At 43.1% G+C, this 52,847-nt stretch overlaps 1 protein-coding gene across 1 annotated transcript; it reads right to left on the reverse strand.

Annotated features, from left to right (window-relative positions):
• Window positions 1-8,284: 8,284 nt before the first annotated feature.
• Window positions 8,285-48,416, reverse strand: rtn4r (reticulon 4 receptor). Its single transcript, XM_008285393.1, has 2 exons — window positions 47,769-48,416; window positions 8,285-10,386 (listed from the first exon to the last, which is right to left on the reverse strand). Exons 1-2 carry the CDS (start codon window positions 47,788-47,790, stop codon window positions 9,005-9,007), a joined length of 1,404 nt encoding a protein of 467 aa, XP_008283615.1. The 5' UTR covers window positions 47,791-48,416; the 3' UTR covers window positions 8,285-9,004.
• Window positions 48,417-52,847: the final 4,431 nt, after the last annotated feature.

Consider the following 52,847-nt stretch of genomic DNA (forward strand, 5'->3'; position numbering starts at 1 on the left):
AATAATGTGCTATGGAGCAAGAATGAAAGAAATAATTACAACCAGAGCAACAATGATGAAATAATTTAAAATTAGGGAGCAAAGGGAGCATTTTATTGTGAATCTTCATTACCATCAAGGCCTCACCGCACCAGATTTTACACAACATAACTCATTTTGTGTCTCTTAACGAAATATTTTAGAAAATGAATATTCACAGTTGTTCCATTTGACCGCTGTCCCATAACTGTGGTTAAATTCCATACTGTTTTACATGCCGGTGTGACCACATCTTTACTGACTCCTATCCAACAACCAGTACTTCTTCTTTTATAATGCGTTTTTGTATTGTGTCTGACATCGGTCCAGCTTTGGGACGGACAAACTGTCCTCCCAAGAAAACTGATGAATTTTTGGCACCAAAGGAGGAAGTTGTGTGATGAAGAGCTGAAAAGTCCACACAGGGATGGAGAGGTAACAAAACATGGGCCATTTCACAATACTACGCTTTAGGTTGTTATTTATTTGTCCGACTGTGACAATAATTGGTCCCCAACTGTAGCCAAATGGTTTTTATTATTGAACGTGACATTAATATGAAGGTCCCCTCACCTTGGGCACTGACAAAGGATGCTTTCCTAATAACAGGAGCGTCAGATCAGGAAATGTGTTTTTCTGGAGGGCAGTCACATGGAATAATTCCATATATTGTGGCTTCTTTTGGAGTTCTAGTTGCAGGAAGGAGCAGATCCACAAGTAAAGGTCTGAATCCTGTCATTTCAGCTGCCAGGTGTAGGGCAGAAGCACCACAGATCCAGATGGTATACGATGGTTATTTTTTACAGTCATTTTGGCAGTTACGCTTTTATTTCATGTCACTTTTTACTAGTTTGTTCTCGATCTACACCCCCCATCCTTCAGCCTTGTCACATCCTTCAGCCGGTCTGCAGCCATCAGTGAGCTTAACCAGAGCAGCTACAGAAGGTTTCACACCATCCTCTCTCTGCCCTTCTTATTACAATGAAGATAATGAAGAACAAAACATTTCAGCCCACTGTTAATAATTTATCGAATTATTTCATAATTTATCGGTTAATTTTTACTTCTGCGTTCGTCTGATTTTTTTTCCCCCAGTGTTTTATTTATGTATTTAATTATCTGTTGTTTTGGAGATTTAGCAGCCGAGCTGTGCACACTGGAAATATCATAGTTTCTGAGCAAATTACAGCAGTAAGCACAGAGCTTTATCTCACTGGTTCACGAATCCTTGACTTTTCCTTTTTAAAGTCTAACATCTGCCTCACCTTGGCTAAAAAAAAGTTGAGGATCTTTAACGCTTTTCTAAAGCTGTTCTGAAGCTTTCAAAACACAAAAGAGGCAAACTCTTGTGGAGTTTGATGGAGTGCCTGAGTGTGTCATGAAGCGCATGATTTCGAAACAGAAACCAATTTCTAAAGATGTTCCTTCATTTTTGGCATTAGATCGTGAGTGAACAGTGGTTTTTCCCATCCAGAATTATTCAAAGGGAAACCCAAAACTGTAACTGTAGATTTGCCTACAGTTTTTTAAACGAGATCTCAGTAGGATATATGATATTAATGTCCATCCATCATCTATACACCGCTTAATCCTCACTAGGGTCATGGGGGGCTGGAGTCTATCCCAGCTGACTCAGGGTGAAGGCAGGTTCACCTGGACAGGTAACCAGTCTATCACAGGGCCACACTTAGAGACAGACAACCAAGCACACTCACATTCACACCTACGGACAATTTAGAATCACCAGTTAACCTCAACATGTTTTTGGACTGTGTGGGAGGAAGCCGGAGAACCCAGAGAGAACCCACGCTGCACGGGGAGAACATGTAAACTTCACGCAGAAAGATTCCGGTGCCCCCACCGGGACACGAACCGGCAACCTTCTTGCTGCGAGGCAACAGTGCTACCAACTGCACCACCCTGCAGCCCGATATTAATGTTGTATATAAATATATTATATCATGTGTGAAGTATAGTCCTTAAGGTTTACAATATAAAAGAAGTTACATATATGCACATAATCATGAAATGTCTCCTTTTGGGTCTTTTCCTTATATGGTTTCACAGGACAAGCAACAGACGGAGAAAAAGATGAAGGAAAAGAATCCAAACAAGGATGCAACTACTCAGTGTGATGAAGATGGGCCCTAATCAATTGTTTTGCGAAATGACCATGCATCATGTGACTTAGCAGTATAAAGAGGGGTCAGAGGGAAAGGGAAGTGGTCTGTCTGATGCTAGGGAGAGTCTGACCCAGAGCTCTGTAATGCAACATTCAATGTGTGATTAAATCGATTGATTGACTGAATCTTATCTCATATTTAGAAACAAACACGAGGAGAAAGACAGTTTCTCCAACATTAACTATAAAAAAAAAATGACTGCTTGTATACAATAAAAGCAAGATTCATATAGATGTCAGCTGCAGAATGCAGAATACCAACTAAATGCAACACTTTCTGCTTTGCTGATTACTTTCCTTTACCAGAGTTTCTTCCATTGCCCTAAGTTATTTTGATTCTCTGCCAAGATGCTAAACCATGTTGCATCCGGACCCTCGCTGCAGATGGAGAGCCCGTAATTAGCTTCATTTCCCTTCATCAGTGCAAAAGGAGGGTAAAAACTGTTACGGAGACCTAGAAATACACTCCAACTGAGGGCTTTTTCGCAGTTGTTGCACCGTCTGATGAGAAAGTTCTTGACGTCCTGCAGGAGCTCGCAGGCTGGAGTCATCATGTTTCCAGGCGCTGTTAAATGGAGTTGTGGCCCCAGCATGGCACAGTTGTCAGACCTCACAGCCTCTGCCGGGAACTTTAGGGGCTTGTAAAGAGGCCAAGGCTGATGGGTTTTTAGTCCCTTTGGTGGGCAGCTGGAAGAAAATTGGAGTGATGACAGTGTGTGCGGTGGTGTGTGTGTACAGTGTGTGTGGTGTGACAGGAAGACACAGTTACCGACTTTGAGAAGCCTGGTGATAGGGACGCACGTTACATGTGTGTGTGTACAGGGTGCTGTGGGAAAGTAAATCTGTAAAAAAAAGATAAACAAAAAAAACAATCCGTTGGCAAAAGTGCCAAAAAAAAAAAAAAATCAGCTATAAACTGGTGGAATGCTGGATTGTTAAAAAGTGCAAAAACAACAAAAAATAGTGGCAAATCTGTAAAATAGTGATTTTTTTCCAAGCTGATATAAATAAAGAAAAACTGTCTAATTTTATTTTTTATATATGTATATAAGAATACAGATTTTTGGTGTGGACATTATGGACAGTTTTGTTTTTCCAGTCAACATATAAAATGATCTTCAATTTAACAAAACAGGGATAATCTGTAAAATAAGAAGAAAAAAAAACAATTTGCCATTATTCAATTCTTAATTTACAAAAAAAAAGAGGCAAATATCTGTAAACTCACAATATGTATGATCATTTAAATACAGAAAACACGTGTAATGTTATAGTCAGATGTTTAAGAAATTTCAAAAAATACACATTTCTGATGTGGCTGTTTTGTACAGTTTTGGCCTTTGAGCTGCTGGACCACCACTTTCCACCAAAACAGCTTCAGTGTCTTTTGACACTAATTCTTCAAGTCTCTGGAGCTCTGCTGAGGGGATGAACGCCATTCCTCCAGAAAGTGTTGCCTCATTTGGTACTCTGATGCCACCCTGTCTCCACAACACAAAGCATAAGTGCATGTGCAATTATGGTTTGAAGGAAACGAGTTTTGTGAAAAATACTTTCAGTTTGAAAGAATCACAAAATCTGCATGAAGAGGCAGCAGGGAAGATGGAAGTATAATTAAGGACCACAAGTTTTTTTTCTTTACTTTCAGTTTTCACTCACTTCCTGTTTAGCTTTTGCAAAAGTCAAACTTTGGTTGACACTTTCACAATCATACATGTCAGAAGCCTGGTTAAGTTTAGGCACCAAATTTACTCTTAGTAAGCTTAGAAAGATTGTTTAGGATGCATCGTTTGACTGCATGTTTAAGGCGTCTGATCCATTTTCTGGCTTACCAAGTGTTGCCCCATCTAATGTGTGATCAATTGGCCAAAAAGGAGCAACATTAAGACAATAAAGACATGTTGACTGATGTGTGATTCATGAAAAACAAATGTAATTTGGCAGAAAATATTTCCCTCATTGAGAATCCAGTGTTGTCATATAGGATAGGGTTTTTTGATGACGGTTATGAAGAACGCGTTTTGACAAGTCAGTCTCGTGTGTGGAGGTCTGGCGACCGCAAAGGCCACAGATAATCTTCATACTCCTGAAATTATTCAGTGACCTCTTGTGTCATCCTGGAAGGGATCAAAATGTTTCACCACAGGATAAAGGTGTCCCCTCTGATCAACTTTGTATTGATTTGCAGTGACCTTTGCCTGTAAATGCACAACTGGAACCAAACCAAGCCTCCTGCAGCATAACAGAACCACTGAATCTCTTCTTCGTAGGGGTCAGAGGTCCGGCTTTTCCTTTAAGTCGCCACCAGTCTGTTAGTGTGAGTTACTACGGTTCTACAATTTAGTCTAATTAGTTTATGTTAAGTCCTTTAGTTTAACAGTTTTGCACAATTATTCAAACACAATGCTTTGAAGTAATTACAGCAGCAATCAGTGTGCAGTAAACTTCAACATAACACCACAAAACATGGTTAATCTCTGCATTACCAGGTGAATACAAATGCCCTGGGGGGGGGGCATCCTTATTGCATTGCAAATACTTGGAAACATACACAGAAAGCAGATATGCCTGTTCTTCTGCCTTTGCTCAATGGACCTGTATGCAATTCTGCATGGGTGGATGGGTTCATACATATTTCTCAAACTATGCAGCCTCGACACTTATGTAACGTGCACCTTTTGTGGCTACGCTGAAGGTCCTCTGATGTGCTCAGTTTTACCCCCCTAAAAAAGATTTTTCTCTAAAACCGAGCCATCCATCCATTATCTATACACCGCTTAATCCTCACGAGGGTCATGGGGGGCTGGAGTCTATCCCAGCTGACTCAGGGTGAAGGCAGGTTCACCTGGACAGGTAACCAGTCTATCACAGGGCTATACTTAGAGACAGACAACCAAGCACACTCACATTCACACCTACGGACAATTTAGAATCACCAATTAACCTCAACATGTTTTTGGACTGTGTGGGAGGAAGCCGGAGAACCCGGAGAGAACCCACGCTGCACGAGGAGAACATGCAAACTCCACGCAAAAAGATTCTGGTGCCCCCACCGGGACACGAACCGGCAACCTTCTTGCTGCGAGGCAACAGTGCTTAAAACCGAGCCATTTAAAGCTAATACTCTGCATTTGCATGTTTGATTTTAGTCTTCCGCTAAACATAAAGCTGCTTTTTTGCCTTTAGAAGACTGCTAAAACATAAAAGACAATAAAAAAACACAGGAAAGTCCAGAGAGAGCAGAATGAACAAGCAGGAATCTGAAATCAAAGCTTGAGAGGGAACCATGAAATGCATCTATTATGTATGTGTGAATGTAGAGGGATATGAGAATGTGAATGGTATGTACTTGTTAAGGGTGGAGTCGTGCATCTTTGCCAAATGTTCCAATTTCTCATGCCAGGAGGAACATTAGCTTCCTCTCAGCACGAGTCCCTTTTGCAGAGTCTCAAATCCACAGGCCTTGTGTTTGCCAGAATGGAAATGCTGCTGATGATCAGGCTAATTTTGAAAGTGCGCTCTTGAAGTCAAGTCACTTCATAATATTTTTATCGGAGAAGTGCCTTTTAAGCAGTAATCCAGGACAAGGACTTCTGTCACAGAACACAGTGACGCCTCCTGCCACTGCACTCGATAGGTCGTGCGTTTGCAGCGGAATAAATTCTGATTCCTCTGAGCACAAGTGATTTGTTTTAAAATAAACTGAGGAATATAAATGGTGGCGCGAGCGGTGACACGCCACCGGGAGCTGAATCACAACTGAATCACTGACAGAAGACAAACATGGCATTCGTGATTCAGCGCTTCAGGAGTTTCAAAGTAGAATCTGGTTTAGTTTTCAGACAGGATTTCAGAAAACAAGAGGATGCTGAGATGGGAAAAGCAGGTAAAAAAAAATAAAAATGTCCCAAATATATTTCAACCAGGCATGCGTGTCTAAAAGCATTCTTTTTTTAGGACTTATTAAATTTTCATTTAGGTCCTAAATGCTTGAATGAGGCAGCACAAAAACTGCTTTTGGAGGAAAAGGAAATGTTTAGAAATATGTTGTCAGAATTCAGACCTGTGTTAAAATGTGCGAGGCAGAGTGACGGACAAATACTGTATATGTATGCGTAGACATCTTTTTGTTTTAAAGAAACAAACTCTAAAGCAAAGTGCATAAAAACAGAAGAATTGATTCAGGAATATTCAAATCTGACCCAAAGATCTTTACAACTAATTCACAGTAAAAATATATATATATATATTTTACATTTTTGCTTCCATCACAACTATTTTAAACCTTACATTTCAAGTGTTTATACCCCATATATCGGTATATATGGAGGAGTAGCAGGCCCTCATGTACAAGCAAATCCTTTTACTGTTGTTTACCGTTATTTTTTTATGTGTATCTCTGCAGATACACAGGAGACTGCATCATATACAATTGCTGGCATCCTTTCAGCCTGCCACAGCTTGTCTATCAGCAGAGGGTGGCGACACTGTGTTGGAAGGGCCTTGTTGATTTTTTTTCCCTGTTGAGTCCTACTCAAGATCAATATCCTCTCAGGTCCCCTTCAGTCCTCTTACTTTCCAGGGTTAATCGACGACAATGGAAAGCTCCAGGGATTTGTAGAGACCTTGCCTTCTAATGCTTTCACTTTGTGCAAGATAAATTGAGGGCTGTTGACAAGATCTTGGCTTAATTCGACGGAGAATATAACTCTGCGTTATCCTCGCTCGTGGACATTCCATCCGACCACGGGCGGCTTCGAGAGCAGCCCTTTCAAAACTTAAACAATTTTTAATATTCAAACGCTTCATACTGTAGTTTGGACGTCAAGAAAAAGCAAAGCAGTTTTTTAATATGACGCCTTGAGGGTCTCGTTCAAAGTCAAGGTTGTGATGTGAGGAGTCACTTTTTGAATATTCCGACATAATTTTCATGAGTCTGTTTAATAATTCACTCAAAATTATGAAAGACGCGGCGATGTTTGGAATATACAAAACTTGGTCTAATCTGAATTTTATTACGCTGCCTCGGGGCGTTTCATTCAACGCCGTCCCACTGCATGTGCGGCGATCGCTTAAGATTTGTAAATATACTGCTTGGATGGATGTCGGATGTTGACCTAGCTTTAAATTGCAAATTATAGCATAATCATTGATTTGTTTGATCTCTCAGAAAGCCTTAAGGAGACTGTACCGAGAACAGAAGTCGTAACTCGTGAAGATCAAACAGAGGAGCGATAATGTAATTCCAATCTTATTCATAGACTAATGATTCCTTGACCGATGCAAGATCAAAGTCAACGTAAGCGGTCACATCATCTGAAATTGGGGGTGATGAAAAGTTCACAATACATATCAATCAAAGGTTAATTTATTATTATGTCCATTCATTATTTCACTACTTGTCCCGGTGCCAACATCCTGAAGAGGCTGCGGAGAAAACAACCAAAATCTGGACGCCTGAGGTTTGGGATTCGGCCAGATTTGACAAAAGCAAGCAGTCATCAGTCTCCCAACAATCCTGAAAACAATGACCACGCCACAGTGGGCCCACCATCTGTTTTTGGAGAAGGAGTGTTGTTTGGCTTCCAATATGCTTAGTGAGACATAATGTGAGCTGCTGTTATTTGCTAAATCCGTATGCATGTTGTAAATTCAAATGCGTTTGGTTCTCATTTAGAACAGTTTTGCTGACACAATCTTAGAATAAAGTCCCCTCTAATGTAGCTTCCCTGCACCTCATTAAAACAGCACACCAGAAATGGAGCAGAATGGATCTTCATGAGCTGAAAAAATTAGGGTTTTCTTTTTTTCTTTTTCTTTTTTTGTTTTGCTGAGAAAACAGCAGCAACGAATGGTCATTTTCATTAATTGGTGGTTTTTAGGAAAATCTAGCCAATAACATGGCTAACATTGGTGAAAAATGCCCATTACAAACAAAAGGATGCTCCTTCAAGTTTCCAAACAATTCTTTGAAACCTAAAATATGAATTTTCCAATCTAGAGGCAGCACATCCCCATATTTGCAAAACTGGAGTCCATGTATTTTGCCATTTTCTGAAAACATCACGCAATCGCAACAAGATCTACGAAATAAGAACTTTTATTCATAATATATTCATACTTGTACACAAGTAAAATAAAATGCATATCTATGGTTCCATTGCAATCTCCATGAACAAACTGAAAGCATTCTTTTGGTAAATGCTACCCATATATCCCTTCGGTCATGAAAATAGAACTAAAATCAGGGGGAGGTAAAACATTTGTTTTTAGAAACATAAAAAAACGAAACATTACCCAACAAATGCATGACTTTGAATAAATAATGGGGGGGAGGGGGGGAGATCGTTTATCTTCGTTAAACAGACCCAACATTCTTTGTGCGCGTTCTGTGTCCAATTTCCTGTTTTTCTTGTTTTTGTCTTTTTTCTTCTTCTTTTTTGTTTGTTGTTTTTTTTTTAAGTCTTCCAGTGGTCTGTCTAAGCAGTAAAAGCTTTTTCAGAGGGGAAAAGGGAGGAGTCTCCAAAGTGTAGCTTAGACATAGTACAGTTGAGTACATAGAGAACAAACAATTTTGGGCACCAATTCATTATTTACATTAGATCTGTAGTGTTCTGTAAAGGCATCCATTTTGTTTAATGTACTCTAACATCTTCGTTTATTGTTTGTCCTCAGCAACGTCGGGTCAAAGTGACTCCTCGCTTTTTCAGTCACTGCCTGTTGTAGATGTCACTGCATCTTTTTGTATCATTGTCATGAGCATCAACATTCTTGAGTCCTGTGTTCAGGGTGAGATCAGGAGTCCTAAGACATGGCTAGAGATATCCAGGTCATGGGAATGAAGAGAAAGCGCAGCACTTGCAAAGTAGAACCCCGGCCTTTGATGCAGTGGGCGTCTGATTTGGGCTTTTTGGAACACTTCTTTTTCTTTTTGTTTGATGCTGTAGATGATTCCAGATTGTCTATAAGCTCGGGGTTTAAGTTTTCCAAAGACTTGTCCAGGGTGTTGGACAAGGTTCCCAGTGGTCCATCGTTCTGCTTGTTTTGGGTCTCATTTTTTGTTCGCTCTGGCTCTTTATATTTAGTCTTGGACATGTTCTCCTTTTCCTTAAGGGGGTTGTTAGTGATTTGGCGGCTCTTTCCAGACAGGATAGAAGACTTGTCATTATCTCCGAGGCAACACCTGGGAATGGTGTCCCCCAGAGGGCTTTCGGTGGAAGCAAATTTCCCCGAATGTGCCTTGGAGTTGAAGAGATTGGTCTGGATTTGGGGTGTTTCCACACATCCCTCCAAGTCTTCGCTTTTCAGCCGTTTCAGGTCCTTTCCTGCCAGAAACTCGGGAACGTTGCACTCCAACTCCGAGCTGGAACCTTTAAAACGTTTGAACCAGTCCCATAAGGTCCTCGCCCGGCAGTCACAGATCCACTGGTTCCCATTTAAACGCAAATACTGGAGGGTAACCAACGGGTCCATGGTCTCCCCTGTCAACACCGTGAGATTGTTGAAGAACAAGAACAAGGACTTCAGCTTACCGAGGTCGCTAAACGCCCTGGGCTGGACGTAGATAACTCGGTTCTGGTGCAGCAGCAGCCGGTCCAGATTGATTAAGCCTCGAAACATGTTGTCCGTTACTATCTTGATCTTGTTATTGTGCAGGTAGAGATAGGTGAGGTTGGCAAGGTCCAGAAAAGTGTCATCATGCAGGGTGAGAATGTTATTGTCCTGCAGGTAAAGGTACTGTAAAGAGAACATTCCTCGGAAAACCCCAACAGGGAGCTCTGACAGGCCACACCTGTGCAGGTGGAGGGTGTGCAGCTTAGTTAGGCCTCGGAAGGCCGTTGGGCTAATGGTACGGAGGTTGCTGTTGTCCCCAATGTCCAGTTCCTCCAGTTTTTCCAACCCATAGAAAGCTCCAGCTTCGATGTAGCTGATGTTGTTGGAGTAGAGCCAGAGAACAGTGAGATTGTGGCAAGAGCTGAAGCTCGTGGACCTCACCACTGTCAGCTTGTTGCTCTGGAGGAATATCCGTTGGCTCCGCACTGGGATCTCAGTAGGGATGGAAAACAGTCCTTGTTGTTGGCAGGCCACCGTGGGCCTGGGCTCACTGTAGCACACACACTTGGCAGGGCAGCTGTAAGTTTGAGGCACAAGGTTCAGCCACATCACCAGAAAAAGGAGACGCCCCCCTATGGAGACACAAAAAAAGACATCAGTGGATTAGTAAATAATGTATGTAAATATCGAAAGTCACAGTCACAGAAATCTGCAGGAATAGACGAATCCGGGTCAGGATGTAATATGCATAAACCCTTGAAATAACAGTCAGACGGCAGATTTGAGAATTAGTCTGCTATGAAGCATGTTGATATCAAAAACTGTGCATAAAACACACATATAGTTTCTGCTTATATCATAAACAAATTGGACAATTTAAGCTAGTGACAGTGCACGGCATTAAAATACAAAAATCCCAAACATTCAGTTGCATGAAGTGCAATGTTCAGCACATTACTACAGAATAGTTAATCCCCCTCATAATGGTGATTCAGCATGCATTTTAGCAGTGATGTTAGGTGGATCTGGGGACACATCTCCTCCCCGCTGCCTCTGATGACGCAAAGACCTGAGCAGCCGGAGAGAGAGAGAGAGTCCCGTGAAGGCAGACTTATTAAAAATCGGGTGGGTTGGCTTTAATATGGAATTAGCCTGCTCTAATAGGACATACATAACTAATGGTGTTTCAGCATTCCTGAGGTTGACTTTTAGCCTGACGGTGGGAGATAAGCTTTCATGCCAAGCTAGGAGATTGATACCTGGGGCCAAGGTAAGGAAAGAGAGGGCTACTGAGGCCTTGCTACAGTTTTCACTGCACCGCTATGACTGGAGCTTTTTTTTTCTTCTTGTAAGTGCAGCATGAAGTGGAGGTGTGGTAGCACTCAGAGCAAGGTTTGTAAAGATTATAGTATGTGTTTGCCCTGCAGGCATCCATGTTTAAAATAAGCCGCATTCCGCATTTGCTCCCATAAATTATTTCTGATTGTCCTCTTGCCGTAGTTCACATGAGCCGGCTGCACACTGGCATATAATTGAAATGGGCGGGATTACAACGTGTACACGATCACTGCTGACATTACACTGCTGTAGGTACAGCTGAGCTTAGAAAAAAAAAAAAAAAAAAGGAGTTTATCCACCAGTGCTCATACATCCTTCATGCAGAGATGAAGGTGTCAAAGTGTCACAAGCATGTCTGGGATCATCATATAATGACAGGTACTCCGCATCTGAGTCCTCCTCAGCTCCTGTCCTTACAGAGGATTTCCAATCTCTGCTCCTATGCACATGTGAGGACTCCCAGACTTGCGGGCATGACAGGTAGTGAGACTCTGGTTTAAAAAAAAAAAAAAAGCATGAGCCTTACTCAGCCCTCCCTCCTCTCATTCCCCTGTAATGTGTTGTGGTGCAGCTCATCTATGGACCTTGTTAAACGGAGCTCTGGTGTGGCCTGACAGCAGCCCTCTGCTGCACTTTCCTTCCAATCTCCCTGCTCAGCCGTCAGACTGCCACTGGAAAGCTGTCAAGACTTTCCACTCTTTCTGCATCGCAGCACTTTTCCCTCAGCACTGCCTAACAATAGCAATATTTTATCGCACAGCACGCTTCGTGTATCTCCTCTGCCGTCTTCATTTTTTCCCCTCTCTGCTGTCTATTCATTAACAGGCTATTTCCACCCACGCGTTACGTGTCAAAGCCTGGTTTCCTCGGCTCGCGGCATAATACGTCTTGTCTTTGTTAGCATCTGCTGAATGACAGCATAAGCCCCACAATGTCATCAACTACATGCCAATAGTTTTTTTTTTTTTCCTCACTAACAGCATCTTCACATCTGCATGGCGCTGACTGCATTACCATATGCTACAAACACAAATCTGGCGCTCTGATACTTTTGTGTGATTTCACTCTTTCATAATCATATTTCTGAGTAATCTCTACGTTGCGTCACAGTCGGGCCTCTCACCTCTCCCTGAGAGTCTGGCTTTGCGCTATTGATTGGTCAACAGTGCTGGTCTTTCCTCTTTTATTTTCATCCCTACTCTGTTGTCTCTGCTTCAGATCTAAATCGCGGAAAAGATTACAGAAAACGGAAATGATGCTCAGCAGTTTGTTCTGATAGTTAAGTTGACACAAACAAAACACAACAAGGTTATGGAAAAAAAAAAAATCCATTCCTTATCATCTTCTGCCAGCTTTGGTTTCAACGCTTAATCTTCCCCTATCTCCTGTGTCAAACCATGGCTCAGAGCACTGCCTTCCCTCTCTCAGACCCTGCCAGTGGCCTCTTTTCTGAGAGCTATATTATTGTACAATAGCAATCTTCACTCTGTTTAAGAGCAGACAAGCTTATTTGTTTTCTCTTGAGTGACACGGCTAGTCCCTTTAGCTTTGAGTAAAGTACATGATTTCTCCTCCTCCAAGACAAGCACTTGTACTTAGAACAAGAGCCTGACAATATGTGGCACGCGTACGACCAGCATTCATCGGTGATACATGCTCTTTGCTTGGCGAAATTGAATTATCTGTCAGAACAAATTTGCCAGAATCATGTGAAATGTGACAGACACTCGAGTTAGACATTATTGAGCTGATATAGATCTATGGAAGAAAAAAAAAAATAGGTGCAAATATCTCAGGTCTGACTCTGTTGAATCATTTTCAGGCGTGGCAGGCTAATGCGTCGCCTTTCCTTAATAAATAAACTAGACTCTTAGTAGTAGTCTGGGGGGAAAAAAATAATAATTTCACTAGAATGGATTATAGGAGATCTGTCAGAAAGGAAAATTTAATACTCAGAGGTAAAAAAAAAAAAGGAAATTGGCATGAAAGCAGTCAGTGTTGTGGATAAATAATATCTGCAAACAGCTACTCAAGTCCAAAAATACTGGCATCGGTGCCCTCATAGTAGCTAGAGGACACAACATCCAATTGCAGAAACAGAGAGATGTCCACAGGAGCGCCATGAGTGGGCGCAGACAGCTTTGTTTGCTTATTGTATGACTGCATCACTTAGCCAGACTCCTTGCTCATTTGCATTTGTCGCTGGCATGTTTCGGAGCTCCAAACAAACTCTCCGCGCTCCTTTTTGTCTTGTTGTGCAAATACGACACGCGGCTAAACGCCTTCTCGTGCTCCGGAACCTGCGACGAGCGCAGAGGGCACGCCGGGACAGCGGCACATTGGAGAGGGGGGCTCCGATTCATCACGGTGGCTTTACTTTGAAGGGCTGGGGATCGGGCAGGGACAGCTAACATGACAGTCTTATCCCCTCGGCCCAGAGTGGAAGTGATGTCTCTGTCAGAGATGAATCACGGTGGTTCTCCAGAGGGACCTCCTGCCCTCCTTCTGAAATTATACATTATTGTGTTGCTCGGAGGCAGACCTGCATTTAATATAGTCACGATGCCTCCCCGTAAGGTCATGTATCTTGTGTGAACCCATCCGCGCATACATAAATTGTTTTCTGTTTCATGTTTAAATGAAGAACACAACGGAACCGGATGAGATATGACAGTCGTATGGAGCCTTTTTTTTTTTTTAATGTACCACCGTCAGTGTGGCTGTAAATGACTTTTTGAGCTGCGAGTAATAAAGGGCAATAACTCGATGCATCACAAAGTCACAAAGCTGTTATGAGAAGAGAACACAAAATATAAAGACCGTGCTTTTTACTACTAAGGAAAGAAAAGACTTTTTTTTTTTGAGAAGGAGCAACTTTTTTATTTTTTATTGTAAGCTTTAAAGTTAAACTGCAGCTTGACTTCACTTACTTGCTATTCTCTACAGCAACCGCTTTGTTATATAAAAAATGAGTTTCTTTTTGTGTTGGATTCATTATCAGCGACTGACTGTTGTTTCCTGTTTGCTCTACCTTCTCTGACTTACTGCCATTTTCCCGTATATGACATAAGAGTGGGATCCTTTCTAATTGTGCATAAAGCGTCTAATTATGTAAAAATGAACCTTAATACCGGTGATTTCATCAAAGCTCTTGCCCACAAAAATTCACTCGGACTGGTTAATTATGCGTAACCCTAATATTTCTACACTAATGCTGTTCTCAGATAAGTACAATCATCCAGACGCTTCACCTGAGACATTCAGCACTCTTATGAGCATGAATAAACCGGACATGTGCTCATGCAAAGCAGCTAATAGCGTGTATTCCTGCCACTGTCTACTTAAACTTTTTTTTTTTTTACAGTGCACTCTAAATGTAGTACTTCTACTTCCAGTCGTGTAGAGTTTCTTGATAAAGTGCTACTTTTGGAAAAAGTGAGAATTACAGAGTCGCCTACAGTCACACTGTCATGGCAGACCAGGAGAATATTCCATTTAAGTTTGCTTTGAAGCTCTTTTCCTTTATAAGCCTGTGAAAAGTTTTATTACAGAGAAGAAATGGTCTTCACTTTCAAGAGTGCCGCTGAATTGCACAGGGATTGGTTGGTGGGGCATATTCATATGGAAAAGGCTTGTGATCAGAAGGACACATTGACCTTTTTATTGCTACTGTATTTACCCTGTCACTGAGGGGAGAGTTTTCCAAAGAGCTACTTTTCTTCTTTTACTCAGCCTTCAATGCAATTAACCCTCCGAACCCCTAAAACCGGCCAGCGGGTTTGAAAGGCGGCTTATCTTTTGAAGAAATCACCAAAATGACACCATTTATCGTCTATGACATGCGGTTCGTGCTGAAATCTAAGCTTTAAATTGTGTGATTTGATCAAACTCCCTTGATTCTATGTGTTTTATTTAAAAGCGCTGTTTGTACTAAACTGATACTGTGAAAAAAATAAAATAAAATCTGCAATCTTCAGCTAAACCGCCATCAGTGACTCAACTGTGACCGACAATCACGTCACAAAAATTCGTTGTGTTTTCGACTGAAGTGCAGTTTGTTTTTACACAGAGCAGATTGAAGGCAAACACATCAAATATATAAAATATCTGTAACACGGGGAGGCACCTTTGTTTTTTCATTACTGGTAACACCTGTTGTACATTGTAGTTGTATTTTTTTTTGGAAATTTTGTACAATAATTGAAGTAATTTAACATTTGTTTTATTATTTTTTTTAATGATTTGTAGCATCATAACCGTATCAGACATTTCTGAGTTCTCTTCACTTCTTGCCATAGTTGTGCTGTTTCCATAGAGATACAGGACTTTATACTGCAGTGAAAAAAACGAGCCCATATCGAGTTAAAAAAAAAAAAGTGACAGGAGCAAAGAAACCACCCAGAAACTGCTGGGGGATCAGAGGGGTTATTCTTACTTCTAAGGCGAGAAATATTTCTTCGCTAACACATTTCACAACCTAATGCCGTCTAATTTTACTTCACGTCCTGCAGGAGCTACAACATCGTACCTTCTGGGTGTCGGCTGCAACGTTTACCTTTTGCTTAAAAACACTAAATCGACGTGTTATTGAACGGAAAACGCTGCCTACATTTCTGTATTTTTAGTGCGTTTCACTTCCGACTCACTTCCCAGAGGAAAGCTCCCACACATGCACAACAAACACAAAGACAGATTTGCGCTTGTCCCTACAACATTGATGAACCAGATGCTATGATCTTAAATAAAGATGCACACATCAGATCAAACAGGTTATTTGGGGCATAATGGACCAGAGAGTTGAGCTGGAGTCCCTCAGCTAAGTGTGTTGCAGGGGGCGTCAGAGGCGGCTTCAGCATGCAGACGAGGACACAATTAGAAGACGAGCTGGGTGGAGGGGTGGTGTGATGGGGTGGTGGTGGTGGTGGGGGGGACAGATGAGGTCCTGTTTGACACACATCTGACACAGCACTTGCCCAAGCAGATGGCTCATGAATAACTGAGGGAACCGGAGGTCGGCATGCAGAGGGGGAAAAAACTGAGCCAGGCAACAGCGTGGATGTAAAAACTGGGGGTCCGCCGCATATATTTACATGCATGTGGGCACGTGGAAGCCTTTTCTTGTCTGTCGAGGAGGAATGAAAGCAACGAAATGCTTCGGGCTCAGCGTAACTGCGGCGGGCAGATAGGTGGTCGTGTCAAGCTACTGAGAAGTGACAGCAGTAACAATAGGCAGTGGGCTGGCAATGGCCGTGTCAGCGAGAGAATGAGCTTGCAATCAGAGGCTGTCGGATCGAATCCCGGCTCCGGTGGCAGGCAATTGGAAAGGAAAGTAGGAGTGCAGAGTTATCCCTTTCAACAACTGCCATCACTTCGCATCAACCCCTCAATGATGCGCTGACCCCCCCCTCTGCTGCTGTCAATGCCATAGAAGTGTGATAAATAAATGTATTGAAGCGCAACAATGGCTCAAACTTCCAGCATTTACTTGTACTTTCATTTCATGCTGTAGTGTTCTTTCTAGTTGCCATCACTTTATAGAATATGGCGCACTTTCCCATTAAACCGCCTGATAATGTAGGTTAACGTGCGGCTAACAGTTCAAATTCAACTCCGACTTGACAAAGCTCCTCCAGAGCCATAAAAAAACATGATTCATTTTTTATTTTTCCCAGCCTGTGTTGTGCTCTTCATGACTATTGAATAGTCTGCAACATGTACCGTACGTGTCCCTGGTGCCCTTAACTAAATGATGTATACTTCTTGCACAACCGGGCAGCACTTCTAGAACCATCAATGGATTTATCTACTAAAATGCCGGTGCTTCTTCTTCCAAGTTGCATTGACGATAGCTGAAATAGAGTTAGGTATGCCTAAATGCCACTAAAACGGATTAATTGCAGCGCGTTGGCATGCCGCCACTAGATAAGGGGGGCAAAAAAAAAATGCCATATTCCTCACAACACTATTGTATAGTTGGCAGCCGACCAAGTGGCCTCTCAGTGCTGCTGCTGCTGCTGCTGCTGCTGCTGCGGCTCGCTGCGAAATAATCCACGGGAAGGCGTTGGGAGTCAAGTCTACCCGTGAGGTTTTTCGCAGGATGGCTCGACTCCAGCTTCCCGCCCGCCTCCTCGTGTCACAGACATGGGCAATTCCCGCATGTGAAACCATGTAAAATGCATAATTCAAATAATGTAAGCTGAAAATAATGCCGACATCTCCCGAGCATGAGCGCGTGGGGGTGTCCAGATGCACTTCCTCGAGCCACGGAAGACCAAAAAAAATTCGGGATGCCCTACTTTGGGTTGCCACCGGATGCAGCCGAGCGTTTTTGCTTAACAGAGTGTATAAGGCTTTATCTTATCTACACATGGCTGCAAAGAAAATAAATGAGGGTAGCTGCTTCGGTGCACGCCCCATGTGTCTGGATGTTGCCTCGCTCTCAGGCAGACTTTAGCGCAGGTGTTAACAACATTTTCGGAGAGGCATCCTTTTATTTATTTCTTTTTCGGTTAAAGTAGAGCGTGTCGTAAAGTACTTGAGGGAATCTATTTGGGGGGGAAAAAAAAGGGAATTCTGCACCACAATGAGAATTATATCAGATTAGTACGGCGCTATAGCCGAGCCGTGTTTACTCGGTTGCGTCTGTCAGTGTATGTTTTCTTTTGTTGTGCCATTTGTAGGTATTTTGAAGACAGGTTAGGCTACTTTGAAATGTCATTGCTATCTGAGAGGTGCTATTATTGTTAAAGAAAATGTTTTTCTGCAATTTGGGGTTTTATCTCTGTATGTCCAAAAAGCTTTCAACACACCACCGCTAACTGCATATGAATGGATAAAGAAAAACATCACAGTGATATGAGAGACATTTTATTCCTATTGATACTGACAGAATCTTTTTTTTTATCCCCCCCTTTTTTTTTTTTGATGGATGCTTTCCACTTTATTTTCTTCTTATTTCCATTTGAATGTTACCTCAGTTTTTTTCTTCTTCTTTTACTTGCAATTTACACAATGCTTTGTGTGATGCAAATAGGAAGTATTACATTACCTTGGACTACGCCTGAAGCCTGGTTTTTTTTCCCACTCCAATATTTGTTTACATGCCTTTGCACTGAAATCCATGCTGCACAATGACTTATAAATTGGTTTATTGTCAACAGGCGTTTGTATCACTGGAATAAATAAGCGGTGTCGATTCCAGCAGGATGTGTATCATGTGTTTGCATATTTGGCAGAAGGTCCCTTCATTTTTATTTTAGGTGTAAAAAAAAAAAAACATGATTCACCGCTTCTAAAAAATTGAGTCATGTTCTTTCATGGGGGTCTTGTGTCAACAATTTGAAACCAGTGAGAACTGCAGGCCCTCGCAGTTAGCAGCATTGTGCCGGCATGAAAGCAAAATGAGGCCTAATGAATCACCGCTGCATTATTGGAGGAGGATAACGGCCCCGGTAAATATTGGATGAAAGCTTCAGATAACGTTAAAACCCCCCTCGTGTTAAGTGTCAGCCGGAGAGCGAGGGAGCGGCGACGGTACCCACGGGCAAACACTTTGAGTCTGAGCGAGGGGGGAACATCGAGAACAGAGAACCGGTTGAGCTCTCAAAGAAAAGTATATTCTGTTTTCCAGGCCTGGAAGCGAAGTGGGTGCAAACATTATCCACTCCACTCCTTTCTGACAGCTTCATTACTACAAAATTCCCGTGTTTGGCAGCAGCCCCTCTCAGACTGGCACTTGTTGTGCTTGTCGAAGAGAAACTAGCTCCGGATGAAGTGTTGTGTTTGTGTGAGTTACAATTGGGGGAAAAAATACATCAAACAAGCACTTAATCTTTGACCAGTCTAGACTAAACCAAAGTCATTCTGTGAGTAACCCATTTAGTTGTTCTGGAGAATTACTGTGCGGGAAAGAGGTAGCTGTAGGGGGAAAACCAAAAAAAGGATTTCTAAATTGCCAGCACCCTGTCTGCTTTGTTCTTGACACGGACGCTCGACTTAACCTTGCAAAGCACCTTCCAGCCAGGATAGAAACAATCGCATGCATTCGTCTCTCCAAGGTTATGCATAGGTGGATACAGTACGATTTTGAGTAGGCAGATTACTCATTCATGTGAAATTGCAGTGAATGACACAGGTATTTCCACCGCCTCGGGGTGAAGAATGGCGAAAATGAGCCTGAGAATACTCCACAAGACAAATCATTATTGACAGCCTCTTTACCTCCATAATGTGTCATCTAACCTTCCTCAGTCTTCTCCGGTTTTTGCAATATTGCACTCTGCTAGATTGGCCGGCTGACTGTGCAGACCGGCTGCAAATGTGTCATCTGCAATCACCTCAGACTGGACAAGCCAAGAAGGGGCGTGCTTCAACCGGCGAGCTGGGCTTCAAACGCTGCACTGATCTCGTCCTCGCTGAGGTGGATACGATGCAAAGTAGGCACATGTGTCACCGCGCGCAAGAGAGCAGATCCCTCATTGATAACACCAGAAGAAGACACCGTCGTCCAAAAATACACAAAGCAGAATGGATGGACTGTCACTGCACAAGTCAAACAGCTATTTGAAACGACAAGAATCAATAGTTTTATATAACTGTACGTTTGCTGTGTTGCACTCCCCAATTCTGCCATGCTACAGGGCTATTTCAGCATATTTTTTTAAAACAAATTTGAACTGCTTTGGTCTAACAGTCTGCAATTTTATTTGTTTTATTTAGTCTCACGTCCCTCATCAGCTTTGTTTTCAGGCAAATAGAGGAAAATAGTGCAGCAGCGAGCGGCTAAAGAGCCAGATTTCCCCCCCCGAGGAGTTGGTGGAGAGAAAAACGGAGATTAAAGGAGCATGATAACTGGACTTACAAGCACTGGATTGTCAGACACACAACTTACAACCACAAATCACTGCTAATGTTGCTGCTGACTGTGGAAAAAAATCTCTTTCTTTGCCAACAAATTCAACATGTTTCCTTCAAGGCTTTAATATATGTTTGAAACTAGTTAGAAACAAACCACCATAAATGGGCAAAAATAGATCCAAATGTAGTCTAAACGTGATTGAACTGAAGTGTTTTGGCACAATTTGGATGTTTCTGGGGTTAAATAGTGATTTTATAGCTCTTATTTTGTAGGTTTTAATCTTGAATCCCACTTTTTCCATTTTCTGTGGCTTGTGTTTTTCAAATTTCTCCACTTAACGGTGAAATAGCCCGAAGCCAGCCATCTACATGTCTAGTCCTCGTTGTCTAGCTGATAAAACATCCCCCTGTACGTCCTTCATCTTTTCTGTGAAACCTACAGTTTCGCAACACACTGCTTGCAAAACTATTTGCAGCACAAACCGATGCACTCAGAGTTATTTTTCACACTACAAAAGCAGACAGACGGAAGGACATAGCTCACCGTGAGATGACATGTCACACAGCACAGTGCTCATCAAGCTGTTGTCTGTGATGCTCGCCACAAAGCAGTTTAGCCACACCGTGACATATGGGAGGGTATTCATTTGAAAGAGATGAAAAGAAGGGGGAATCATGAGGGAATATACGGCGCGTGCCTTTCTAGAAGGCCGGGACGTTTTAATGACGTGTGAATGACAGAGAGTGACTGGATCGGCGCCGGAGAAAGAGGAATCAATGAGATCTCGAGAGGAGGAAGATGAACGAGACGGGTAACCGGGACGACGTGGTGCAGGTGGCGCCCAGTTTGCAGCAGCGACTGGTTTGCTGTGATTACATGTGTGCGTCTAGTGTTCACGCGGTCCGTCCCATCCCTGCAGGAAGTCGGCAAGTTTAATCTCTCAACTCATATTTACAGCAGATTCAATTATTGCATCTCGCATAACACATATGCAGGCCATCTCACGAGGTGGCCATTACTTATCCATTATCTCAAACAATGGCTGTTTAATTCCTTTTCAGCCCTCCGTGCATGACTCATCAGACACGCAGCGGAAAGAATACGGAGACACAACATGCCCACGAGCATCTAGAAGAAATCGCCAGAGGATAAAAAAAAAAAAGACTTGCAGAAAATGAAAAAGAGGGTAAAATGGGTAAATAAATTTGGGTGGATCATTGTGTAAGCATTAACCAATTCTGTCCGGCGTTCATGTAGATCCATCTATTTTGGATGTGTAGGCAGCCCTGGAGGCATGTTGACCTGAAAAAGACAAACCTCTCCGCTTCCCTTTCATCTTTTTGAGTCAGTTCCTGCAAGCAAATGTATTAGGGGCAATATGATGAAGCCTACTTCTGCTGCTCTGCCCTGTAACAGGAGCAGCCTCACTGTTTTACTGGCCTCACTTTCCAAAATAGTGTCCTCGGAGGAATACGCCGGGATTTTGTTGCGCAATGAAAAAACTATTGAAAATCCAGTAAATATTTGTGGAGGCTTCAATACTCTTTGTGAGCGTATGTAGGTGGATTTTTTTTGACATTAGTGAGGTATAGGATCTCACATCTTCCTCTGCCTCCGCATGCATCTGATTCATTCTCTATGCTAGACCTTGCACTTAAACTCAAAGCATGTGAAAAACTGGAGCTTTGAAACTGAATTTGGCCCGTTGACTCACTATTTACTGTATATATTAAAGCCAAGCAGAGAATAGATGCTAGAAGGTTCCCATTCTGCACGCTTTAAGGAGGGATGACAACCATCGCAGCAGCTTGTCGGAAAAACGGAACACAGCTGGAGCGGAGTTATAGAACTGGGTGAAAATACGAGGTGAATTATAAAAACATCTTCATTTGTACGGCGAATAGGAGAATTGGACCGGACCCAAAATAGACTAGAGCAAAAAAAAAAAAAAATATCCATAATGATGCTTGGAAGAGAGAGGAAAATCCTAAAAGAGACCTGCCAGAGTAAGTCTCAGCCCTTTCATGTCAAGGTTATGCAGCTCTGCGTGTGAGGGAAAAGGTGGGCACACTTAAATTTCATCATCCGTTTGCTCTAAACATGGCCCTCTGCTCCTCTTCTTTTTTAGATCGTGTGATGCAAATGTCATAAACCAAAACCTACAAAGTAAAACAGAATCAAGTCGGCCATTTTATCTCTCTTCTAGGGATCAGGTACAACCTCCCAGCAAAAGGCACACTTAGTGACTTTGGTATCTCCCAGTTGGATTCCTCTTTTAGTTTCAATGGGTATTTATTTATTTATTTTTTTTAAGAGACTTTTTCTACAACTAGCCCCCGCCAGAAAAAAAAAAATGGCTGCAGCCTGGTTGGTTTAATAAGCCTACTTCAGAGAGCGTCTTAAAGCGAGCACTCCCTCCTTTGGAAGAATGAAAGGAGAAAGACTTGTGCATTATTTACCACCCGCCTCAGCACCGCCGCACCCTGCGCAGACAAAGCGGCCTGCTGCAGGAAAATGGATTTTTCTGCAGATGAGCTCAGATAAGAAGCATACAGGGGGGAGAGTGGCTAGAAAACAGAAAAGGAGGGGGAAGAAGACGGAGAGGCATTATCCGAGCCGTCAATCAATCAGTTAAATTTCTTCACATCATCCCGTCTGCTATCTCCTCCTCCGTCTCCCTGTTGGCCCGATAAGGGCAGTTCTTTACATCAGAGGCCTCCGCGGATCAGTCACCTTTTTTCTTTTCTTTTTTTTTTTTTACTGGAAAGGTCGAGCACTGGCCCAGAGCTTAGTTCATGCTGGGAAGTCATCATTCCTGCTCTTTATCTCCCCAGTGAGGGATGATCCAGGGCTGAGTGCCATGCCTCTCCGCCCCCAATATGCCCTCTAACCCCTTCGACATCTCCCTCACACATCCTTTGGCTGCTCCCAGACAGAAAGGCAGAGCGAGGGAATGAGGGGAGAGAGGAAGGAAGGAAAGATGGCGATGCGAGCGCCGGTTTCACAACACCTCACGGCAGAGCGGCCATCAGATAAGGCTGGAGTGAAGATCCAATAGTGGCAATCTCACAGCTGCAGTGTCTGAGCGATGGCTTGGCCGGGCTATCTCCTCTCAATTCTGAACAAGCGAGATGAGTGGAAGGGATAAACACGCTAGCATATGGCCGCCACCTGAGACTTTCCCCTGCCTTCCAGAAAAAAAAAACCCAAACCTCCCGCAATTTGCACACATCGCTTAACCGGATTCCAACTCAGGTGCGTGTGTGGGTTTGTGAATGCGGTGTACGAGCACGCGTGTACGTCGTTGTTGTCGGTCCCAAAACGGCTGTAGCGCTGTAAATGATGCGCCGGCGCAATTTGCGTGTCGCCGTACTGTGGGACGACCCAAGTGACAAGACTTCCTGCTTTGCTGCCTGGGTAATGAGTCATTCCAGCCCCGGAGAAAAACAATCTGGTATTTTTAAACTGCATCCTTCAGCTGTTCCCTTTTCTCCCTGGAGCTCTGGCTTGTAAGCTCTTGGTGGCTTGTAATATGATTGCCATTTCTAGTGGTTGTGCTAATGGGCCTGATATGTCTGAATAATACAAATGCATTACAGAGCTTTTAATGGTGCTCTTGGTCCATCCATGCCCCGCTGATTTAGGCTTAATGCTCTTCACAATGCAACAAAATACCCTACACATGTGAGTTTAACTACTAAAACCAGTGGACTGGTGCTGTTAGTGTGCAGTCAGGTCATTACGCTCAAGTGTTTTGAATGTTTAAAAAAGAACCGGCTATTGGAATTACTAAAGCGTGAAAAAAAGTAGAGTTCCCATCTGGCAAAGTGTTAATTTAAAAAAAAAAAAGAAGAAGTAGATATTCTGCCCACATGTTACATAGCACATCAAAAATCTAATGTTCTACCTCCATGAGATTAAATTAAATCACGGTTCTCTTTAAATGCAGCAGGTATCATATTCGAAATTGACAAAATAACATCAGTGAAACAAGATCCTTCTTCTGCATTTTGGGTTTTGTCACCTTGCTTCTGCTACGTTTTGTTTCATGTGGGCTGTAAAGCACTTTGGATCAACTGTGTTTTATGCAATATGATGCTGTGTAAATAAAAGCTCAGCTGAGAGTTGAGCTTCTCGGTTTCAATTAGCAGCATCGCATTGCAATTCCTGAAGATGCACCCGAATGCCAAAACTGTATCATATTATGTCAAGGAAAAAAAAACATAAGAATTCAGTATTTACTTGATCAAGTTCAATTCTTTGTTTAATGATGGTGTTATTAGCCAATTTCACCTTTCAACAATTTCCCCGAGGTGCCCTACTAAAGGGATCAATAAATCTAATCTAATCTAATGTAAGAAATTGTTCAATATTTTCTGATTGCCACGCGAACAGTTACAGTAAAACTACTTCTGGATTGTTGTGTGCACCTCACACCACCAACGTCATTGCGTTTTTTTGCACCTGCATTTAAACTACATCACCACAAAGTAGATGTATGAACCCTCACCCTGACCGGTTGAGACAGACAGCTGCCCTCCCTGAGCCTGGTTCTGCTGAAGGCTTTTTGTTTTGTTTTGTCCTCCACACTGTCGCTTGTTCAAGTGGAATCCAATGAAAACTTTGTTGGGTTTTCTGTATACATTTTCTAAGGCCTTTACCTTCCTGCATAGAGACCTTGAGATACATCTATATACATAAAAACCGGAACAACTTTTCATACGTTTTCTAATTGGAAATACGTCAAAATTGTCCTTGGGCCGTACTGTATTGGAGCAAATGTACTTTTTCATTGTTGCAAAACACTGACTCACTAAGCTCAACAGAGGAAAATTTACATCTTTAAATATGAATGACGAGTGTGAAAAGGAAGTTACGTGGGTCCGTGGACAATTGAGATAACCACCGTTATCTCAAGTATTCATATATCCCGGTCTAAGCTAATACTTTTAAGATATTGCTCACTTGGACACGTCAGGGGACTGGTTGTAAGAAGCCATCAAGTCTTCTCAACTTAATCCTCTTTTCTCCCTAACATCCTTTGATTGTTTGTGTTAACATTTATGGCAGAATGCGTACTCCTCTGCTCCTCTGACGCGTCTGTATTAGCGGCCTGGTTCGTACACGTGCCTCTTCACATTATGCACATACGTGTGCCGGCTGCTGCGTGACACGCGGCCCTGATGAAAAACAAGACGGAAACAGACAGCACTGGACCAAATCCCTCCTGATCCCCTCTCATATGAAAACCTTTAAAGTCTTCTCTCCCTCCGTCTGCATTCTGCTTAGAGAGGCTCTTGCATTGTGCCACATCACCTGAGCAGCCATCACCTGACAGCAGGGATTTCAATCATTGTGCTGAGCTCGTATCCCTCACGTCTCCCCCCCCCACGCCGCGCCCCCGACTCCCAACGCTGCCACCTGCCACTGTCATGCTAATTTACTAGCGCTCGCTGATGTGAGCACTCACGTTTTAGAGCTTTCGCAGAGACCCCATCATTGGCGGGCAATTAAAGTTATGCCCGACTTTAAACAGGAGCACCAAAGATGATAATTTTGCTCTCTCCTGGGGAAAATCTGCTCAATCAAAGGTCATAAGAACAACAGTGTGTTGTTATACACGCCTTTTCCGCAAAAGAAAAATCGCTTGGAGTCATATGGAACAAAGCAGGGAGAGTTACTGTAGCTACATGTATCTTCACAGGTACATCAGTGCATTTCTACAGGGCATCTAGAAATAGCAGCTGTGCAGCAACTGCAGTGGTTAACAATAGATTATGTTTACTCTTCCACTTTTGTTGGCTATATCTATGGTAAACCGCCTCCAGGAAAGTAGAGTAAACAAGAAAATGGAAGCTCTGTGTCTCCTCTGAGGAGAAAATCACGCTCCCACAGATTATCATTAGTCTCAATAGCAAGACAAGAGTGTGCGACGAACCCAGCACCTGGAGAAGAGCGAGAAATGTGTTGATATCACCTTTTTTTGTTTTTTGCATGAGTAACTAACAGAACATTGGCTAATCTTCATACAGCATCCACATGGCTCTGCTCGGGCTTATGAAAACAAAGCACCATGCACTTTCAGAGCTCATCAGGAGCTTATAGAGCTTCCACACTTCCTCATGAACATGACATGCCATTTATGATTAATGGCATTACCAGCTGGGCCAAGATAAGAGCTCAATTAGCTGTGTGGGCAAGGACCTTGACTCTATCTCCAATGACTAATCCCATGGCTTTTGTTATGATTAGCAAGAGCAGAGTTTTAATCTTGGCTTCTGAGTGCCTGGCATTGGCCCAAACACAACTGATTCATTAGCAGTTAAAAAATGCACTTCTGCTGTGAGTGGCACAATTTAACACCGCGTGATGGTGGATGCACAAAATGTTATATCACCCAGTGTACCAATCTCTGCCACTCAATGCGCTTTGGCAGTATCAGTGGCAATAGTCATTGGCAGGAAATTAAATTAAGCCCTTTAAGTGAAATGAATTCATGCACCTTGTTAATATTTTAGCAAGAGCTCGTCTCTCGAGAGCTACCACGCCGAGCCCACTCATCCTTCGGGGTATGTATGTGTGTGTTTGGGGAGGGGGTTGTCCCGCCTACATGCTTGAACCGATGCTACTTTCCTACAAATATATTTCTAGCTACAGCAGCAATGCCCAGGGAGATCTGCTGAAACCCACAATCTCTGCAGAACACTGGGATTGTGAAGTAGTCGTGGCTCTCGTACTACAAAAAGTACAAAGGAGTTCCTTGACAGAGGTCTTAAGAATTCACATGTTGAAATCAGTCAAGAGCAATGATGTCAGTCTTTAATTAAATATGTAAAGAGGATAAAAAAACAAGCAGAAAATGCGCTTAAGCAGAGGGAAAGAACTTTGTGCCCGGAACATAATAAAGTAGCATCTATTTGGGCTGATATGACACACAAAGTCCAAGAGATTTCTGCAGTAAAAACCCATCTTGCATGATGCTGCACTTTGTAGCACTCACCCTCTGCAGGGGGAAAACGTAGCGGACCATCTGTTCCCCAATCCCTGGCAACAAACAACAGACACACCAACACGGCAGACAGACCAGCAGACACAGGCGGCCACCGCTCCCGCACCAGCAAAGAATTGTGGGAAAACAGGGAGGCGGCTGCACAAACACAAGGCGGCTAAATATGGGATGAAAGCAGTCATCAGCTGCTAGGATTTGATCAGGAAGGCCCGAGTTGACACCGCTACACCGAGGAGTGACGCAAATTGAGGCCGACACTGCAAAGGAGCCACCGTGCGACGAGCAGGAGGAAGGATGGATTGAGGCAGGACAGAGAGAGAGAGAGAATGCAGCCGTGGTACAACGAGAAAGCCTCAACATAGAGTATAAAAGCAGGAGGAGAATAAAGAGAGAAAGGCTAGTATATCTGAAGAGACAACCTACAACAACAGAGACCTGACAGTGTGCGCAGGGGGCACGGGGGAGAGAGGAAAAAACCAGAGATTTTGGGGGATGCAATCCATTTTTAATCCAAGATGCCAGAAATCCAAACAACTTGCTTCAATCAGAAAACTAAGGGACCTCATGAACGATGTTTTTTTTGGATTAAGATTAATGCGGGTGGCTCACCGCACACGAGCCCACACCCAAACAAATACGTGTGAGTTCACAGTCTGTCGCAGGCGTACACCGCTGCGAAGCAAACACACACAGTCTGAAGTGTTGGATGAGGAAACAGGAGATCCAATTGCCTAAATATGCTGTGGACATGTGAGAAAGGCTTAAGCTTGCCCCCTAGTGTTCATCCTACTCCCTCATGGCTTTAGAGCTGCACAGTGCAAAGTCCTGTTAATCTTAACAATGTGTTATTTGTGCCCTTACATCCACAATGTTCTTAAAAAAACGCAGCGTTTGACCTGATTACGAGGAGGAAGACTTGTCTATTTAACAATGGCAGTAGATAGATAGATAGATAGATAGATAGATAGATAGATAGATAGATAGATAGATAGATAGATAGATAAATATTTTCTGTAACCAGGTTTACAAGCATGTTGGTGAATAATAAAGCAGTCTGGCATCAAAGGCCATGGAAAAAGTATGTGCTACAGTGGAGGAAAAAAAAGGACATAATATGGTGCGAAGTAGACAGCCTCATGACTAATGGTGTATACGCTTGTGGATCAACATCAAAGTCAGCAGTACATTAATAGAAAGATTCATTATGTGCGAGATAAAACAGAATGCAATCCATTAACGAGACCTTCTTCCGCTCGACTTTAGAAAATTCTCCATTTTGTATTGCCAGCAGCAGATTTGATTTAATAACGTGTGATGATTCAACAGCGAAATGCCAGCACCAGCCGAGCCAAACGAAGAAAACATACAAAAAAAACCCGATTCAACATGTTTGGACTAAAGAAATGACAGAAATAAAAATGAAACCAAACGGAGACGCTGTTGGCTTAATGCGCCGTAATCGTAAAGTTCAACGGCCCAGCGCCACATTAGAAAGCAGTAAAGTTTAATTAAACAAAACAAGCGTCATACAACATGCCAGCGTAAACTGTGATTATCTCCGCCGCGCAGAAACATCTGCAGCGTCCCTTTTCCAGCTGTCAACTCTTTCAGAATCTCTCAATTGTGCTAAATGTAATTCCATACGAACACGCGTGCCTTTGGGCATGAATGGTGCGACGCTGCCGCCGCCGCGCTTTTCGTTTCTGCTTCATCTTCATCCCAGTCTTCGCCGTCACAACACTGGAACACCCGGACTGTTTACGATGCTGGCTCCCAGTCAAAGCTCTTTGCTTCATGAGGGCAAATGATCTGGTTTGGGGCAGGAAACGCCCACATGCAACAAGGATGTCTGCATTTACAACGAGCTGCTTATTTTTGGTGGTAGGATTTCACATTTCAAAAAAAAATAAAAAATCATTTCAGAGATGTGTGTTGGGTTAAATGCCAGAATGAAAGGCATTCTTTAATGTTGAGTAATAAGTAGACAAGCAAAAGCAGTGTCGTGTATGTGAATGTGATAGACTGCCATGGTAACGGCATAAAACAGACAGCCTTGGTGCTGCGATGTGACAGAAGGCCATGTGCTAGTAAATCCTAATCAAAAGTCGCTAACTGATTTCCACCTCCCGCCTCTAACTTTGAGTCTTTTGTCTTGTCTTCTCATTATGAATTAACAGGGCATAGAAAAACAATGCTGACAACCCCCTGACTTAGACCTATTATCTAAGCGTTCTTGCTTCCCTTAGTGGAACAAATTGGTTCTCTTAACCACGACTCCATTACACAGGGCAAAGATAGAAGAGGAGGGAAAGAAGAAGGCCTGGAAAGAAAACCGTGATTCTAACTGAATAAAGTATTTAATTCAATAGACTTTTCCTCTGTATTCCCTCACTTGAGAGCTTGTTCTGCCCTGGAGATGGTCGGTCGACACAGTAGCGGACATGAGGGTCACGACCTAATGTCTGCACGCCCGATCAGACTGACCAAATGATTGTATATGGACAAGATAAGCACCTGCCCTTTATAAGAGAAGTGGCCTATTACAATCTCCTCTGTTAAGACTGCCCTCTGATAGAGCCGGCTGAGCTTAGAGGAGGGGAAAATGCAAAGCCATCACCTTATTGCATGGAAAGAGAGACTTTATGGATTACAGAGTTTTTTTTTTTTAACATTTTTTTTCCCTCCTGAAATGAAGCACAAAGCAGGGATAAGCAAACAACAGCAGGAAATCCGCTTGAACATTTAAATGTACTATCTGAAATAGTTCCTTGTTTGGTATTTACATGCATGCAAAAAAGAGCGTTAATTCTTTGAGAAGCTTGTGGGATTGATGTGCGCTGCAAGCTGACCAGCTAGATACTGTTGGCAGCAGAAAGACTCCACATCAAAAGCGAACATCAGTGGAGGCTTGTCACCTTAGCAAATGCGGTTATTCAAACTCCAGTTTTTCCGTCAATAGGATCTGGCTCCGAGTACTAACAGGCTGTTGGTTTGTACCTTATCCTCGAGACTAATATCCAAGCAGGAGAACTTATCTGATGATGGGACCGTACACTTAAATCGACACTTTGAAGATCAGGGCCGAGGTCACCATTTGGAGTCTATTCCCTAAAAGAGCTTACACTTTCTTGTGAGCGGCGAGACCAGACACACTCCCCAAAACGCAGTCGATAAAGTATCTGCTCATCAGGAGAGCGTGACAGCCTGAGAGATGAAACCGCATCAATCATGTGGACTCCAATGGCCACTCTGAGGCTCAGATAAAATAGGGAGCGCAGACTGGCGGCTCCTTAAATAGGCACCAAAGGAGCCAACTGGAGACCTTCTCCATTTCGTCCATTTGGAGAGGTCAGGAGGTCTTTATCCCCTCAAGAACTTTTGGGTTTTTCACTGCCGTTTAAAATCCAAATATTTCCTGAACTCCAAAGTTAACTTCCCACTTCTTCATCACTTGTTTGTTTCGTTGAAGTCGAGCTAATTTTTTCTGAGGTGATTGCTCAAAGAAACATCTGCTCATGCCTTCAGGAAAGAAATCAAATGGAGAAGAAAAAAAAAAAAAAGGACCAGTTCAAACCCCCCCTTCCGCAACTTCTACTTCCCTCAGACTTTTCATTGTCATGTCCCATTTCTGCCGTTAAAAACTCGCAGGAATGCAAAGCGGGACGTGTGATGAACCCAAACCAGCTCTGGCATTAGGCTCCCCAGGGCAACTTCAGAGCATCCGAGCAGCAGCTGTTGTGTTCTGGCACCTGTTGACTACGGATGTCACCCAAAATCTGAATACGTGTCTGTGAGCTACTTAGAAGCCTTTATATTGTCAGGAAATCCTGGAACTTGTTTTGAGGCATTGTGTTGGTGGTGTGAAAGCAGTTAGACAGAGGTTCCACGCCAACCTCTGACTTGCTCCCTTTTTCTGAACCGTATTTTGACATTTTCTGTCCAACATCAAACCGTGCAGTTAAACATTGCCATTTTTTTTTTTTAAACAGAAGTCGAGTCCAATCTTTTTCACAGCGCACTCATTTTTAAAAAGAAAACGCCATCCCACAGTTGCCGTCTGCATTCTTTCCAGGTTTAAAAAGCCAAAAGGATTTGGAAGTAAACAAAAAAGCCAGTAAATATAGGGAATAAAACATGCTATTTGAATCCAATAGCGAGTTCTACTCATTTCAGTCATTAGGTGTTATACGCAGCGTGTAAAAATAGTTGAATGATGTCTTCTGTGGCTTTGAAGGCAGTGCTCTAAAGTCTGAAGAAACATCCATCATGGTGCCATCGGGGTTATTTCTGCTCAGACTTCCAGACTACAAATTTATGCCAGAGCTAGAAGCTGGAGGTGTGGAGTCAGAATGACAAGAAAGAAGGTTTCTAATGAAAGAGGCTCCTTATTTTTGAGGATTCTTTTCCTTAACACTGTATCGAATATCTTTCTGTTTTCGTGCATTGGTCAGAAGGAAAACAAGACAGCTGATGCAATAACCTCAGGCTCTGTGAAATTACAACAGGCCCTTTATTTTTTTCCCTTATGCTTTATAGAGCAAATAATTAATGGATAATATAAATTAATGTTGCCATTACACATGACAAGATTGATGACCCGACTTGCAGTGCGTCTCAACATGCCACGGCTATATGCATGGCCATATGGGGCTTTGAAAACTGCTTGTTATGTCTCTGCCTCTCCTCCAAGCTGAGAGCTAGTCGGCATCAGTCACTTTCATCTGTTTTCATCACGTCTTCGCAGACAGATAACCCATCTGAGCACCTCCTCGGGTATTCACTGTGGTACAGTGTGCAGCTAATGACACAAATATACTGCAGACACCCCGTCATTTATCTTCTCACCACCATAATTTCTACGTCAATTAGCCCAGTCAATATGCTGTGTCAGTTATTACCCACATTATACCATAGGTAAATGACTTCTATGCAGTGCAGACACCTCTATCAGGTCAACGCCAAGGTAAAGGCAGTTGGATGGGAATTAGGGTGACAGATTGATGTCACGGAATAGAAACAACCTCAGCTTGGTGATTCATGAATGCTTCACTGTGGACATTATATACAAGCAGGAATACTGTGTAGGAGGCGCCATTAAATGAAGAAATCTAAAGACCCCCTATGCAAAGAGAGAGACGAGAAAGCAGAGGGCAGCATTAGTATGCATGCTCTTCCTCTCTTTCTCTGTCTTCTTCGGTTCCCAGAGTTCTCTACTGCAGTCTGATCTTCTGTGCCATCACCAGCCCCGCTACATCATCTTCCAAGATCCTTTATTCCCTGCTTTATCTTAAACATGCAATGTCTGTGACAGCGATGTCGCATGGGGGAAGGAGCAGCTGAAATCTTCTTTTTGAGAAGCTCAGGAAGCTGTTGTGACATTCGATCTCTAACATTGTGCTGCCGGCTGGCTCCGCCGAGGAGGATGTACGCTCCTGCCGAGGGGACGCGGTGAAAATTTACTACAAGTTTTGAGATGTAAACACTGCAGGCAAAGAAACTTTCATCGCCTTTGCTTTCCTTTGAAACATATAGACATATATATGGAGCGGGGGTGACAGCGAGGACGACAGCTTTGTCTTGCAGTTATGCTACTGGATGTATGTTTTGCCGTGTGGTTGGCAGTCAGTGCAGAGCAGGCTGCTGACATGAGCAGACTATAGGAAGCTTGCACTGACTTATATGAACTTTACTTAAAACTTCTGTTTGGTATTCAGGCCAAGTGACTTAACTCATCTTTAATTTCCACACCACATTTTGGAGGAATCATTGCCTCATCAGAAGCTTCCTCTTTTTTTTTTTTTTACAAAATTGAGAGAAGAACAGCTGCAAGTTTCTGTTGCCAACATGGAAAACAGTCAATAAACCGGCTACTTGTTTGTGGAGCCCATTTTGTCTACCAGTAAAATAACACGATCACCTGGAAATCCAGGAAACTAAAAAAAAAAAAGAAAAGAAAAAAAAAGGGGGAAAACAACTCAGTAAATATTGAAATTCAGTGTTATTAGAGTGTTAATAGCTTTGCTGTCTGATGTTACGACCAAATACGAGGTGAGATATAACAATACGACTTCAAGTGTCTCATTTAGCAAGGCTCACATCATACACTTCTAATCTTACTCTAGCTGACTGTTGAAGCTGTAATCCAGGTTTTGTACCTAAATACTGCACTAATATAACAACTATCTCCTGTATATTGGGAAAATTGGTAGAGAATAAAGTCATGCTGGGCTGCAAGGTGGCTCAGTGGTTAGCACCATCGCCTCGTCGCTAGAAGGTCCTCGCTTCATGTCCCAGTGAGGACACCTGGGATCTTTCTGCATGGAGTTTGCATGTTCTCCCCGTGCAGCGTGGGTTCTCTCCAGGTTCTCCAGCTTCCTCCCACACAGTCCAAAAACATGCTGAGGTTAATTGGTGATTCTAAATTGTCCGTAGGTGTGAATGTGAGTGTGCTCGTTGTCTGTCTCTAAGTGTAGCCCTGTGATAGACTGGTTACCTGTCCAGGTGAACCTGCCTTCACCCTGAGTCAGCTGGGATAGACTCCAGCCCCCCATGACCCTAGTGAGGATTAAGCGGTGTATAGATAATGGATGGATAAAGTCATACTCCCTTAGTGTGTGTTGTAATCCAAACTATTCTGCTTGTGCATGTGAGTCCCTCCCATTGAAATCATTGCTCCTGCCCGCATCCATGAGCAGGAAAAAAGTTAAAAATGGTCTCAGACACTGCAAACAGCAGAGTTCAGTCAGTGCCATTTATTCACCTAATTCATATGCACTTGTTTCAGTTTGTGACAAATGAAGCAGCTCGTTTCAGCTACTTAATGTATCTCACAATGCTCATGTGGGCGAATGATTGCGGTTTGATGTTTTTTTAATTTTATACGATTATTTTGTTGGCTCTCACGTACACAACATCAATGGAATGAAATATGAAAGTAGGGGAAGGCGAGGTCGACATGTCCGTTGGGTTTGGTCTAAGATTCTGCGGCTCTAGTGGGATGTCGTATACCGCACCTACTAAATGACTAATTTACTAAACCTGCAACTAATTAATCAAGAATGATTCGTCTATAAGTATTTTATACTTGCATGATGGGAACATCATTTGCCATGTTTCGATTTCATGCAATAACGATCCCAGATTGGAACAACATGACCCGAACTGGTGTAGTTAACAATAGATACGTTGTCTTGCAACCAGATCAGTGTATCCAACCTGCATGTCTTCCTTTTTTTTTATTTTTTTTTTCCCTCCCTTCCTTCTCTCCTTCCTTTGTGTCTCTGATGTTTTAGGTTTATTTCAGTCGCATTGCATTTTAATTTGGGCTGGCATCCTTGAAATTAAAGGAAGATAAAAGGGAAACTGGCGCTATGTTAATATCGCTTTGAAGATGGAGTCAATCTGGCAACAGAATGCCTAGCCCTTATTTTCCCTTCCCTTTCCTCTCTTCCTGTATTCAGCACAGTGGATAAGAGATAACTGCAGACTCAGCTTAGCAACAGCTTACCTTAGGTGGAGGAACTCTAAAAGCCCTCTCCTTTCATCTTGCATCCTTGTGGCAGAAAGCGGGCTTTGTTTTGTCTTTTTAATCGACATCTGGACACTGAATATTTATCTATGTAATTTCTGCTTATTCGTACATTCTACCCTGCAGAGAGACACCGACTTGCACCTGTCTGGCTGGATTTTCAAAAGGTGCAGATTTAGCTCCGTCGCAGTTTGCATGGCGGGAATATATCAAGTAAGGGGGGGGGGGATGGAGCACTTTCTTCTCACAGGGCTGCGGGCTGTTATAATGGCTGCAACGGTAACGACGACTAGCCACTGCCATTATGCAAGTCCTTCATGCATTTAACCTGCATAATCCTCCATTAGAATTGCAGATAATGAAAGTGTTATAAAGTAGAAACAACTTGGTGCATCGCGGGGCAGAACTCGCCAATTTTATGTAAATTCTGATGATGTAACCTGTAATTTTTTTTCCCAAGAGACACTACTCTTGTCTCCAAACTGAGGCTGAGTTTTACTGCGACACAGAACCAGTATCTTTACAAAAAATCAGCATCTTGGAAACAGCTGCGATTGTACCACATTTACCTACTGTGAGCTTTGTATCTATACATGTTCTGAGTAAAAATATGGCATGACTGCAGCTGCTTGAAAACTGACTCACAACTGAAGATAAAACAAGATCCACTCATCTGTTACTGCTGCTAGCAACATATTTGATGTACTTCTTTGTTTCCTTATAGTTGTGGATTTTTTTTTCTCCCGCGGATCCTCGAGTGGAGCTTACGAGCTACCAAAGTGTTAAGTGTGAGAAGCAATCTGTTAGAGTTTTGATGACAGCCGTATTAGCACTCTGCACCCGAGCCACCATCTTGACTCGTCTCAAACACGTCACGCTGCGACTTTAATACGCCGTTAATTACTCTCATCTTGACCTGCCGGTAAAATGAGCCCGGCTGCCACTGCCGCCCATGTTTCTGTTATCTGTGCAAAAAATGCATTAGCGTGTGCCCCCTTTAATGGCTTTAATTAGTCGTAAACGGAGCTGATTCTCCTGTTAAGTGGATGAAGTGTCGATACTGTAATACAGTCCCAATGTGCGGCGCTCTGACTTTATCTCAACGAGGAGGAGGAGGAGGAGGTGGTGGTGCACGGGAGGATAGTTTGCACAGCGATGGCAGAGGGCGGGCTGGATAAACCCCCATTCAGCGATTAGAGGAGGTATCACATACAGGCAGCACTCACTCACAGCTCTGATATGAAAAAGACATAATTAGCGTGCTGCTGTATTGACAGAGGAATCCTCATAGAGACGCTGTTTCAATGTCAGTTACATAATGTGGAGGAGAGAGAAAAAAAAAAAGTTTCCAGTGGAGCAGATGAAACATCAGCAGGGCCTATTATCTGGAGAGAAAAGGGAGCCATCTTCTTGTCATTATAAAGTAAACATATCCTTGGGATGATGTGAAAGACAAAGAACATGGATACAGCACAAGATTGAGGAGGGGGGAGGAAAAAAAAAAGGAGTAATAAGATGTTTTTAGTGTTTCAAGAGATGTCTAAAGTGATGCCAGCATCAACGTTATTTCAGCTTTGGTTGACAATGTTTGCGCAATAAAAAGCTGCACCACCCCGCCCAGTACAAAAAATAAATAATCCAGCAGATTCAGTAAATGAGGCAGCTTTGAGGAAAAGAGACCAATAAAGTCCATGTCAGTAAACTGTATCTCCTTTCATCCGCTCATCTGCAATAAAGTTTCCAGTCTCCAGTCTCTCCATTTGCTGAGTAATGCCCTGAACGGCTGGTAGTCGAGGTGCAGCGCTCTCACACTGGAGGAAGCTAATGGCTGTTTATGGTTTCTAATGCATGATGCTATAACTTTGAAACAGCAGGTCTCTATTACAACAATGTGTGTGCGGATGGAATCCATTGACAGGAATCACTGTGATACCACAAGTGACCCTGCAGAACTTTCTAAATGCACATCTTGGTCTATTTAACTGACAGTTCTTAATGGAAGAGTGGATCTAACTTAGAAACCCTGAGAAAATCCTAATAGTACACAGACGTAACCAGCACAGAGAAAGGTTGCCTTTATTTAATGATTGCTGTTATAACGTTGTGCTGTGATGCACCTCGACAGGAGCAGGCAAGAATCATTGTGTTTGTCATCTTCTCCCAAAGCTTCTCAATCGAGACTAAATCATAAAAATTAAGAAAGTCGGGACGCCGCTATAGCTCACCTGGTTGAGCTGGTGTCGTATATACAGGACTACAGTCCCAATGTGGAAGTCATGGGTTCGAATCCCGCTCATGACACTTTCCCACACATCCTCCCACTACTCTTCTCCCCCACTTTCCTGTCTCTCTCTCACTGGCCTATCAAATAAAGGCCAAAAATATAAAATAAAATTAAGAAAGTCTATACATACTAGCTGTGTCGATAAAATGCTATTTCAATCAAGACCTGACTATTTTTAGAACAAATATGAAAACGGAAAAAACTACTCGTGTACCTTCAAAATAGTCTGAAGAGTTACAAATGATTAAACCGTGTCTTAGCTGTGAGCACTTTCTACTTTTAAAAGATGAACATATTACATAGAAAGGGATGGAGAGGTCTTTTGGATGATTCTTAAATAGCTGAACTGACTAAAAAGTTGTTTTTTGGAAGGACAGGCTTCTTTCTTTCCAGCTGCTGGAATCGTTGAGCATCAAAAGCAAAATTTCAAGGCTTCCATTGTCGTCGAGTCGAGGCCAAAACATCTCTGCGGCAGACATTTCACGTTGCATGTAGTCCAGCATGCAGCGGTTTTGCAGTAATCTCGGTGGAAATGCGAATTCCCTCGATGTTACTTCTGCACTGTAACGGATTTTCTATCAGATTTATCACTATATTAACTTCAAGGACAATTATAGCGAATTGATTTTTTATTTTTTTTTTGGCTTTTAAACTAATTAACTTGATTGAGACGCACCCTTGTGTTCTCTCGTTAGCTATTTAAATGTATGCATTCATTTTTTATGCTTTGTGATCTTTGCTCTGCAATTCTTGTTATCTCCCGGCTTCTCGAAGAGCGAACGGAGGCATATGGACACCGGAGACCTTTCCTAACCTCTCGCTACATGCCGTTCATACATATTTTCATGCTGATCGCTCACAACGTAATTGATTTGAATGCGTCCTCTTATATAGCACGTAGCAATTTAGACGACATATGGACGCCATGTTGGAGAGGATGCGTATAGAAAGGACGCCAGACTTCATTCTAGTGCATGAAAACCCTTGAAAGTCAATGCTTCAAAATGGAATAAACGAAATTACAGAAGAAGTTTTGTACGTTACATTTGGATGCTGATCTTAGACGTTAACTCTTTGAATTAGAAGTACTCAGCACGTTGCTTTTGGTGTTCCTCCAGTGGTTGAATCCCTCCTCGGTGTGATTTTGAACTCAGATTCCGTGGAGTTTCCGAGCCTTAATTTCAGTGTCATGGTAGAGTAGGCAACAATAAACAAGGGAACAACCCGGGGAGGCTCAGGTGCCTTAAACTTGGAAGGGGGAAGGTGTAACTATTTCACGGCTGTTTCTCCGGAGTTAACTGTGGGAGATGGAAATGTAACACTCACCCCCCTCCTGAAAGTACGATCCGCCTACTAGAACCTTGTGTGAGTCAGCAAGCGATGGGGGGGGTTCAAGCAGCCAATGTGTGTGTGTGTGTGTGCACCTGAACGGATTGTCGATCTCGTCCTGGAGTGTGTATGAGCCGAGAGGGAAAGTGGAGGAAGAGCGTGCTCTCTCTGCCGTCTCATATTTCTCTGTGGTGTAATGTGCCGCCTATTCATGCGATGCCTTTTTAAAGGCATGGTGGGAATCGCTTCACAGTCGGGCACGAAACTCAATATGCTAATGCCTTCCAAGGGAGCGATGGAGGGGGTCGAAAACATAACCTGTCAATTACCCACGGCACGAAAAAAAAACAAAAAAAACACTGAAAGATTTATTGAAAACCACCAAGACAAGAGAGCTCCAACGTGATCAAAAAGCTCGAGCCACCAGTTGTTTTACTAATTATGAAGTCGTGTTGGCGGAATTAACCTCCTTTGACTCGTTGGCTTCGAGTCGAATTGCGCTGTGTTTTTTAAGGAAGCATATGGCAATTGTTATCTCTATCAATTACTCCTTGAAAGTGCCAGGTGGAAATTTCCGGCTTTGATTTATGCTAACAGAGGAAAGGCCCGATCTGTCAAAACTCATTATCCAAACAAGTGGAGAGGAGGGGTCTGGACTTTTGATGAGAGATGCAAAAATGGATGCAGCTCTGGATGACAAAAAGAATGGCGGATACTATACATCTGGAGGGCATTGTTGTAACAGCCAGTTTCCTTCCAGTGATGGCGCAGCTTCCTTCCCCGAGGGAAGCCACCGGTTGAGGACCCAAGACGGCACAGTGGGACCATCAGAATTGGTTTCAGACTATTTTGTTTCTCACACAGACATCATCAAGACCCCTCAGCATAATTTGTTTACAGCTCAGAGATGGAGTGTTGGCAGTGCTCATCTCTCTCCCTGGAATAATTGCTGTGATGATAGGCTTTGCTGGGAACACGTACAGGCATGTGAAAACAAGCACCATTTTAGATTAGAGGGTGTCGAAAGCCAGCCAAAGCTGACGTGCACCGCGAACGCTGACATATCCCCGGTACGATCTGTGTTTTTATTTTGTCGCTCATCTGATCAATTCTTTCTTTGTGCTCTCCGATGCCGAATGTCAAAGGGATTCCGTGGGAATTTCGTTACACAGATCCGCTGCCTATTCTTATGCGCTGAGAGTCGTGTCAAAGTGGTGCACTGCAGGATCTAAATGCTGTTGTTTCTTGTCTCGCACAGCAGCCTGGTCTAATCATCCACAATACTTTCAGATGGATAAATTTCCATTCTGCGACTCCATTGCCGACTGATAACATTTTTACTGGGGAAATAAAGCATCCGTATTTGCTAACACTCACTGTAGATCTTCCTTGGGGAGAATAAAGTATCTGTGGAACATAAAGTGGTGCATTTCTTTCAATTCCAGCAACTGCATTGGTTGGCATAAGGTTATCATGATCACTTATGGCAGCATATGGTTGAACAGACTAGGGATCGACCGATATGGGTTTGTCGGGGCCAATACAGATGTCGATTGTTGGTCATCAAGAACGGCAGATAACTGACATTTGGAACCAATATGAATCAAATGTAATGTTTCCCAGCATGTGACAACAGGGGGCCCGTCATTCATAACTAGGCTTCTTCATCAATAAGGGCGACTATAGCTGAATATGTAAAACAGAAATAGGACACTGTCGTCTGTTTATGTGGGATCCACTGAGATTTTTTGTCTCCCAGTTATGTCTGCTGTTCTTCTTGATCATTTTTATTGTCCACTAAGGTCCAGACCTTAAAGGCTTATTAGTTTCCAGATTCTGTTTCAGAATCATTTGTGGCTGCCTTCTTACTTAGCCGCTAACCTACAGCGTATTTCCTGGTTTGTGCCAAAAGGTTGTGTTTCTAGTTCAGTTTTTGCAGTCTCTGCTTGAGAGTTATTTCTGAGATTACAGGGTAACTACAGACAGAGAAATGGGGCTGCATCAGACCTGAAGTAGAGCAGTGAGTTTATTGTTAATTGGCCAAAATACAGGAAATTGGAAAAGTGCCAAAATATCCATTCCAATGACCAGTCTAGCCAACAATCGGTCTATCCCTAGACCAGTCAAGGATCTACTCATGAAACAGGTAGTTTAAACCAGAGAATAAACTGTGAAATTACAATGAATGGTGCCGATACATTGCAACAAGGAAGAATTGGTGCACAAGTTCCATCCATCCATCCATTATCTATACACTGCTTAATCCTCACTAGGGTCATGGGGGGCTGGAGCCTATCCCAGCTGACTTAGGGCGAAGGCAGGGGACACCTGGACAGGTCGTGGTGCACAAGTTGTGCTCCAAAAACTAAACAAAAGCTAAAATGAAAGGAACCAGTCGAGTTCATGACCTCAGCTTTGGGTGACGTTTCAGACTTCATGTGATCCACATCAGCGGCTAAAAGGCTAAAATCCACCACTTTCCTGCCAGCCAGCCAGATCCATACCGAATCCCCCCCATCATCATCATCATCATCATCATCATCCCCTCCATCTTCCCACCCCTCCACGCTGCCTCCCCTGAGCACAGCAGATTACAGATATCATTATAATGGACGTCCTGGCAGGCCAGCTGCGGTCACATTTAATTTGCCGTGGCCTGATATCTACACAAGATAATCAGCATTTACACCTGAGAGTGAAGACAGAAAAGATGAGCGACAACGTGGGTGAGACAGTAATAGAATTAGAGGGAGAAGAATGACCGACACAATGCGAGAGGAAGAAAAGCGAGAGGGGAAAGACGGTAAAGAAGGAATATGTATTTGGAACACAATCCACGGAGACAAAGAGGAGATGAAGCACACTTGTCAGATTTGCATTTTAATAAGAATAACCTACTCTGGAGCCTCCCGCTTTTTGACTGAGAGCAAAACCTGATGCTCACGGACGTCCCTAAACGCAGACCTCGCGTCTGAGCTCGAACTGAGCTGCCTTTCCTTCGTACTGTGGCTTTTGCTTTGCGAGGGTAGCCCTGTCCAATTACATGCAGATAAAGACAAGTGTTGTTCTCTCAAAGTGAAGGTTATAAGATAGACTTATTGTAGCAGTCAAGTGGGATCTTCATTGATTCCCCCGTTTTTTTTTTCTTCTTCAGCGAGTATGTTTAGTAACTCTTTCCTCCTGTAGCAGTTGCAGGATTATACGTTCCCCGCTGTACAAATCCTTTTTTACTCCCACCTGCCACTGAGGACACTGATTTGTGTATGAAAGAAAGTTATCAGTCGCCTAAAATTTGTGGAATTCTCGCGTAAAGCCACCAGAACAGGTATATTTTATATATGTCGAGCGCCTACGGAATGAGCTTTCACGTCTATAACAGATCAATTTTCCCTGAATCCGAGGAGTGACGACCTATTTCTTTTGAAGGGCTCCCCATACATATTTCAGCTACCAGGCTCACAAGAAGACAAGTTGCCGTTGTGGATGTATTGCAATGTGACTCAAAGTGCAATCTTTCACTGTGTCTCTGGAAGCCTTTGTTCTACCAACTCCTTAACCGGAGCTATATCTATTAATCTATCTAGTTTTCTGTTTATGGTTAGCCATCGACTCAAGGGTTCTTTTTTTTTGTTGTTGTTGTTGTTCTTTCACTGCAAAGCTACCTTTTGAAAGCTTGCTAATATATGCAAGTCTTAAACATACAGTACTTGTCCTTCACACAAAACACCCTGAAGTGATCCTTCAGAACTTTCCCTTTGAATGAAGACAAATAACAAGAATAGAATAAAATCCAACAATGCATACAGTAGAGAATAAGGTGACACCCATGGCCTAAGCACCTCTCATGCAGCGCCGGGTGGATTCGGCTTATGAGACGCTGCATCAAAACACCGACTCCCCATCTGTCGAGTTTTTAAAAAAAAACTAATCACAACAACAGGCACTCGGGATGATCAGAAGGATTGGAGGGGAGTTCATTTTGCGTCACCACCGCTAACGAGATCAACGCGGCTAAAAATAACTAATAAGAGAATATTTATCCATCTGTGGATGGAAGAGAAATCAATCTGCGCTTCCTTTTCAGGATATCCTGCCTCTGAAGAACTTTATACGGTTCTGAACAGCAGCTAACTGGGTGCAGACTTCACATCAGGTTGTATGTCAGAAGCTTGTACAGCGAACACAAACTCTTTTCCTATTGGCTTGTTGTAAACAGGCTGCACGTTAAAACCTTTTGGTAGTTTTCCTCGTAAGAAATATCCATGTTTCCAAAGACAAAATCCTTTTCGGGGTGTAAACACATCTTCTGGCCTTGAACTTTAACCTTTTGACCCTTTAGGTAACTCCTCCAGAATTAAGCTGAGCTACGTGAAAGTTGCTCTTCTGATGTTAAAATTGTTCCCTAACAACAAATAAAATGAACAAAAAGATAATAAATGATAACCTAAGAGGTCATGACTGATTGCACTTCTGACCAACACGCTTATTATTTGTTGTATTTTCACTGGTTTTACTTCTCTAATCCTCCATTTTATAGTAAATGCCACCAATTTTTGCACCTTTTTTTATAAATACCAGCAGGTTTGGCACCTTTTTTCTATTTCTTCAACTGGCACCATTTGCGCGTTGATCACACGTTGTTTTGTGCATCGTTTCCTTATTTATCTTGAATGCAACACGTGTGACTTTCACAAATTATATCAAAATGTCAGACCAATGCTCGCTGGTATTCTTTGATTCATTATGTTTTCACTTTTCATTCCAGTTTTGTATTACAAGCGGCATTGATGTTCGAAAAACTGAACCAGCAACATCTAGCTGACAGTATACATCTATGTGTTTTGGCGCTGATCGCTTATGCTAATCCCCCTCATCTCGGATCCGCCGGCCACTTTGTGCTGAGCGGCGCTGTAGAAGCAGGAGCAGCGGTTGACTTATAACTCTGACAACGGCTCCATTCATGCGTCTAATTTAAGAGCGGCTTCTGCTCCGTCTAATTAACAATTTACTAGGCCATCAGTCAGCCTCTCCCATTGTGGTATAATCAGCGTCGCCGACGTTCAAGCGGCTCAGCGAGCACCTTCACATCTGCAATGGGATTAGGAGCAACCGTGCAGCAACTTTTTTTTTTTTTTTTTTTAAACGGTTACACAAACAAGGGGGAAAAAAAAGTGGCCACTGCGAGTTCCAAGGTCGCAACCGGAACAACAGTGAAACCGCAGATTGAAAGACGACACTGTGCAGCGGAATGAGCCGGGCGGCGTGTTCGGACAAATTAGCCGGCTCTGTTTGTGCACGCTAAAGGGTTGGAGGTGGAGGGGTTCAATGTTGTTGGCGTGTTAAAGGAATCGACAGATGCATTTTGACTTCCCTTGTTGGTCGAAGGATGTTTTGAGCCCATTGGAGGGTTTGATCCAGTCTGTTGAGCGTAGGCACCGTTAACGGATTATGATACAGTGTCTGAGTGGATAAAGCAACATAAAAACTCCACCCTCATCGCCACCCTAAAAGTTGCATAACCTTAATTCATCTGGCCCTCCCTCTTCTCCATCCTCAAGACAACACTTTATTTTTTTATTTTCAGAAAACGAGTGAGGGGAGAAGTGGTGGTGGAAGGGGGCGGGTTAGACTTCTGCCTTCTGCTTGGTTGTCTCCAAATATTCTGACAGAACAATAATAACCCACAGAGAGGATTAAGGACTGGTAATCTGGGGGAATAGTGTATTTCATTTCCACTGCTTTCTGTAAATTTTCGCCCCTTAGCTTCCTCTGTATAAACAAATAGATTTTTTTATTTTTTTTTGACTCGTTTATCCACTTAGTTCCTCTGTCTTGCTGATTAGCAGTGAAGGGCTGGGAGACTGGGATAACCTAGAGCGGATGGTTCCAAGGATATCGGAGGCCAGCATAACTGTGTGTCTCTGTGTGTGTGTGTGTGTGTGTGTGTGTGTGTGTGTGTGTGTGTGTGTGTGTGTATCAGTGGGAATCTGTGTGCGTGCGTGTGTGTCGGCATGTACTGTATAAACAAATGCAGTGCTACTTGAAGGGCGCGGCCAATTAAAAGAAGCCCCTGAAGGAGCGTGCTCATCAGGATGCAGTGAACATAGCAGATCCTCTCTCAGATAGCCTGCTGCAGTCTGTCACTGTAACTAAGGCATTAATACCACCAGGCTCTGTAGCACAAAATATTACCATCTTTATCCTTTAAACACTAACAGATCGATGAGAAAAATGCGGATACAATGGACTGCAAACCCTCGTATGTTGTGTGTGTGTGTATGTGTGCTGACTGATAATGCAATTATCCATTAATTGTAAATCATCATTTACCACCCAGATTTAAAACAACATGGCGACATTATTGATGAAATTGCGATAAAATATCAACAAAACAGGCATTAGGCTGTCATAATGTGCGATGTGGACCATCAAAGAACAAAATGAGCTGCCAGGAATGAAGTAAAACACATAATTGCATGTAAAAACTACATCTTCTTATCTTAATTCAACAATTTCTCCCCAGAGATGGTATTATAGCACCCAGCAGTGCATTACATGAGGGGGGCAGGTAGATTTGGGACATAATTAGATTGGATTTAACTGTAAATATAAATGTACCAAAGAGTTATTACACTCTCTGTGGGTAGGATGTGTTAAATATTAATCTGGCTGAGCAGGTGAATGAGTAATTGGATGTGAATTTTACTGACTTTTTGCTGTGATGGAAAAAAAAAAAAAGACAGCGTTGCACAGGGAAGACAAAGATAAGTGGATCCAAAACTGGATTTCTGGAGCCAGTGATGGTACTGTTCTGTATTTGCCCTCAGTTCCAGCTGCGTTTCAGTGGCAATCCACAGAGCTTGTGTGTGTTTTGTTGCTGAATTGCCGAGCAAACCCTCTGTTTACCTCCTTCGGTGTGATTTTTGGTGTTGGGTTGCAGACAATCACTTGATGCTCTCATCGTGGCAGCGCTGACCCCGAAAACTTCCATCACAAAAAGGTGCAACAAGCAATCTGTGACCTCTATCGACCTCTATTGGTGACCAAGAGGAACTGCAACAACAGCAACCTTCTTCTTGGAGTCTTCACAGGTCTTTGGCACAGGTAATGAGGCTTACTAGTCCTCATAGCTTAAAGGCCTTGCTCGTAGCACCACCCCTCGACTGTTAAAGACTGGAAAAGTGAATAAACGAGGAGGGGGGGACTGGGGAGCGTGATGAAATCCAGGCTGGAAAGCTGGAAATGAAAGGCAGGAAGCTCCACACCTGCCAGAGTAATCGAGGGCTGTATTGATCAACAGCCTCACCAGCTACACATATACAAGGATCAAGTGATTTGTTCTGCAGAAATGTCAAAATCCTACATGTTTTTTTTCCCATGAATACCTCAAGAGAAGAGTCTCATTGTTGACCAATTAAGAAGAAACTCACAGGAACCAACTTTCTCATTCGTTATCTCACACGATGACAGACACCTTCGCTATAAGACTTCCCCCTCCTCAGACCTCCCCCATAAACTCACACAGCACCACTACACACACACACACACACACATTATCCTCCCTCCCAGCCCAGCTTGTATAAACATCCACACAAACACAAAGATGGATCAATTTCACATTCTCTTTCAGGACGCCTCGTCTCATTGTCACTGTTTATGGCGTGATGTTTGATCCCACCTAATGCTGCAATGCAAATCAGCTATTGTTCTTTTTTTTTCTGTTGTTGTTGCATCTTTTTCTTTAATACATTCTAAACAATTATCTCGCCACCTCAGCTGCATCTTGTGGCCTATTTTTGAAAATAGGACAGTGTTTTATTTTGGCGAGGCGCTGCCAAAAAAGAAAAGGGAAAAAAAAAAAAAAGTTAACTAATTGGAAAAAAAAGAGGCGTTATTGTGTAGTGGTTTAAAACTCCTGAAGAGAAAGCTTTCAGTTCCACTATAATGGTTTTATCCATTCATTTGGACTTTATTGGCTTTGCTTGGCAGCAGACAGGGAGCAATGGCACCCCCGAGCAACAGCTTTCCCACAGAGGCATTTGATCATATGCTGACTGGGTGAAAAAGAGTGTAAATTAAAGTCCCTCCTCTCTCTGACACTTTAAACACAAGACATGACAGGCCATATTTCCTCAGCCAAATCAGGAGCATGAGAGATGGATACCAATTATAATTGCAGCAGCAGGAAGAAGAAGAAGAAGAAGAAGAAGAGGGGAAATCAGACATAGGTGTGTGTCAGGAGCCCGGTGCTAAATCACGCCAGCGGTCGGATGATGAAAACTTGCCCGTAGGCTTCTGAGGGACCCACAGCCATTCTGTGCCAATGAAGGGGTGTGCACTTGAATTTGCATCACCCTGTGACATATCAAAGAGAATGCAGAAGCAGATGTGCCTCTTTGATTTTTTTTATTTTTTTCCTGCCAGTTGTGGAAATGCAAAGTTATTCCGTGGGCCACACAATAATCTGCAGCTTTCTTACCATAATCCTGCAGTTTTAGCCAAGTAATGAACAACGTGAGTGTGTACAGCATGTTGCATAAGCGCTGTGTGTGAGGCAGGGGTGGGGCAGGGTGGATGTGTGTGTGTGTGTGTGTGTGGAGGGGGGGGTTTCCACACTCTCTTGATGGAGCAAACTGGAGATCCTACATGCACTTATCTGGCAGTGCTGCTTATCAACCAGCACACGCCATGCCTCTGTTATTCTCTCTGCACTGCATTAAACATGAGCTACTTGCAGGAAAAAAAAAGAAAAAAAAAAAAGCAGGGTTGTGTACAATCAGGTGCAGGAAGCCACGCACCGACATGCCAGGTGCCTCATCCTCCCTCCCCTCCCTTCCTCTCACCTAGGCTATCTGTGCGCACACAAACTCCCACCGTCTCCAACATGCGCCTTTTTGCCAAGAAAAAAAAACAGAAATTCTTAACCATTTCTGGCGGGAATTGAGAAGGATCACATTCCTGTTCACACCAAGTGGAAGGAAAAAAAAAAAAAACCTACGAGGCCCAATTTCCTGTCACTCTGGCGGGGGCACCCTGAGTGGGACGATGCCACAAAAACACCAATTAGAAGCCAAGGAGCTGGAGAAGGGAAGCGGTATTATTGGGCGGCCAAGCGGACCATCTGCAGACTTCATCAGAAAGGAGCTCAGCCCACAGCGTCCAGACGGGCAGAAGCGGACGCCCGGGTTAAGTTGCGATATCATGCAGAGCATATTGACTGCCACAAACACTACACGGCCTCTCACTCACACGCTTGCGCACTAATACGCACGCACACACACACACATAGGGGGAGAAGAAAAAAAAAAACCCAAAGCCAGGACGCACAAAATCTGCTCTGAATTATGACTCAATTAAGACTCAAGGTCGTTTCCAGCCGCAATCTCCACATCTGATATTGGTGCCAAAAATAAAACACTGCAGATTTCTTCCATTTTCTCTCTCTCATGCATGAGTTTAATCAAACCACCGGGGTGCCAGAGGAGTAAACTCCAATTAGGACACCTGATTTATCTCTGGTTGCGTCTCCACAGAGCGGTGACACTGCAACCGATTTTTATCAGTGCGCAGTAACCCAGCGGGATCCTCCTGTCTGTGCCTTGCTTCATGTGGAAACTTTACAGAAAGAGACGCCCTGCTGTCTCCGTGTATGTGCAGGCTCATACTCACCATCAATAATAACGGTCTTCATGATTTAAGCCTAGATGGGGAGGGTGAAATCCAGTAGCAGTATAAAATCCAAGTGAATCCCACCGTGCGCGCAGGGTGGTGGGGGGGAGGCGGGGAAGAGGGGAAAAGATATCCGCTATTTATTGCAATTTTTTGTGGGGTGATTGCAAATCCAGCGCAAGGTGGGGGGAAACGGACAAAAGCACCCCCTTTGCCACCCTTCAAACTTTAGCCGTAGGTCTTCCCGAGTGGGGAGCCACGTCTCCGGCTGCACCCTGGCTCAGTCATGTGGACGAAGGGATTCAAACACACACAGACAATAATAATCAGGAAAAAAAACCAGTCAGCAATAACATCCAAATTGGGATCACACCAGTCGACACCTCCCTAGGAAAAAAAAAAATATAGGACAGCTCTGGAGAAGGAGCTCTGAAGTGCAGAAGTGGAGAGAATCAGCGACGCGGGCGAAAAAACAATATTGGATCCATCTTTTTTTTTGAAATCGCAGCACAATATCCAGTCCGAATCACTTGCTTTCTCTCCCCCCCTCCTCCTCACCCTCAACACTGCTGCTGTATATTATCCCAAGTGCACGGAAAGGGGAGAGAAAAAAAGTGTGTGGTAGAGCCTGTGAGCACGGATGTACGGCCGCACTGGTGCGCATCAGTGTGCGTTTACCACGGGAGAGGTGGAGGGAAGAGGGAGGGAGGGCGGGGCGGCGGCGAGGTGCGTTTGGCAGGAAAGAGACAGAAAAGAGGGGGAGAGAGAGAGAGAGAGAGAGAGAGAGAATATTCGAAGATGAATGTTTTATGGGGTTTGTATCACGCTGCAAAAAATATTCCCCCTATTTCTGATAGTTTTAATATTAATCATGGCACGGAGACGGGTGTAGACGGGTGCGTATTTTGTGCCATTTTACGATACCTCCAGTTATTCCCAGCAACAACAAAAAAAGAAACAAAGAAAACTGAATCGAAAAAACAACAAATAATTTCACATTAACTGGAGGAATTTCGACTCAATGAGTTATTCAGACAGACATTTCTTGCAGCACCGGGCTGCGCTCTAATGAATTTTTTATGTGCAGGGGTGGTGGGGTGGGTGGGTTGGGTAGGAAGGTGACGTGAGGCGAATCTATTTGGATCGGACACGGCCAGGCACGCACATGCATACGAAAACACCCCCCCACCTCCATAAAGACAGACGGAGAGCCAGGCCCTGCTGGTGCGCTTCCTCCTGGGGGGGGGGAGGAGGTGGAGGGTGGGGAGACTGGACAGTTTGGCTGCTGTGATGTTGGAGGCGGAGTTGTTGTTTTTTTAAAAAAAATAATAAAACCAAACAAAGATTTCAGTTCTGCTTGGTTAACTGGACAGACAGGGGAACATTTGAAATCCTTACCTGAGCTCAGATTGGAGCTAAAATTGTTTTCTTGGTTGCTTTTTTTTTGCCCCCCTTAAAAAACTGTGCATTTTCCTTTATTTCCTCCCCAAAATCCAACATTTTGCACGTTTTTGTTCTGTTTTTTGGCTGCATTAGACGTGATAATGTTTGCTTTAACAAAGTGATTAGGGCTGTTGAGCAGCAGTGTCAATGCTGATTGGACCGAATTCACTCTGGTCTGCACCTGTGCTGTTTCGATTTTTTCTTTCTTTCTTTCTCTCTCTCTCTAAATATATATATATATATATATTGCTGAAACCCAGGAGGATTGGAGCCACAGCAGAGTGCTACTATCTGTAGGTGTCACACGCCCCCTACCGGCCAACATAGAAATAGATCATCAGCATCATATACACAGACAGAGAAGCCTCTTTTTCCCACCAAGGAATCAAAGCTCTGGCAGAGAAATGACTGAATATACAGTGGAGATTATGTTCTTTATATATTTCCTATTTTAATTATTTTAATAAGAGAATCTGGAATGTACATTTATAATGAAATGCTGGGAAGTTTCCAAATTACACACGCAGCGATCAGTCACGCACTTGCAATTTCTCGACTTCAAAGCTCGTGTGTGTTGCACTGGCACGAGATCATATGCATGCATTAATTACAGTATAGTATATACGCAGGAAGCAAAAAAAAAAGCAAAGAGATTACCACAGGGAGCAGGTGAATGACAACCACAGCCAGGTGGGTGGTTCAGTTCGAGTGAAACGGAGGAAGCAGTGGGCTAATCCCAAGCTTACAACTACCACCAATATTGAATCACACCATCAGAATATGTCAGCGAGCCGCTCGGCTGGTATTTGCTCACAGCGGAGAGCGGCGGGGCCAGATGGCCAGTAGAGACTCAGTCCAAAGCCGCCACAGCAACCCTGCTGAGAACGAGGTCACCCCGCGAGAAAGGAAATGCTGTCACCTTTTCACAGCCACCTCCTGCTTTATCCATCCGCGTGCATGTGTGTAATCCTGACATGTATGTTGTGCATCCTGGAGTGGCATTACTTGTGCCGTAAGAGCAACGGTGTCACTGATGAGCAGCCATCGCAGCAGCAACCAGAGACGTAATTTGCTGTATCTTTATTTTGCCATAAAAGCGGCGCTTCTGCAGACATGTTTACATACTTGCTGTGAAATGACCTTTTTTGTGTAGCTCTTAGACATCATTAAACAGATGAGAACACGAGTTGCATGTGAGAAAAAAGCGATTTTAATTGAGTCACTGCGTACACTGTTGACACGATCATGAAAAAATCTGCCACAACATTCCCGAAGTATAGCCCTTACTAAATATAACTCTAGCATTAAAAAAAAAAAACTAATTTGGCTCACTGGTTAAGACGTTTCCATGTACCAGGGAGAGATGGGTGCGCTGCAGCTGATTACTATACCTCCCACTCCTCATTATACAACATGCCCACTCACTACTGAGAGCTCCACTCATTCCATTATAGTATATCACAATGATATGCGCCAGCAAGTGAAAAGGACACAGGTAAATTGTCACGGGAGCTTTGAGGCTGGAGGCCTCGCACAACGAGCGACTGTAAATTAACTAAGGGCGGATCATTGCCATGCGAATGGAAAAAAAAAAAAAAAAAAAAGGAGATTGGGGATCTTTAATTCATGACAGTAATGAAATGAGTCAAGCTGTTGAGTCTCAAAGGCAGCGGATCCCTAGGCTGAGGCTCTGCTATTCTTTTCATCACGAGTCTGACAGATCAAAAGGAGGACAGGGGCATAAATGACTTCCTTTGGTAATGGGAAAGTTAGTTGTGTCCCACTGCCACAGGAGCTACAGTAGGACAATTGTTAATGTGAATGAAAACTGAAGGCTTTCACTCATTTTAGGCTGCAGAACGAGCGTAATGTTGGTGAGTCACGCTACGAGAAAGGTCAGAGGTCACGGATCTTCCTCAGGGCCACCCATTCATAACGTCAGCGTGACTTGAGGATCTTCATTTCTCCTCCCACTTGAGTGCCCCTCATTTCTCCTACAGCCCTACGAACTGTATAAATATTCAAAAATAGCACAAAAGATGCAGGCGTTCGGCTGCATTTGGCCGTAATTGAGCCGGAATAGTACATTTGTCACTTAAGGCTCTTTTTCAGCTTCCCCCCAAACCAACAGCATGGGGCAGCTCGGATGAAAATACTGGAGTTTAATTTAAAAAAAGAAAAAGGACTCAAAAAAGTGTAAAGGAAAGAAAATGCAAATCTTCCTCAGGGAGGGAATCCCTGCTGACTGAGTTGCGCACTATGTTTTTGTGAAATATGATAGGTAGAATCACTTCAAGGCAATACTACAATACTTATTTTTTACGCTAATCGTTGGGATAAAAGTTATTTTTTTATTGCTCTCATAATTCTGCGTATAATAAAGAAATTGGCTGATTGTTCCTGTAGGCCACATTAAGCAAGCACACGGAAAAAAAGTTCATAACAAAACACTTTCAGAGGATGTTTTCGCACAAAGTTATTGCACCGGCGTGTTATAAATACAGGTATAGATGAAGTGTGTGACTAATTCTCTCATTTTGGAGGTCAGCTGCAGATAATGTTAATGTGCTGTTAGATGAACTAAAACTAAAACTTCAATAATAGAAATCTCTTGTTGACTTTTTTTTTTTAATTTGGAGATGGCAGTGCTGCATAAAAACATCTGCAAACACCAGCTACAGGTGTAAAGACGAGGAAGATCTGTTGTATTTAACCACAGCTATCGCCTTTTAAACAGACAAAATATGTTATTTGCTATGTGATAAGCTCTTATAAAAGAAAAAAATGAAGCTTTTACAGAAGGTCCCAGTTCCCAGGGTGCTTTAACAGAACTTTTGGGGTGAGGAAATGGAAAAAAGAAGAGTTGCATTTTTAAAATAAATGTACCAAAATTAGCAGAAAACTGCACGAATAGTCATGGAGATAAGTGTGTGTACTGGGAGTAAGCATACGGAAAAAAACCCAAATATGTGTAGATTACATCCCCAGCTGCACCATCAGCTCAGAGAGAAGGCAGCTGTCTAATGATACCTCTCCAAAATGATATACAATATGCACAGTGGGCTGTATGTGTGTGTACATACTTGTTGTTGCAGTGACAGAACAGGTTTGGTGTATAAATCCTCTCACCGCCGCTTTATTCGGTAAAACTTGTCAGTACAGTGTTGGCTCTTTGTGGCACAGTTTCAACAAGGTGCTGGGATCATCCTTCAGAGGTTTTGCTCCATATTGACATGATAGCATCACACAGTTGCTGCAGATTTGTCGGCTGCACATCCGTGATGCGAATCTCCCGTTCCAACCACATCTCCAAGGTGCTCCGCTGGATTGAAATCCGGTGACTGTGGAGGCCATCGGGGTGCTCAGTGTCACGGTTAAGAAGCCAGTTTGAGACGATTTGAGCTTTGTGACATGGTGCGTTATCCTGCTGGAAGTAGCCACCGGATGGTGAGTGCGCTGTGGTCATAAAGGGATGGTCAGCACTAATACAGTTACTGACCATGTCCGTCCATCAGTGTACAAGGTAGACTGTGGCGCTTTAACAATGCTCACTTGATGCTCAGTAGGGATCTGGGTTTTTTAGGGCTGGTGCCGATTACTGGTAACCAAGAAAGGCCAATAACCAATAGTTGGAGC

This window comes from Stegastes partitus, unplaced genomic scaffold (assembly GCF_000690725.1).
Source record: "Stegastes partitus isolate 25-593 unplaced genomic scaffold, Stegastes_partitus-1.0.2 Scaffold400, whole genome shotgun sequence".
NCBI classification, from domain to species: Eukaryota; Metazoa; Chordata; class Actinopteri; family Pomacentridae; genus Stegastes; species Stegastes partitus.

Coding starts and splice junctions, on each gene's coding strand:
- rtn4r (XM_008285393.1), bottom strand. CDS start 47,790: ATGAAGACCGTTATTATTGATG. Junction 10,387..47,768: donor GAAGACCGTTATTATTGATG/GTGAGTATGAGC, acceptor GTGTCTCCATAG/GGGGGCGTCTCCTTTTTCTG.